General features: G+C 45.6%; 5 protein-coding genes and 1 pseudogene across 7 annotated transcripts in view; 1 reads left to right on the plus strand and 5 right to left on the minus strand.

Annotated features, from left to right (window-relative positions):
• The first annotated feature begins 13,004 nt into the window (after window positions 1–13,004).
• LOC101756597 (probable cellulose synthase A catalytic subunit 6 [UDP-forming]) lies at window positions 13,005–15,599 on the plus strand. The gene is made up of 5 exons (XM_004962677.4): window positions 13,005–13,756; window positions 13,827–13,934; window positions 14,047–14,178; window positions 14,369–14,587; window positions 14,676–15,599. The coding sequence occupies exons 1-5, from the start codon at window positions 13,142–13,144 to the stop codon at window positions 15,552–15,554; spliced, it is 1,953 nt and encodes a 650-aa protein (XP_004962734.1). The 5' UTR covers window positions 13,005–13,141; the 3' UTR covers window positions 15,555–15,599.
• Window positions 15,600–38,252: 22,653 nt separating this feature from the next.
• Window positions 38,253–41,443, minus strand: LOC101753915 (annotated as a pseudogene).
• Window positions 41,444–45,656: 4,213 nt separating this feature from the next.
• On the minus strand, window positions 45,657–46,322 carry LOC105914015. Its single transcript, XM_012844580.1, has one exon. It carries the CDS (start codon window positions 46,320–46,322, stop codon window positions 45,657–45,659), a length of 666 nt encoding a protein of 221 aa, XP_012700034.1.
• Window positions 46,323–48,228: 1,906 nt separating this feature from the next.
• Window positions 48,229–56,665, minus strand: LOC101757412. Of its 2 annotated transcripts, XM_022824774.1 has the most exons (10): window positions 56,409–56,665; window positions 55,545–55,635; window positions 54,475–55,407; window positions 54,275–54,384; window positions 53,010–53,856; window positions 52,034–52,513; window positions 51,624–51,904; window positions 51,102–51,197; window positions 50,853–50,978; window positions 48,229–50,426 (listed from the first exon to the last, which is right to left on the minus strand). In XM_022824774.1, exons 1-10 carry the CDS (start codon window positions 56,556–56,558, stop codon window positions 48,630–48,632), a joined length of 4,911 nt encoding a protein of 1,636 aa, XP_022680509.1. In that variant the 5' UTR covers window positions 56,559–56,665; the 3' UTR covers window positions 48,229–48,629. The 2 variants fall into 2 exon arrangements, with proteins under 2 accessions (XP_022680509.1, XP_004962736.1); XM_004962679.3 differs by having other exon boundaries at window positions 54,275–55,407.
• Window positions 56,666–57,405: 740 nt separating this feature from the next.
• LOC101758069 (membrane magnesium transporter) lies at window positions 57,406–60,383 on the minus strand. Its single transcript, XM_004962681.4, has 4 exons — window positions 60,182–60,383; window positions 59,698–59,750; window positions 58,871–58,971; window positions 57,406–57,710 (listed from the first exon to the last, which is right to left on the minus strand). Exons 1-4 carry the CDS (start codon window positions 60,252–60,254, stop codon window positions 57,617–57,619), a joined length of 321 nt encoding a protein of 106 aa, XP_004962738.1. The 5' UTR covers window positions 60,255–60,383; the 3' UTR covers window positions 57,406–57,616.
• A 1,448-nt stretch (window positions 60,384–61,831) lies between these two features.
• The window catches only part of LOC101758485 (ATP-citrate synthase alpha chain protein 3), a 4,452-nt gene continuing 75 nt past the window's right edge, over window positions 61,832–66,208 (minus strand). The window contains exons 1-12 of one of the 2 annotated variants that reach the window (XM_004962683.3): window positions 66,064–66,208; window positions 64,489–64,665; window positions 64,153–64,395; window positions 63,951–64,002; window positions 63,746–63,860; window positions 63,532–63,613; window positions 63,299–63,394; window positions 63,018–63,119; window positions 62,816–62,932; window positions 62,586–62,702; window positions 62,380–62,454; window positions 61,832–62,261 (exon numbers count right to left, since the gene is read on the minus strand). The exon at window positions 66,064–66,208 is cut by the window's right edge and continues 75 nt beyond it. In XM_004962683.3, the coding sequence (XP_004962740.1) occupies window positions 62,386–62,454; window positions 62,586–62,702; window positions 62,816–62,932; window positions 63,018–63,119; window positions 63,299–63,394; window positions 63,532–63,613; window positions 63,746–63,860; window positions 63,951–64,002; window positions 64,153–64,395; window positions 64,489–64,665; window positions 66,064–66,162 (1,269 nt within the window). In that variant the 5' untranslated portion in view covers window positions 66,163–66,208 and the 3' untranslated portion in view covers window positions 61,832–62,261; window positions 62,380–62,385. Of the gene's footprint in view, window positions 62,455–62,585; window positions 62,703–62,815; window positions 62,933–63,017; window positions 63,120–63,298; window positions 63,395–63,531; window positions 63,614–63,745; window positions 63,861–63,950; window positions 64,003–64,152; window positions 64,396–64,488; window positions 64,666–66,063 lie in introns of both variants that reach the window. The other variant, XM_004962682.3, reaches the window with a different exon arrangement.

A 66,208-nucleotide genomic window follows, 5' to 3' on the forward strand; every position in this document is an offset into this window, starting at 1 on the left:
TGAACGGGCGATTATCGCGATATGGACCGCTGCACTCCGGGTAATTATCAGCCGATGGCAACCTAAGGTTATTTTCCTAGCAATGGATGAAGAACGGGCATCGCCAATGATCCTCGTGTCACCGCATTATTTCTTCGCGATATCTCGAACTTTCCTGCTACCGCAGATATTTGTTGAGCAAGAATTGGGAAGCAATAGGTCTGTGCGGCCTTTTCGATCCTTCACCCTCATCGTCAACCCGTCTCTTCCCCTTGACATCTTCCACAGTAGCCTGATTTCTGGGGTCCACAGCCCCGCTTTTCTTGGTCGATTCCGACGTCAGCAGTTTGGTTTGTAGCGCGTTCCTTCCCGTATCAACCATGTTAGTAGGGAAAGGATGCTGATGAATCTTCATTAGCTTCGCTGGCTTTGTCGGGACCTCGAACTTGAGCCTGCCTTGTTCGATGGCCGATTGTATCTGCTGACAGAAGATCTTGCATTCGTTTGTGTCGTGGGACGTGGCATTGTGCCATTTGCAATACTTCATCTTTTTTAGCTGCTCGGCCGATGGGATTGTATGATAAGGTGAGAGTTTGATCTGCCCCTCTTGGAGAAGTAGGTCGAAGATTTTGTCGGCCTTTGACGTGTTAAAATCGAACGCCTCCGGTTTCTTTTTCCCGAAAGGACACGATATCGGCTTCTTACCCTTAACTCATTCTGCTAAACTGATTTCTGCTTCTTCGTCAGATTCAGATCCCTCCAAGTACACCACCTTTTTCTAAAAATTTCTCCGCTGATCAAAAGGGCGTGCTTCCTGACCGGCCAATCGATGAACGATCTGACTCAGGCTCTCGAACTCCTGGGAAGCGTACTTCTCTTTGATGTGTGGCAGGAGATCTTGGAAGGCGATATCGGCCAGCTGCGCATCGGCCAGGACTAGGGTGTAGCATTTGTTTCTGATTAACCACTGCACATAATTGGTCACTGGCTCATCGCTCCACAGCCTAAGGCTGGACAAATCTGAGAGCTTCATCTCGTGGATTCCGAAATAGAAGTATTTGTGGAACTGTTTTTCCAGGTCGGCCCAGGTGACGATGGAATTGGGCGGCAACATAGTGAACCACTGGAAAGCCAACCCGGACAGGGATGATGAGAACAGATGCACCCGCAGAGCATCTTGTGTAGCCGCCTCCCCGCATTGGATGATGAATCTATTTACGTGTTCCACAGTTGAGGTGTCATCCAGCCCTGAAAACTTAGTGAAGTCGGGAACTTTGTACCGATGAGGAAATGGCAGTAGATCGTAGGCAGGTGGGTATGGCATTTTGTACGTGTAAGTTTGTAGCTTTGGCTTCAACCCGAATTGATCTTGAATCACCTCCGCTATCCTTGCCGTCTAGTCTACTTGCTACTGATGAATTACTGGCTGGGGAATCGGCACATGTTGGTGGATCGGCGGCGGGATGACCGGGTGATGAATCAAAGCGTGCGGCGGATTCTGTGGCAACGTGGTTGGCTGAGCGGTTGGCATTTGATGGCACAACGAACCGGTCATCTCATCGTACAGTATCATCGGCGCCGCACCTCGGAGTGCCTCAGCAGCGTATGCCCCCCTGCCGATTTCTGACGTGGCCGGTTGATACTATGGACCCGTCGGCCGGGTGGCCAATAGGAATGGTGCCTGGATCGGAGAGCCTCCATAGCCGGCCGATTGATCTAGAACGGCCGCTATCGACGGTGCCCCCCAAGGCACTGAGTTTGATGGCAATGATTGCAGGGAGGGAACTTGAGCAGGCTGTGGTGGTGCTTGTGATTGAAAGTATGGCGCACCGTTGTATCCTGGATGCATTGAAGACAGTGAAGTGTTGTGTCCTCAATGCTGTATCGGCATCGGCTGAGGAGCCGATTGCGACGTGCCCGGTAAGCTCTTGACTGGGGCTGCAATGGGTGGGGCGGACGCCGGCCCCTGATATCCTTGAGACACGCTGTTGGCCAGGGAGCTGATGACGGCATTGTACACCGTGTTGGCCATCACTGAGGATTGATCGATGAAGGCCTGATAGACAGACTGTTGGATCATGTCGGACATCTTGGCTGAATCCTCAGCGATGGTGATCTAGCGAGGAGTTGAGAAAGGAGCTTTCTTGCCGGTCTCCCCGCTTCTGGTACGACTGAAAGATTGCAAGCATGTTTTTTGGTATTGTTCTATTTGCTTTGCCAACTCTTCTTTCTGGTCGTCCTTGAGATTTGCTTCCGTCACTTCGATGACGTTGTCTTTGGAGATTTCGGCAGCTTTCGACATGTTGAAGGTTGAAGTGGCCCCACCGGGCGTGCCAAAAGTGTGTTGGCACTAAAAGTCAGCCGATTGACCCTCAGCGTCGAACACACGACCTAGGAGAATTTGCTTAGCTCCTATTCAGGTGATCGCTCTGGTGCGGTTCGCGCGGCGTGCCAGCCAATTTGACCTGTTCATTGGCAAGGAAGAAAACGTGTCAAATTCTAAGGGTTCCGATCGGCTAAGGTTCCGATCTCAAAAAGCGTATCAGCGAGTCGGCCGATTTGCTATATAAAGATAATCGACTATGATACAACCGACAATCACGTAGCGATTGCGAAGAAAACTACTAGAGTAAACTAGAAAAAGCTACGAAAGCAACACTTGAAATAGATCTAATCGGCTATGCGATAATGATGAATAAAAAGTAACAAAAATAGAGCTGATAGTTCAAATCTCAAGCTAGATAACTGGTGATAAAACTAGAACAATAGATAAAACCTATAATTCTAGTAAATATCGATAACTGGTGAATAAATCTAAATGAAACAACAGCGATGCGCCCGAAGTTAAAGCTTAGATATTATTCGATAAACGGAACTTGCAGAATCGGCCGGAGATCGTGTCGATGCAGCCCTACCAACCCGTACGAACTCGTGAAAGAAGAAAAGTATTGGCGAAGTCGCCGACTTGAAAGTAAAGTACGATGAAAAAGTAGATTTGTTTGATTGATTGATGTGTTCTTTACAAATCTCTGAGGATGGCTATTTATAGCCTGTTACAACCAATTTCCTAACCAACTAGGATCTATCTCTAATCTTAAACGAAAACGAATATTTACAAACACAACTCGTCTCGGAGTTGGTTATTATACTCCCGCGGGCTAATCTTTCTCTATCTTCTTTCTCTAATCCACTTTAAGCCCATATTGGCCCAATCGCTTGAACCTTTCAGTCGGCCGATCTCCACCAACTCCGTCCGCCAAAACACTGTAGCGCCAATCGGCCGATACCCAACTGTAGCACCAATCAGCCGATTCCCAGTCGTGGCCTTTTAATCTGCCGCATCGGCCAATTCTTTCTTCCCTTGACGCCGATTTCATATGTGTCCAAATCTGGCGTCAACACACCTACTGCGACCCCACGCTGTGCAGCCAGTCACCAGCCGCACCACCCACCATGAGTTGCCAGCCACGCCGCACTACCCGCCGCGGCCCCACGCAGTGCCGCCCACACACAATCTCAAGCTGCGCCACCTTGAATCCTAGCCGTGCGCGTCAAAGCAAGATTCAGAGAGGGGGAGTATGCAGGAGAGAGGGGGATTGAGGAAGAACATAGAGGGTACTGGGCATTTTGTGGATTAGTCCCTGAAAATAATCACCATTCATGAAGTAGTTCAATTTTAGGTATGCTGTTGGAAATTTTTTTCCTGAAAATCTTCATTCTCCTGTTTGAAGTGTGTTGAGTTAAAAATAGCAAACGTGCATTTTACTATCCAAACAATTCATTTTGTCAGTTTGACCCGTACAAATCGATTTGCTCTCGTGCCTTCACACTAGTCCACCTCACTCCCTAATAAAATTTGTTTTATTTATTTCTCCTGGCACGAGTAGTGTTCTAGGTTCAAATTTCATGACATGTTACACGACATTGTTGAAACCCATATGTTCGAAAAAATATTTTGATGCTTTTTTATTATTTTTTCATGCATTTACAATTTCAAGGGATAAAGTAGTATCAAATGCGTGCTCCCAACCGATGTAAATAACCATGAAAACTTCTGAAATATGCTTATAACATATATATTAGAACCCAAAAGACAACTTGCAGGATGAGAGACAAAAAAGAAGAAGAAGGAATCCCATTAGAGGTGAATTGGATCAATTTAATTGTTTTGGGACTACATTGAGTCAATACTTTGTGGATGAGTCAAATGGATAAAGTGATTAGGGATGTAAAATTTGAAAACAGTCAATGGTTTGGACTTAATTATTTGTCGTCTAATGTGGCATTTTAATGGAGTATGCTGAAAGAACCTGGTGTCACCAGTGATTCTTGAAGTAAACGGACGATGTGTTGCCGCGCTGTCGGTAATGAAGTTTGTTGCTATTGATGAAATCAGGAGCTGAGACTTGAGACCGAATTCGAGTATATATTTAACTGACCAATGTGAACCAAGCATTGTTGTTGTTTTTGTCTCACATTCTTATTGTTCCATAGCCGGGATGATTCATTAAAGGGCCAACATCTTGCAGAAGAAAGACCAGTGCCATACTGAAATCGGTGCCATGCCAAGCGAAAAAGATCAAGCAGATCCAAGCCGTATAGCTCATCGTGGCTTTCTCTTAATGAATGTCCATAGGTATACAACCTCGAATAAGATGATACTCCCTCCTATCAGAAGCATAAGTCCAACCTTTTAATTTTAACTACATATATCTAAAATTTATATAAATCAACAATACAAGGTTAGTATTACTTAGATTGGATAGAAATATATTTTCATGATGTATAAATTTTCAATTTAAAATAATATGTTTTAATAGATATGGTTAGTTAAAGTACCATATTGGAGACCGAGTCGATGTTCTAATGGACTTATTTTTTATTTTTTGAAACACAGTAACGTACGCAAACTCAACCCTACGAATACACACGACTCACATAAATGCACTTATGTTTCTGATAAGAAGAAAATACGTACTATGTTGATGAATTTCAATGGCAAAATGCCACAAACACTTAATCACTTCATTCCGCATTAAGAAGGTATACGAGTTTATTACAATTATTTATGTTGATTACTAGTATTATGCTACTATTATTTACATTTGATACGCCCTTATAGATACATAGTTAATTTTATTGAAAGAGACAAGCACAGTTCTAGTTGAACCTATGACCCTTTTTTCTAGAAACAAACCAAATCAAATGTCGTACATAGATGACCAATCCGGCATAGTTAGACACAAGATGAACAATATGTCAGATAGATTGCAAACTAAGTATTGCAACAGCCAATGGAACACCCAATTTAGCGACAGTCACACTTCAGAAGATAGATGCACAAGATGAACTATATAAACAGTCGATAGGACCCAGCTTCAGCCTTCAGGTCATAAATTACCAAATACAATTGTGCCCACCACATATATAATACTCCCTCCATCCCAAATTATAGGTCATTTTGATTTTTTTAGATTCATAAATTTTATTATGCACTTAGATATGCCCAATATCTAGATGCATAATAATATCTATGAATCAAGAAAAACCAAAACGACTTATAATTTGGGATTTGAGGGGGGCGGGAGGGGGGGAGGTGGGGGGAAGATAAGAACTCCATATGAAGTCCTTGGCACCACGATGGCCACCATTTCTCAGGAACTAAGGATAGCATACTAATACTTCTCTTATCAGGGTAGTACACCTTATAAAGACCCTTGGCTGAACGTTAAATGGTTGCATTGGGATGATGAAGCCAACCCCATCAGAGAAGAAACAAAAGCAGCAGCAATAACACCAGACACGGGGTGATCGGGCAGACGAACATGATCATCCCACTGCTTCCAACGCAGGGACCTCTTGCTGCAAAACCTGCAGGGGAAGCAGGGGATTTTGCCATTCTCATATTGGAAGAAGCGGTATAATACATGATGAACCCTATGATTGCAATCTGCTCATAATGCGCTTACTGTTCCATCTTCCTAGGGGCCTAATGTCTGTGGATTAATGGCTCAGAGGGGACAACTAGTAGTGTAATTGGAAGGTCATAGATGAGATAAAGTATCTGCTCATCATCTCGTTTATCTTGGAATAGATCTAACCAACAAAACCTGAAACTTTACCTTTATGGTTTATAACTTTATATATATACACTACAAAGAATGAGTAGAATGGAAAATGTTTCTCACTCAGATTAGGCCCACAGTACCTCTCATGTAGGTTTCTCACGTTGATTAGGCCCAGGAGGCGGAGCTGTGGAGGGAATGCAGATCAAAAAAATCGTGAGTTAGAAAATGTTTATATTGAAAACTGATTTTTTTTCTCTCACCTGTGTTTCCCTTACCCGCCTGCTGTACCCATTCATACCCACGTGCCCGTGCCTCGTCTCCGGCTAGGCCTCCCATGCCGTTGATCCACAGTCACGGGAGGAGGCAAATCCCATGGCGGTAGCGAAAACACTCACACAATCAATACTACATATATAGAATGAAAATGTTTATGTTTTCATGCCCGGATCTCCATGACATTGTAGGTGTCTTCTTTAACTCTCCATCCCACCGACACAAGCATTAACTAGAAGACAGTGTTAGTGCCTTGAATAAGACGAATGGTCAAACATCATGACTAAAAGTTAACAACGACAAATATTTTGATACGTAGGTAGTACTTTTTTATATATGCTAAATCTCTCCAATGCTAAGTAATACATTACCTCTGTTTTTTGAACAGCTATACATTGCCTGCGTGACTCTTTTTATGTGGTACGGAGGTGTTTAATATATACTTTATAAATAGTCACTGCCATCAGATGTTAGTTTTATCTGCTTGTGTGTCTTTGATCACTAGCTCATACCTACTACTAGCGGATACCTTTATAATTTTGATTGCATAATGTTTTCGTGATTCATCATGGTTATTCTTTGGTTCCCACTTGTACCTGCAGAATTGTTCTTTCAAGAGATATGTTTGAATTTAGAATTATATACAGATTTTTTATCAGATTTGCTCCTTGTCAACCGGTTGAAATGTTGATTATCAATCGACGCTATCAACAGAAGGACGCGGGCCTAGAACATCAATACAGAGACGTTGGATTTGATTGATAGAAAAGCAAAATATCAATAAGTTGACAAGGAGACAGATTCTTTTTTTATACCATTATCTGTTCTGGAGATTATCGCTAAAACCCTCGATTATTTATATAATTTCCTGGTTATTATTGCGACGGAACATCAATTTAGCGACCGCCACACTTCACAAGCTATAGGCACAACGTGAAATTAACCATGGAACACGGCAGATGACAAGACACAAACTTCAGGTACCAAACATTTAGTAGGGCACGTGATGAACTATATAACTATATAGCAGATAGGATACCCAGCTTCATGTTACAAACTGCCACATACAAGTGAGCCAGCCATATAGATACATCATATACATATAATAGATTATAATAAGAACTCCATACAAGTCCATTGCACCTGCATGATGTGGATTGGGATTTCATTTTTTGAATTTTTTCAGTCCCTTCGAAAAAACCAAATTTCGACAAATTTTGACCGAAATTTGGATAAAAAAGTGTATGTTTCGGTGAAGGGAGTGAAATTTCCGGCATATAGTAATTTCGGCCGAAATTTTAAACACTGGTCAGGATAGGGAAACTACTTCTTATCAGGGTAGTAGCATCTATAAAGGTCCCTGGCTGAACGGTAAATGGTTGGAAGGGTGAAAGCCAACCCCACCAGCAAAGGAACGAAAGCAGCGGCAACAACTGCAGACACCGGGTGGTCGGGCGGAGGCACGTAATCATGCCCCCGCCGCCAATGCAGGGACCTCTTGCTGGAAAACCTGCAGGGGAAGCAGAGGGTTTCGTCACTTCCATTATTGGAAAAAGCAGAATAGTGCATGGTGAACTGTTTGATTGCAATATGGTCGTAAGGGGTGTTTGGGAGGAGGGGGCTAAACTTTAGCCCTGTCACATCGGATGTTTGGATACTAATTAGAAGGACTAAACATAAGCTAATTACAAAACTAATTGCAGAACCCCTAGGCTAAATCGCGAGACGAATCTATTAAACCTAATTAATCCATCATTAGTGAATGGTTACTGTAGCACCACATTATCAAATCATGGACTAATTAGGCTTAATAGATTCATCTCGCGATTTAGCCTAGGGGTTGTGTAATTAGTTTTGTAATTAGTCTAGGTTTAATACTCCTAATTAGTGTCCAAACATTCGATGTGACGGGGGCTAAAATTTAACCCCCTCCTCCCAAACACCCCCTAAATCGTAATGCGCTTACTATTCCATCTTCCCAACAGGGGCCTTGATCGATGATCGTCCCACCTCCTTGAGATGAAAGCACATGATTTCGCCACTGGCCCTACAACACACATGATCGTGAATGAGACTATATAATGAGCAGCGTAGAGCCATAGACGACAACCAGCTGAGATTAACTAACTCGGATAAAAAATGCCCTTACTGTGTGCATCAGACGGCCTACACCCATAGCCTGGGTGGCCGCAGATCAGATGGTCTCGGCGGTGGAAGCATACACTCGTGCGGCACGCGGCGGCCGGCCTCCGAAAACAGCCCGGAAGACAAGCCGGAGCGCCCACCGCGGAGCACCTTCGCCAACATCGCCGCCGCCACCGCCATCACCTTCTCCTCGCGTGTCCTGTTCCCCTCTCTCTCTCTCTCGATCTTTTCTCTCTCAACAGATCGATATATGTATCCGGGAGGGACGAGGGAGAGAGGGCTTACCGACTACGATCGCCCCGCGCAAAGAAGGTGAAGGACCGAAAGGGCGATCAGGGAGGGTGAATAAGAGTCTATAACAATTATCAACGAGAACAAAGCCTATGTCCCAAACGCAACCCCAAAGCACACTGCGCGTTGTATGGTCAAATAATGTAAGTGAACTCATGATAAGCTCACCCTAGGAACGATAAGAGAACGCTCAAATCACAGTGAAAACATAGCATGAATCGACTCTATCAAATTTGCACATATGAGACAAAGCAAAGATACTATTAACCACTTACTAAACTAGGCATGGAAGGACTAGCAATAAACTAGGCATGATTAGTAAGACAAAATACTAAACAAGGTGTTAAAGATTAATTAGCAAAGTGCAAGAACTTAGTCAGTAACATATTAACATGATTAGTAAGTGACAGTTCTAATTAAGAAGCTAAACGAAAGAACAGAGACTAACAAGCCAAGTTCCAAGAATTAACCGTTCGCTACTTCGCTGTCAGCCTGCTGGCTTGCAACCTGTGCCAGGCCCGATGGCCTCCCCCGCTTTGCTCCTGTTGGGCCGGTTGGCCTGGCTGCTGGGCCTCTAGCGCTGCTGCCTGGGCCGCCAGGCTTGTCTGGCCCGCGAGGCAAGCAGCTGGCCTCCCACTCCTGGGCCTGCAACCTGGTGAAGCACTCGCCTGGTGTAGCTGGGCCGCGACTTACCAAGCCAGCCTGCTGCTCCTACACGTGCTGGCCTGATCCGCTTGCTGCTTCCGTGTCACCTGCGCACACGAACAGGAAAGGAACGAAAAACAGAAACAACGCACACAAGAACAGCAAAGAACAAAGAACACGCTCCACTTCGAATCACAAGAACTCATTCGATACTCCGCGGATCAAGATAAAACTTGAGGCAAGGATGTAATACCACTAGAGCAAATAGATCCATGAGACAAATCTCAAAAAGCATTCATCGTAAATTTTGGAGAAAACCGAAACTCTAACTCAGGAACACGATTCAGGGAAAAACTCAAAATCGAGCTGGATTCGTGAGGGATTTGGAGAGGATCACAATAAGAATGCTCCCTAAGGTCCTAGTAACATCTCTCTTCAACCCACCTTACGAGATTCGGGCTCAAACATGATGAATACAAAATCTCAAAAAATAACTTCAAAAATGACGAAAAAGAAAAACGTTCGGGAATCAAAGATTTAGCACGATTTGAGACAACAAACAAACCTGAATTACGAGAACATCTTCTATATAAGATGAGGACTAGCCTCCTCCCTTCGTCCACCCATTAATGATGAAGAAATCAAGAGATAAAGAGTAATTACCTCTCATCTCCCTCTCTCCTGTCACTGAGCACATGACTAGCCTTTAAGCAAGATGATAATAAGTTGATAAAACAAGAGAGGTGCTGAAATAACTAGCTCCCCATCCCTATATATAGTTCGGGATGAATGACCATAGTACCCCTAACATTAAAACTAGGATAACTACCCACGCAGGGGTATTTTAGTCCAAGTTTTTATCCGCGCATTGGACGGACACGCTGCCTTCACGACTTTACTTCACCTCGACGCAAGCTTCGCGATGACGCCACATGCCCTCCTTCTCGAAGCTCCGGCCGCACCGGGCTCGCCCTCAATTTTGAGGTACAAACAGGGAAACCTGCCTGCGCGGTGGTTTTAAGGCCCAAACCACCCCAAAACGTCCATCTTCACTTAGCCGCCACGCGACCTCCTCGATGTTGACGCGTGTCCAGCCTCTATCAAGCCTCCTGCTCGACTCGACCAACACCGTCTCCATCCCGTCATGTCCTCCCGCCGTTCCGTGCACCATGTGAACCGCCTATGACTTCGCCCGGACTCCTCGGGTCCATCAATCCAAGCCTACTCGCATTCATCATTCACCGCCCTTGGTCCATCGGTACGAACCTTTTTTTTTGTAGCACCTGGCATGGTAACCTATTTTATCCCGGTTGAGTGACCCGGGACAAAAGACCCCCCCTTTTGTCCTGGTTGGTTTATCCCGGATGGATTTTCGGGAGATTTGCATCCTACCAACCGGGACTAATACCGAGTTCTCTACTAGTGCTGCAACACACATGATCGCGAATGAGAGTATATAATGAGCAGCATAGAGCCATAGACGACAACCAGCTGAGATTTACTAACTCGGATAAAAAATGCCCTTACCGTGTGCATCAGACGGCCTATACCCATAGCCTGGGTGGCCACAGATCAGATGGTCTAGGCGGTGGAAGCATACCCTCGTGCGGTACGCTGCGGCCGACCTCCGGAAACAGCCCGGAAGACAAGCCGGAGCGCTCGCCGCAGAGCACCTTCGCCAACGTCGTCGCCGCCGCCGCCATCACCTTCTCCTCGCGTGTCCTGTTCCCCTCGCTCTCTCTTGATCTTTTCTCTCTCAACAGATCGATATATGTATCCGGGAGGGACGAGGGAGGGAGGGCTTACCGACTACGATCGACCCGTGCAAAGAAGGCAGGCAAGATGTTTCCGTCTCGGCCTCTACCTTGTATCTAGCCCGGGCTGAAGTTCTACGACGCCTATGTTCATCACAAACATGTGAAGAAGAAGAAGACATGAGAGGATAAGACATCAGAATCTCTAAAAGATTTATAACTCGGACAAAACAAGATGATGACCGTACCGTGTGCATCAGACGGCCTATATGGCTATACCCACAGCGGGGGTAGCCAAATTCATCAGCCAAAATCAGACGCCTATGTTCATCAGGCAAAACGTGTGCATCAGACGCCTATGTTCATCAGGCAGGATCGTTGTATTATGTCGAACACGCGCATGGATGTGTATGTGCACACGACAGAAATCAGACCACCCCATAAGCATTCACATTCCAATCAAAGTACCTCATGCACACATATATTAACTTTAATTTTGTTTTATAGAAGAGAGAGGAGAGGGTATTTAAACCCATGATTGTTGAGGCTTTCTTTAATTTTAAGGATCATTTTATGGCCGCATTTGTGTTAAAATAATTTAACTTGCACATCCAAGGACGTTAGTTATTTCCATCACTACCGAAAACAGTAAGTTTGCCGAGTGCCCCAGGCACTCGGCGAAGGTCCAAAAACACTCGGCAAACCAGACTCGGCGAACTTTTCCTCGGCAAACAGTGGTTGTCGAGTGTCAAACGTCGGGCACTCGGTAAAGGCTTTGCCGAGTGTCAAAAAATACTCGCAACAATTTTAGAAAAAAATAAAAAAAATGCAGTCGCTGGTCGCCACCGCCGGCCACTGCCACCGCCGCCGTCACTAGCCCAAGCCCTCCCTGGATCTCGCCGCCATCTCCCTCCACCTGGCCCGCACCGCCATCTCCCTCCACCTGGCCCGCACCGCCATCTCCCTCCCCCTCCATGGATCTCGCCGCGCCACCACCGTCTCCCTCCCCTGACCCGCGCTACATGATTGTTGAGGCTTTCTTTAATTTTAAGGATCATTTTATGGCCGCATTTGTGTTAAAATAATTTAACTTGCACATCCAAGACGTTAGTTATTACCATTTGAGATATTAGCACGCATATATACAAGACCAATGCTACCAAGTAGGGCGCACGATGAACCATAAAAGTCCAGAACAGACAGGATGCGATCTCCAAGTACCAACAAGCTAGGGACACGATGTACATTGCAGATAGGATACACGACTTCAGATAGGATACCCAACTTCAGGTTACAGAACGGCTTCTCTGCTTGAGAATTGCTATGAGGCTCTTTGAAGATCCAGGTAGACAAAGGATTCGTCATGCCATGGCTTAACGGTAGCCACACTTCATAACTAGCTAGTCCATATCTGAGCGAGCAAGTTGAAAACAGTTCCTACCTAGAGTCACATTCCTAGAGGACCCACCTGCCAAGTCAGGGGAGTCACGAAAATATGTGATGAAGGACGGGAGGATGAGTGAAAAGGTCTCTAGCCTAGTGGTTAGAGCATATAAGTAGTATTTAATAGGTCTAGAATTGACTCCTGAATTAAACGGGTCTAGTATAAAAACAATAGGCAGGGGTTTCCTATGCCGATTTCGAAAAAAAAAAGGGTCGGGAGGATGAAAAAATCGATGAGGGAAACGTTTCTGCCGAAATCGCATGTTATTTTTTCACCTCCTACCCTCATGCCAACGAAGCCAGCAGGGAGCGTGATGCAGTGAAGATACCGCCACACATGAGGCAGATGAAGGGAGCGTGACGAGGCAGATGCAGCAGGCGGTGCCCCTCCGTCTTTTCAATCGGATGAGGCACGGGTGGACGCAGTTGCATCACCCGGAAGAGGCGGAAGCGGTGGTGGCGGCCCATAGTCCATGGCTCCCTTCCCCTTCTCCTATCACCTGAGCAAGCAGCTAATTAAACCTTGCCGAGCAATTACCACACATGGCTGCCGGCGAGACGACGACACCGCCGTTCAGTTCCGTGCACGTGAACAGGCGCCTGGCCACCGCCAACCGCCTCATGGCGGCCGTCCACGCAGCGCTCGCCGCCGCGGCCATCGCCCACCGCGCCCTGCACCTGCATCAGCTCAGCGGCGGCGTGGCCCGCAACGCCGCCATGGTCGCGGCGGACCTGACGCTCCTGTTCCTGTGGACGCTGTCGCAGTCGGGCCTGTGGCGGCCCGTCTCGCGCGCCGCGTTCCCGGACCGGCTGCTGGAGTCCCGGCGGCGCGGGGACCTCCCGGCCGTGGACGTGCTGGTGGTGACGGCGGACCCGGACAAGGAGCCGGCGTTGGGGGTGATGAACACGGTGGTGTCGGCCATGGCGCTGGATTACCACGGCGGGAGGCTGAGCGTGTACCTGTCGGACGATGCCGGGTCGCCGCTGACGCTGATGGCCGCCCGCAAGGCCTACGCCTTCGCCAGGGCGTGGGTGCCCTTCTGCAGGAGGTACTCGGTGCAGTGCCCGTGGCCCGACAGGTACTTCGCCGGCGACGACGGCCAGGATGACGGCGGCGATCGCTGCGGTGAGGCCGCCGAGGAGAGGCGAAGAATGAAGGTATCTGTGTAACGATGATGGAGCTAGCGTCAACAATGTCTTTTGTACGTATAACTTAATTTCTGTGCAGAAAATGTACGAGACGTTCAAAGGGGACATAGAGGAGGCCAGTAAGGAGAAGAGTATTTCCAGGAGCTGGACGAAAGAAAAACGTCAGGATCACGATGCTTATGTCGAGGTAAATCCAATTCAATCAAAGCAATTCCTGATCATCAGTTGAGTTGAATTAACTAGCAGCTTCATCTATATATGTAAATCTGTATCTTGCATGCAACCAATTCAATTCGCAGATCATCACCGCGGGCGAGGAGGAGGACGACGACCAACAGGGCGAGGAAACCATGCCGTTGCTGGTGTACGTGTCCCGCGAGAAGCGGAGGGCGTCCCCTCACCACTTCAAGGCCGGCGCTCTCAACGCCCTGGTGCGCTGTCATCTGCTTGTATCAATCCTTAATTCCTTGTTGGTTATAATAATAATCCGCTCTCAACCACTACTGAAAAACTGAGCATTGATCCTAACCCTTATACCAGTTAGTTTTTGATCCAGTACTATACGAGTATCAGTACCGGATCTAACGCGGATACAACGACAATGATACGATCTGCTTGCAGCTGCGGGTGTCGAGCCTTGTGAGCAACGCGCCCTACTTGCTGGTGCTCGACTGCGACATGTCCTGCAACAGCCGCTCCTCCGCCCTGGAGGCCATGTGCTTCCATCTCGACCGATCCCCGCCGGCGCCGGAGAGCCTCGCCTTCGTGCAGTTCCCGCAGATGTTCCACAACCTCAGCCCCAACGACATCTACACCAATGATCTCCGATACATCTTCGCGGTAATGTATCAGACTCACTCGTATGTTGAGTTGTTGACATGGCCAGCTCTCAGCTGACAAGCGATGATCAATTGCATGCGTCCGGCAGACTCGATGGATCGGCCAGGACGGCCTCCGGGGCCCGCTCCTCGCCGGCACCGGCTTCTACGTCAGGAGGGACGCACTGTACGGGGCCATGCCGTCCGCCGCCACCTCGTTGCCGGCGCACGGTGCAGAGTTCTCGTCCATGGAGACCGGCGAGCTGGTGAGGAGGTTCGGCCACTCCGACGACCTCATATCCTCCGTGCGCAACCTCCACCTGCAGAAACCACCTGCTGCTGGTCGCCATCGTCGTCGTCTTCCTCGAGACGCGGCGCTGGTGGCCTCCTGCGCGTACGAGACCGGCACCGGGTGGGGCGACGAGGTGGGGTTCATGTACCAGTCGGTGGTGGAGGACTACTTCACCGGCTACCGCCGCTTCTTCTCCCGGGGCTGGACGTCGGCCTACTGCTACCCGGCGCCCTCGTCCCGGCCGCCGTTCCTCGGCACCATGCCCACCAACCTCAACGACGTGCTGGTCCAGAACAAGCGCTGGATGTCTGGCCTCCTCGCCGTCGGCCTCTCTAGGCGCTACTGCCCGCTCGCCTGCCGGGGGCTCCTCGCCGTCTCCGTGCCGCAGGCCATGACCTACGCCCACTTCGGCTTCCTTTCGCTCTACGCGTTCTCGGCGCTGTGCTACGCCACCCTGCCGCAGCTCTGCTTCCTCCGCGGCGTCCCTCTGTTCCCGGACGCCGCCGCCGCCCCGTGGTTCGCCGCCGCCTTCGCATCCTCCTTGGTGCAGCACCTGGTCGAGGTGTCGGTGGCGAGGCGCGGGCTGGCAGTGCGGACGTGGTGGAACGAGCAGAGGTTCTGGATGCTCAACGCCGTCACCGCCCAGCTGTTCGGCTGCGTCAGCGCCGTCCAGGACACCATACTCGTCTACATATGACCTACTGCCGTTTCCCCATCGGTATAAAGTTCCTGACTTCACCAAGTTCTCGGGGATGGATGATACTTCAACCGTGGAGCACGTGAATAGATTCATCATCCAATGCGGAGAGGCAGCTACGCAAGATGCTCTACGGGTGCGGTTGTTCTCGTCATCTTTGTCTGGCTCGGCCTTTCAATGGTTCACGACATTGCCGCCAAACTCAATTATCACGTGGGCCGATTTAGAAAGACAGTTCCATAAATACTTCTACGTCGGGGTGCATGAGATGAAGCTGTCCGATTTGACCAGCCTCAGGCAGAGAAGTGACGAGCCGATATCCTCGTATGTTCAGAGGTTTCGGGAAATCCGGAACAAATTTTACTCTTTGGCTCTAAACGACGCACAGCTGGCTGATATAGCCTTTCAAGGTCTCCTGCCCCACATCAAAGAAAAATACGCATCACAAGAGTTCGAGAGCTTAAGTCAAATCGTCCACCGATTGTCTGGACAGGAGGTACGTTCTTTCGATCCACGGAGGAATTTCCAGAAGAAAGTGGCGTTCCTGGAAGAGGTGGAGGACAAAGAAGACGTTGAGGTCGGACTCGCGGAGTGGGTCAAGGGAAAGAAGCCGATATCATGCCCGTTCGGCAAAAAGGAGCCAGAGGCGTTCGGTTTTGACACAATGAAGGCCGATAAAATCTTCGACCTTCTCCTCCAGGAAGGGCAGATCAAGCTCTCGCCATATCATACAATACCTTCTGCCGAACAACTAAAAAAGATGAAATATTGCAAGTGGCACAACGCCACATCCCATGATACTAATGAATGCAAAATCTTCAGACAGCAGATACAGTCGGTCATTGAGCAAGGCAGACTCAAATTTGAAGTACCGACAAAATCGGCCAAGCCGATGAAGATCGACCAGCACCCCTTTCCCACCAACATGGTTGATACGGGGAAGAACTCACTCCAAACAAAGGTGCTGACGTCCGAATCGGCTAAAAAGAGTGGTGCCGTAGACCCTAGAAATCAAGCAATGCCTGAGGACGTCAAAGGGAAGCGGCGGATGGAGGACGAAGACGGTGAATCAGAAGAGCCACGCATTACTTCCCAGTTCCTGCTCCAGAAGTATCAGCGTCAACATGAACGCTCAAGGTCCCGGGAAGAAGCGATGCGACGGCACGAAGATCACTGGAGGTGCCCATTCTTCATCCACTGTTGGGAAAGCAACCTCAGGCTACTTTCGGCAGATAATTGCCCAGAATGCAATGGCCCGTATCGTGGTAATCGGCCATTTAACAGGTCCCGCTCCAGAGACGGAAGACCAGAACCGATCAGCAGGAACTGGCGCGACCAAGATGACCAGCGCCCTCCCGTGCGTGATCGGCTGGGGGGCAGAAGTGACCGATATGACCGGTCAGAAGACAGACGCCGTGACAGACTGGGGGGCAAGTTTGATCGACACGACCGGTCAGAAAATAGGGCCAACGTTCACAGTCGGCTTGAAGAGATGGCCGACGCTCGGGTGACAGATGAGAACCCTTTAGGGCGCGAACCGGAGTGGGAATGTGCCAAGTCAGGGGGCAAACCAATAAACCCCAGGTGGTGTCCCGATGGGTTGACCAAATCTCAAAAACGAAGGATCCAACATCTCCGCCAATGGGAACAGCAGGAGGAGGAACAACAAAGCACAACAGACAAGAAGGAAGGCAGGCCTCGGGTATGGCACCCCAAAAGAAACGATAAAGGGGATGACGAATCGGCGGGTGATGAATCGGCAGCCGATATCGGCATGGTTTTCATATTGACGATGGAATTCATGACTCCTGCCGATCGACAGGATACGACGGCGATAGAAGAACAGATGACACAGTTGGCTTTGGAGCCAATGATTGCCACGTTCGAGAAGCCCGAGGATGACAAACGACAACACCTGAAAGCATTGTTCCTCAAAGGGCATGTCAACGGCCGCCCCCTCACTAGATTAATGGTAGACGGAGGAGCTGCAGTCAACATCATGCCATACACCGTGCTCCGGAAGCTTGGAAAGAGCGATGACGACCTGACCAAGACAGACATGATGCTCAAGGACTTCGAAGGCAACGTGTCTACCGCTCGCGGCGCCCTCTGCGTCGACCTCACCATCGGCAGTAAGACCCTTCCTACCACTTTCTTTATTATTTACGGCAAGGGATCCTACAACATGCTACTCGGTCGGGACTGGATACACGCAAATTGCTGCATCCCATCAACAATGCATCAATATCTTGTAAAATGGGTCAGCGACAACATCGAGGTGGTCAACGCCGATTCCGCATACAGCATTGCGGCAGCCGACACGCAGCAGTGGAGCTGCGAAACCGTCAGATGCATATCCGGCAGAGTATGCGAGACCGATTTCCTGAAGGTGACCGATTTTGGTCTACAGCCGATCCGAGCAGTCGGCTCCGAAGACTCAGATTAAATGGATCAGTTCGCCCAAGAAGATGGGAAGCTAGGGCACGGGTTCACGTCGGCCGATTCATTAGAGATGATAGACTTAGGCGATGGTACCAAACCAAGGCTGACTTATATTAGTGCAAATTTAGACCCAGAATACAAATATAAATTGACAAACTTGTTAAGAGAAATTAAGGATTGTTTTGCTTGGGAGTATCATGAGATGCCCGGTTTAGATCGATCTATTGTTGAACATCGGCTACCCATAAAACCAGGGTATCGGCCGTACCAACAACCCGCACGGCGCTGCAATCCCAAAATTCTACCAGACATAAAAGCCGAAATAACTCGGCTAATCGAAGCAAAATTTATTCGGCAGTGCCGTTATGCCGAGTGGATCTCCAACATTGTACCAGTGTACAACAAAAACGGAAAACTACGCGTTTGCGTTGATTTCAGGAATCTTAATCAGGCCACACCGATGGATGGGTACCCCATGCCAACGGCCGATGTGCTGATCGACGCTGCCGCGGGACACAAGATTATTAGCTTTATGGACGGAAACGCTAGATACAATCAAATACTAATGGCCGAAGAGGACATACCCAAAACGGCCTTCAGATGCCCGGGCCACCTTGGTTTATTCGAGTAGGTGGTGATGACTTTTGGCTTGAAGAACGCCGGCGCTACGTATCAGAGAGCCATGAACTACATATTTCACAAACTCATCGGCATTCTGGTAGAGATCTACATCGACGACGTCGTAGTCAAATCCAAAGGACATGAAGAGCATCTGGCCGATTTACGAAGAGTGCTGGAGTGCACCAAGAAACATGGGCTGAAGATGAACCCCAATAAATGTGCCTTCGGCGTGTCTGCCGGACAGTTCTTAGGATTCATGGTGCACGAGCGGGGAATAGAAATCAATCAAAAGACCATAGTGGCTATCAACAAAGTCGTGGCCCCGCAGAATAAAACTGAATTGTAGTCTTTAATCGGCAAGGTGAATTTCATCAGAAGATTCATATCCAATCTATCCGGGCGGATTCAGGCGTTCACACTACTGTTGAAGTTGAAGCCTGACCAGGAGTTCATGTGGGGGGAGGAGCAGCGCAAAGCTTTGGAAGATATCAAGCGGTACTTGGTTTCACCACCGGTATTGGTTCCTCCTCAGACTGGTAAGCCATTTAAATTATACTTATCAGCCGATGAAAAGGCTATTGGGTCGGCTCTAGTCCAGGAGTTCGAAGGCAAGGAACGAGTAATTTATTATGTCAGTAGAAGACTTCTGGACGCTGAAACAAGATATCCTCCGGTGGAGCGTTTGTGCCTATGTCTTTACTTCTCATGCACCAAACTCAGGCACTATTTACTGTCGGCAGAATGCGTGGTCGTGTGTAAAGACGACGTAGTAAAATACATGCTATCACTGCCGATCTTGAAAGGTCGAATCGGCAAATGGATCTTAGCTTTGTTAGAATTTGACCTGCGGTATGAATCGGCAAAAGCCGTCAAGGGTCAGGTCATGGCCGATTTCGTCGCCCAACACTGCGGACCAGAGGTTACCCTCGTAGAGCCGGCGCCTTGGACTTTATACTTTGATGGGTCATCATGTGGGGTCGAATCAGGAATCGGCATCGTTCTCATATCGCCTCGGGGGGCAAGCTATGATTTTTCTCTGCCGATAGAAGCCACCGCCACCAACAATCAAGCGGAGTACCGAGCTGTATTGCAAGGCTTACAACTACTAAGAGAAGTCAGGGCCGATTCCGTCGAAGTCTTCGGGGATTCCATGCTTATTGTGGATCAATTAACCGGGAGGTCCGAATGTAAGGACGATGTATTAAGACTTTATTATGAAGATTGCCTACAACTCTTAAAAGAATTTAAATCGGCAGTAATCGAGCACATCCCAAGGGACCACAATGAGGATGCCAACAAGCTCGCCCAGCACGCATCTGGATATCGGCCAATTCTAGGCGCTATGGCTCTGGAGCTCACGGCCGATGACTGGCGGAAAGAAATTGCCGACTATTTGAAAGATCCGTCTAAGAAGGTGGAACGACGAGTACGTTTTCATGCTACTAAGTACGTACTGCTCGAAGACGACCTGTTCTACCGAACGATTGACGGCGTCCTACTCAAATGCCTGGGAACAGAAGAAGCCAAGACTCTAATGGGAGAAATCCATGAAGGGGTATGTGGAGCACACCAATCGGCCCATAAGATGAAATGGATGATCAGGAATAACGGGTATTACTGGCCGACGATTCTCGAAGATTGCTTTAAATATTATAAAGGATGCCAGGATTGTCAGAAGTTCGGGAATGTCCAACGTGCACCCGCATCGGCCATGAATCCCATTATCAAGCCATGGTCGTTCAGGGGATAGGGAATAGACCTTATCGGCCAAATTTACCCTCCATCAAGTAAAGGGCACAAATTTATTCTGGTGGCTACCGATTACTTTACCAAATGGGTGGAAGCAATTCCGTTAAGGGCCGTAACATCGGCTATCATGGCCGACTTCGTAAGGGATCATATCGTCTACCGATTCGGTATTCCCCAGACTATAACGACCGATTAGGGAACAATGTTCACATCGGGTGAATTCGAAGAATTTACAACCGATATGGGGATCAAATTGTTGAATTCTTCTCCGTACTACGCCCAAGCCAACGGTCAGGCCGAATCTTCCAACAAAGGGATAATTAAGTTAATCAAAAGGAAAATAGAGGAGCAGCGGAAGAAATGGCACCTATGCTTAACCGAAGCTCTATGGGCGTACAGGACGGCTTGTCATGGGGCCACTAAGTTATCCCCTTATCAATTGGTGTACGGTCATGATGCAGTACTACCATGGGAATCAAGGGCGGGATCAAGGCGCATTTCGCTTCAAGACCAGCTAACGGCCGATGACTACTCGTCACTCATGAAAAGGGAACTTGATGACTTGGCTGGCCAGCGATTGAGAGCTTTGATAAGCATTGAGGAAAACAAAAAGAAAGTAGCCAGGTGGTACGATAAGAAGGTCAGAGTTAAACAATTTTCCCCTGGGGACCTGGTTTGGAAGTTAGTGTTGCCGATTGGGTCGAAAGATCCTAAATTCGGAAAATGGTCCCCTACATGGGAAGGACCGTATAAAATCGGCAGATGTGCTCCAGGAAATGCTTATATTTTGGAAACAATTGAAGGAGAAGAGTTTACTAGGGCTCTGAACGGAAGGTACTTGAAAAGGTACTACCCTAGTATATGGGTCGGAGCATAAAGGAGTAGCCACGGCGCACAGCCGATCTGTCAACGAGGCACAGCCGATGCAAAATGGTTCATCTAGAAAGAAACATGTAATCGTCCAAATCAGCCGATGTATTCATTCGGTACGGACGGTGGGTTACACGCCCGACAAGGTACAAGTCGCCCTCAGAACAAAAAATAATAATTAACCATTCTTCTTCTTGCGCTCCCTCTCAGCCCGGCCTAATTCTGTCATACGGCGGATGTACTCTTCGTCCATCTCTGAAGCCTCACCAGCCTTTTTCTTACGTTCTCTCTCAGTCCGACCCAACTCTATCATAAGACGGAGGTACTCTTCTTCTATTTCCTTCATTGAAGCCTCCGCTTCGACTTGACGGGGGAGAGGGTGGCTCCGGTCCACCGCCGGGCATGACGTTCCTGCCGCCACGTCTTCAAGGGCGACTCGCGGAGGAAGCGGATGACTCCTGTCGGCTGGAGGTCGCCGGCGGCCGTTGCTCTCCAGAAAGTCCAAGACCCGACGGGCGTCGGCAGAGACGTGGTCTTGAAGTTCGTCACGATGAACCTCCATTAAATCTTTATCTTCCAACGACAAAGGGTTATCAGAGTGTATAACCTCAATGGCGCGCTCAAGTCCGGGGCGAAGATGCCGAGGCTGAGAAAAGAAAGAATTAAAAAAGGATCTACTTTAGAAAAGTTGAACGGAGAAGAAGGATGAGGTTTTCACCTGGTTAACAGAGGAAGAAGACGACGACGAAGACATGACAGAAGGTCGCGCCGATAAGGACAGGTTGAGAAAATAAGACCGAAGCCAAACTGATGCTTTCGGAAGGGGAAGACTAGGCCGGTATTTATAAGAGAAAGAGGCGTGGAAATTTGGTAAGGGTGCGTCCCATCGGAAGTAAGAAGGGCAATGAATAAAAGGGGCGTCGCGAAGGACGGTCAAAGCAGTTATTAAATGTTCGTACAAAATAGTCAGTGCTTTACAGATTACCCAGAAGGGTATCGATAGCCGCGATCGCCCGACGCCGGATCTGATCGGCAGAGTCCAGGACCAGTTGGTCTTCATTCGCCGATCCGGGGACTTCTGACGCACTACGGTGGAGCTTCAGGGCTTCATGGGCCAAGTGCTGCCTCTCCTGTTTCAAATCGGCAATGACGGAAGGGAGCTCTTGGAGCCTTTTCTCTTCGGCGCTGATTGCCTTGGTCACCTGCTCCATTTCCTTGGCAAGCTCTGCCCTTCGGCGTTTGAGGCGGTCTATCTCACCGACGATCCCTGGGTGGGAGTCCTCCAGAAAATGGATACGCTGGTGCACCTCTTGAGCTTGACGTTTGAATGCGTCCTCCTCTTCACGAGTCTTGGCCAGCTTGGCGCGATCGGCCATGTGACGAAGGGCTCTGAAGACCGGGATCCTCATAGACTCGATGAATGCAGCCGGTGCCAAGGCTTCCTCCGCCTCTTCTGGTACTTGTCCGCTGACGTCACCGAAAAGCTACCGAATCGGTGAGGCATCTTCTACTAATCGGCCTATGTCCCCTTGAAGAAGGGATCGGATACTAGTAAGCTTGGCTCGGACGTCGTCAGGGATGGAACTCAAGGCGACTTGGCGGGAAGCGACTTCTTCGTCGTCAGAAAGGGCAACCGCGAAAGAGAAGAGGCTATTGTCAGGAGTGTCCTGTTCCTGGAAATAATAAGGAAGGAAAAATAAATCGGCTGATGGTGATAGCGAATCGGCCAAATAAAGCCTGAAAGGTGTCTTACCACTTTGAAGCGAATCTCTTCAAGTTGCGTTCGGGAAGCCGTTGTTCCCTGCTCAGGGGCCTGTACCATAGGTTCATCAGAAGAGGAAGACTCCATGATGATCGGCGCGGTGCTTGGACCAGCTCCCTGAGATAAGACCAGTGGTTGAGGAGCGCTCGGCGTACCAATGACCTGTGTCAGAAGGTTGAGTAAGCATATTATGCAAATACTAGGGGAATCGGTGAAATAGTGTTGTACCTCAACGGATAGAAGCGGGGGCGCGTCGATGGCCGATTGAGTTGCTGCCGATTGTTGTGTGTCCATGGGAGTACTCTGTGCAGTCTAAGATAAGAAGGATTAATATCAAAACGACGATCAGAAGGATTAATCAAAAGTTTACCTGTACAGCCTCTAACAATAATGACACGGCGGCTGCCCCAGCTTGTGCGACGACTTGAGTGTCGATGTCTCTGGTGACCTGAGGGGGTGGCGCGGCCGAGGTCTCTGCCGATACGAGCAAGGGAGGATCCGTCGATTCTATACGGGCTCGGACTCGGCGGCTGGTCTTCTTGGTGACTCTCTTCTGAGTTTGTTTTGATCGGCCAGCAATCACGTCCACGGACGGAGCGTCATAGCCGATGAGAGGGTAGGAGGTGTATGGATGATGACCCTCTATTAGCCGACCACTCCGGCTGTGTGTTGGAGGAGTACGATTCTCAGCCTGAAGAAATAGTAAAACATTAGTGTTCAGTCGCGTTAAAAAAGGAGTAAAAATCGGCTAAGGAAGATACCTCGGCATTCGGGTCGATGTTGGCTGGATCCAGGAGGTTACAGTATGCCGATGCCGAATTGCAGAAGAGGAATTGTTTCCATTCGGCCCACCAAAGTTTGAATGGCTGGACAGCGAAGGGGGCTACTATCCAGTTGTTCAAATCAATAGTGTTGGAGTCCGGGATCCGGTCTCGTACCCGACTGTAGTCCAGGCCTGTTGTGAGCCCATCTCTGAACTTGACTCGGCCAGCAAAATATACTTGAATCGGCAGCTGACCCATGCCGAATTGGCGTGCTGCAACCGAGGGGTTGTAGAACTCATACGTGGGGGCGTCTTTCCCCGAGAAGAAGTTGGCTGGCAGGATTCCTGGCTTGATTAACTCATCGGTGAGTTCTTCATCGAATCGGCCAGTGGACGAGTCGAAGCAGGTTGGGAGTTCAAAGATTGGGTCGTCCCGCTGATAAGGAAACCAGATGGTTGCGTCTTCATTAAAGCCGTTGTAAAAGCATCGGAAGTACTCGGCCACTTTTGTAGCAGAGTACGTGCAACCTGGAAAGGCCGATGCTGCTTCGCCATAGGAGGTGCATCGGCGACGAGCGGTAGGATCTTCTACCGATTCAATGTTGGGGAACATCATATGGTCCACCCTCTGCTGAGTGATCTTGCTCATATAAAGATTCAGCCATAAATTGATGAACCACCAGGGTCCGCCTGGATTTCCAATCGGCTCCCCCTTGGACAGTTTGATGCCGATTTGGTGGAGCATGTGGTACGCCGCCCCTAGCAAGTGTTTCCCAAGGGGAACAGGGGTCCCTCCCGATAGTGCTTCGGCTAAAGCCTGGGTGTTGGTTGATGGGCCGGCTGCTCTTCCACAGAAGAAGTGTTTTTCTAACCACATCATTAAAAAGGCCGTGTGCTCCCTATTCTCAACAGACCCGGCTCTTTTGTTGCATCTGATAAATCCTTTCCCCCCGCCGATTCCTCTTGTGTCCAGCCGATGTGACGTTGCGGCTAAGAGGCGGAAAGGTGTGTCTGGGAGGAAATGTCAAGACCGGTCAACAGAACCACATCGGCCAGTGTGGGAGTCATAGGTCCATGCCCAAACAAGAAAGCATTGAGGGCATCAGACCAAAAATAAGAGGCCGCTATCACCAACGGTTCATTTCGCTCCATCTGGGACAGAGACAGGTTGCTGCACTGGCCGATTTTGAGCTCGTCCCATGAGACCCTCTTCGGCTCAGCTATCCGTTGATACCATTCCCTCCAACCTGGGGTTTCATTCGGCCAAGACCTAAAAGTGCCCAACCAGTGATCTAGGTCCATGGTGGATTGTTTGAAGGGGATTCTATGGGTTTCTAAATTGATGAGTTCTATTGCATCTGGGTTCCCCATGGGTCCGAGACAAACAAGGCCGGGATTTCCCGTAAGATGGATAGTAATGCGATGCCTAACCGCCTAAAAAAGGGAAGGGGGGTGTAAAAAGGTAAGAAGCAGATCTAAAGTAAATGCATTGCCGATAGAAGAAGGATTCGGTAATAACCTCTGGGATGAAGTTCCGTGTAGTCGGCGTGACCGCCGGTGCAGCCGCGGAGGATGAGGCCGTGATGGGGATCGCCATTGGGATCTCCGATGAAGCTCCTTCGTCTGACGACGGAGCAACTGCTGTCGCCACTACCGCTGGAGGTGCTATTTCCGGAGCATCGCGCGCTGGAGAGCTGCCTGAAGGGGCCGCCATTGGAGGGGAAGAGAAGAAGCAATAGGAGGATGGCGCTAGGAAGCTTCAGCGACAAGGGAAAGGTGCTGAGGGAAGAAGAGGGCGCGCGCGCTGAGGAAGAAAGACGTGAGCTTGAAGATGAAGTACGGGGTGAACCGCTATTTAAAGGGCGCCTGAAGAGGGGTAAAAATGGAATTTTTACCGCGCCGGCGTTTCAAGTTTTTCGGGAGTAGTGGTTGTCGTGGGCGCCCATTTCGAAAAGATTGCAATCATCAGCTGGAAGACCGCGAAACGGAAGGATATTTTCATTGCGGTTGTTTCGGAGGAGAAGTTGAAAAGAATTTCGAAGTAAAAGACTATGTTTTACTCCGAAACTAGGGGGCATGTGTTGACGCCAGATTTCGTCACTAGTAAAATCGGCGCCAAGAAGAGAGGAGATTGGAAAAAGTACAGTTGGGAATCGGCCGAATGGTGCTACAGTACGAGATCGGCCGATGATTTCTGCCTCACTTCGGATCGAGCGCGACGGGTTCCCGGTCGGTTGCCTTTTGCCGATAAGGAATCGGCTGATTAGGAGGTTGGGATAATTGGGCCTATATGGGCTTGGAAAATAATAGAAGGATAAGGGGGAGATCAGCCCATGAAGCATATAATAACCAACCTAGCACGAATCGTGCTTGTAAATATTTGTTTTCTATTTGAATTAGGGATAGAATTCTAGTCAGTTAAGGAGTCATCTGTACGGGGCTATAAATAGCTACCTTTGTAAATCTGTAATCATCAACAAATCAATACAACCAACTACTTTTTCCTCGTACTTACTTTCAAGCAGGCGACTTCGCCAAATACTTTTTCTTTTTTTCACGAGTTCGTACGGGTTGGCAGGGCTGCATCAACTTGATCTCCGGCCGATCTTGTAAGTTCCGCTTACCGAGTAAATTCTAAGCTTTAACTTCAGGCGCATCGCTGTTGTTTCGTTTAGATTTATTCACTAGTTATCGATATTTTCTAGAATCATAGGTTTTGCCTGTCTTTCTAGTTTTATCACCAATTATCCAGCTAGGAATCGGTGGTCTCAGCTTTCTTTACATTTTGCTATTAAATTCGCTTATTTTTTTACATATAGCCGGTTAGATCTATTCCTAGTGTTGTTACTATAGCATTGTGTCGATTACTCCAGTAGTTTTCTGTCTACAAGGCTACAGTGATCGGCTGCCTTATAGCCGATTTCTTTATTACGGCAAATCGGCCGATTCGCTGATAAGCTCTCTCGAGATCGGAAACTTAGCCGATCGTGATTTCTGGACCTGACACGTATTCTTCCTTGCCAATCAACAGGTCAGATTGGCTGGCACGCCGCGCGAACCGCACCAGGGCAATCACCCGAACAGGAGTTAAGCAGATTCTTCCGGGTCGTGTGTCAGACGCTGGGGATCCGGTTGACCGATTTCTAGCGCAACACATTCTTATTGCAACCTCAAAAAAACTATTACCTCACAAATAGGCTTGATATACCATTCTTGTAAAATGGTATATAAATCTTATAAAATTTGGTACTTTAAAAGATATTTTTAAAAGATATTTCTAGACAATCGATTTTGTTCACGAAAGATAGTGACATGAGTACATAATAATAGTAGGGTCCACTTAACCCCCTATAGTTTGATTTATTTAACTTGGACCACTTGCCTTTTGTTCCTTATTGTCATCCCCTTTGTCTCATTTTCTTGTTTCTTCTCTTCTTCTCCTTTTCTCATCTTTCTGTCATTTCCTTGTATTACTTCCTTCTAAATTACAATATATTCAACAAATCTACCTTTCTGTCATTTCCATGCTATAGAAATTCCATCATCTTGGTGCCACTCCATCTCGAAAGCTGATGACATTCATCAACTAGAATAACTAGCAAACCTCTGCCTAGGCATGCAACCTATGATTTGTTTCAGGGTGAATAAAAAACATTTTTAGGAATCAGAGGACTTTCAAATAAAATCATTAAAATTTTGTATTGACTATAATAAAGTGATGAATTAAAATCATAATTTAAAGTGCCATAAGCGATATCGGATGAAACTTTATGAATCCTTGCAAATTTTCAAGAAAAAAGATTTGCATGTTATGTGCTTCAGCTAGTACAATTCAAGTTTGAATGCAATTTTTGTAGCTCTATCTACTTTAGTTGATAATACTGGTACAACTAAAGGATTAGGATCTAAAATGCTTCTGGTAAGCTCACATATCAGGTGTATTAATGTATGTCTCAGGTGAGAGCTGGACGGCCTTCTAGTACACAACTTCTTTTGAATAGGGAGTGCATCACTAGAAATTAAGAAAATGTCTTTTGTATTGTTTACTTTATCTATCTATGAAAGTATTTCAAGGTTTGCCTAATGCATATGCAAGAATATCCTAAGTTGGTGAAAAAGCATGCTAAAGTTGTTGAGAAACACAGGCAAGACAACCAGTTTTTTCTAGAACATTGTCATCCTCCTCTTAGGACTCTTGGGTGCTTCCTCGACTAGTCTTATCATGAAACTTGACAACACTAATCATGAGAACTCGTTGTTGGCCGCCTGAGCTCACCAAGTGTCGGTATTTTATACCCGGCAACTTACTGAGGGGTATCCCTTGGTAGTAGATTGATTGGTGGGGGATCGTTGGACCTAGAACTCGAAGGTAAAAGCGAGGACACAAGACATAAATTTATACAGGTTCGGACCGCTAGAGTAGCGTTATACCCTACGTCCTGTTTGGGGTGTTGTATATTGCGCCCTGCGTTTAGGTGTTGTTTCTTGTTGAGGATTTGGTCCTCTATTGTGGTTCTCTATGAGGTCTTTGCCTACCGATCTCGGGACCCCTGCCCTCCTTTATATACTTAGTAGGAGTCCGTCTTGTTCCTTCCTTGCGGGTACTAGGGATCTATCCCCGACAAGCCTCCGAGCGCTTCATGGTCGAATGTAGCAGTCTTGAGTACTTTTCAGATTCTCGTCAAGTAGTTTTGGTGCTCTTTAAGTACTTTTTCTAGCTGAATCTTCAAAGCTCATCAAAGCTGTCATGAGGCTATGGTGTGCTCAAGCCCTTGATCATCTTGATTTTGTAATCTTCATCTTTGGAATATGATATGGAGGGTGGCGGAAGTCGCACTCCATATGGAGTAGCCCCCAAGCCTTAGGTTAAATTGAAGAATCAGGCTGAGGGTCAATAAAATCTTGAATCTTCTTCTTTCATCTTGAAAAAACTCAACTGTTGGGTGTAGCTTATTAGCCCCCGAGCCTTGGAATGATAAATTAATCAATCTGAGGGTGTTTAGTCTTCACACAAGTCATCATCCGAGTAGTTTTATGGCATCCAACCCCCAAGCTTATGTGCCAAGTGAGCTGTAGGAGCCATGTCGAGCAGTTATTGGCGCTTAGCCCTCGAATTTGAAAGCTAGCGGAGCTACTGGAGGTATTCCGAGTAGTAATTGGCGCTGTAGCCCCTGAGCTTGGAAGCTAGCTGAGCCACTGGAGATATTCTGAGTAGTAATTGGCACTTAGCCCCCGAGCTGGGAGCTAGCGGAGCCATTGGAGGTACATTGAGCGTCCTGGAGAGTCGTCGCTGAAGCTTGACCTGCAAAAAGAGATGCATACATTATGTAGAATATTTATAGAATTTGGAACTACTGAAATTTATTCAGTGATGAATATAATGTAAATGTTGTGTGTCATGCTCTTGTTTCGGCCATATTTCTCCCGAGTAATTAGCCTATTACGTTTAGGCTCTCAGTCCCTATTTAGCCATTGCCACTGCGTGTGGGATCTTTGTCTTGTGTACGCGTACTAGCACTGCTGCTACGGAGATCTTTGTCTTGCGTCCTAGCGTTTAGGCGTCCAAAACTATCACGAATTAAGGCGTGTTCTGCTCAACGATACTGGCGACCACTAAGAGAAGATATTTAAAATAAGCATTGCGACAAAAAGAGAGCGCGATTGCGCTTAAAGTAGTCGTTGAGACTTTTCTGCCTTTTGGCGAGAAGAGCGTGTGTTGCCGCACATAGAATTTGTGCCTCCTTAGGGTATAGCCGCTGCGAGCCACCAGCACTCAGTGCACCAAACCCGTGGCTGTAGCCTCCGAAATTCGATATACCAAGCCTGTTGGCGAAGCTTCCAGAACTCAGTGCACAAAACCCATGGCTATAGCCTCCATAATTTGGTGTACCAAGCCCATGGCTGTCGGTTAACATGCCCCAGGAATAATTGGCAAAGTGTAGCTCTGGAGGGTAATTTTCGTTGAGAGGCATACACGAATAAGTAGTCGGCGTGTTGCCCTGCATGCGGAAAACAAGCTAGAAAGTTTATAAAAATAATTAAAAAAGTGACTTAGGTTGATTCGTGGACGATTGTTGATGAAGCTGTGTCGATTGTTGATGAAGCCAACTGTCAGAGTTGATTCCGACTAGTTGTTGATCACGTGGAACCCGCCCTCAACTAGTTTTCTAGTTGAAACAATTAGTCAAAGTAGACTGTCCTCGACTAGTTTTCGGATGCATTGGCTGAGGAGATGGAATTGTTGTCTGCACATGTTATTCCCGCTAGTACATTAAGTTTTCAGAGTTGTTTTACGAGTGTACAGACAAAACTGGCCTAATCACCATAATACACAATCAAATTTGCTGAAGATATGTGACGAAGGATTAAACCATAGTCCAAAGTTCCACGAACATACCAAAGAATATGCTTGATGGTAGTAAGATGTGGTAACGAGGATCATGCATGTACAAACAAACTTATTGTACAGCACAGAAAATATGGAAATTTGTCCGAGGGACATTGCAAAAGGTTGGTTTTGTGTGGAACACATTGTGAAAGTTGATTTGGCTTCCAACACGTCCTGAAATTGCAGTTTGGTTTGCAACACACTACAACAAGTAAAATAATCATTTTTGCATTAGAGGAGGTGTGGAAAGTTCATGTTACCCTCGGACCCACATGCCATAAACTTCTCCCTCCTCTTTGTCTTCATCCTCTCTCCCCTTCATTGGCCTCACTCTGTCTGTGTGTGCTGTAGCTCTCCTCTGTCTGTGTGTGCTGCAGCTTTGCTCCCGCATGTAGTCTTGCACGCCACCACGGTGCTTGCCACTGCATGCTCCTAGTACTTAATCGTGCCTTACCTCATGGGGGATCTCACCTGCTTATCCAAGAGGAACAAAAGAACGAAAGGGTAAGAACTGAGAACAAATACCAACAAAGGCAAATAACAAATCATACACCACTCGTTGACCGAAAAAAATGCATACTTATGTGGACAAGTTGACCATTTCCGGTGACCAAGGAAAGAAAATCTTGCAGGCATTCTTCAGATGAATTCTCCAGCGGCGGGTGCTGGTTGGCCTGATGTTGTGTCGTCAAAGAGGCCCTAGCTCATGGGAATTTTGTCATAGTTGAAAGCCGATGCACATGTCTGCATAGCCATTAGAGCTCCTTGAGCTTATCGTTATTGCGGCTCGTAGAACATCCCCTGCCGTTGTCCGCCCCACAGTCACTGCGAGCAGGACGGACCTCGGTTCGCGTCGCCCCGATAGAGAGAGGCTAGTGTTGGCACTCGTTATTGTCACCTTTTTGGTACCGTTTCAATGGCATTATTGGACTTATTCTTATACTAACCCGCCACTCGTCACCTAAAATAACCCCATATTCACATATGTGTTGTGTTTTGAACCGTATTGAAATCATAGGAAATAAGACATAAATGAAGAGTTTTTTGTACAAGTTGGATTTGGGCTAGGACTTTGGATATTGGAAAGCCTAAAAACGAACATTGAACTGCAGGCCCGTAGGAGGAGCTTAACTTGCATGGACCATATCTTCCTAATTCGAACTTTGATTGGGGCAAATTTGTTGTCAAACTTGCATGGCTCAAAAAGATCTAAAACTTCCGTATGGAGCGCTTGGACATTTGAGCTCTATGGAGGGTAGGCCGATCGACCCAAGCGGGTTTGGGCTGATCAGCCTGGCCCATTTTTAGCCTCGATGGACGCCCGTTTCACCAGAGGAAGGCTGTCGATAATCCTAGGATTTTTCTCTATATACTTTGCCAAAAAGGTACCACAAACGACACCGACAATTATAAATAAATGCCTAGTACATTCAACAGGGAAATCCCCCGGTGAGTTGGGAGTCCACTCATCACATTCCATCACCGCCACAAGATGAAAAACAGGGCTTAGATCAGATCACCACGATGACCAATGCCAGCGGACGCCGGGAAGGAGGAAGAAGCCCCCTGGCCACTCGGCTTCAGGAGCCCTAGGCCGATTAGCCTAGGATGTTCCTACCTCCCCTTGCCGCCATCTTCAGTGACGACGTTCTCTAGAGTCTCCATGTCCCCTTTGTGCATCGATCTATATAATTGTTGGTGGTAGTTAGCGCATCAATGTTTGTGTGAACCGCAAGCGCACGGACTAGCTGTAGCTTTTTCTTTAGAGTACTCCCCCAAGATTTATCAATATGTGGAACAAGGGATTTGCACGCTTAACCAAGAACTGATCAATGTAACTAGAAGGATCTATGTATAGAATATTATTATGCTAACAAAAGAGCTAAGAAGTCTAGATCAAAGTAGATGAAGACATAATGTGTGAACAAGGTAGATGGAACCATGTGTTATCATGCGTGAATGTGAACCATGCTCAACACTTTCCCTCCCACATAGTGTCACTACACGAGGGTAATCGACTATTGAACAATAAGAACACGACATGATGATAGTTCTAAGTAAGCAACAAAGCAACCCAAAGTAGCGCTGGCTAGCCATAAGAGCATCATCGATATATGAATGATAACAAACAGATCTTCAACAAGAGGTTCGGAAATTACAAATGAAGATCTCCATACAATCCTAAGGACAAATAGAGACTTTACCTCATGATCTTACACATGTTGATGCACAAAGGGGTAAGGGATGCCCTTGAGATCAATTGGATCGAAGGGGATGACGGTTAGGGGTAGGAGGCCCTAGGTCGATCAGCCTGAGCACCTCCACGTCCATCGGCTTAGGGTGTTTCTTCCTCCTCCCGACCTCTGCCTCAGGTGGCCTCCTGTAGATCCAATTTTCTCTATATTACTGACCTTGTGGCGGCGGTGGAATGGTGTATGCATGGTATTTTTCCTCTCCTCTAGCTCTCTACTACTTGTGGTCCTTCAGGGGATATTTATACTCCTGTTCCAGCCGGTTGGGAGGCGGCTCTGGGCAAATGGTTGCTGGAAAAACCCTAGAGGCTTCATAGACTTCACGCTGAAGAAATGGGAGCGTCATCGGGCCTTGGAATAGGCCAGGCCGATCGGCCTATAGGGTCCCAGGCTGATCGGCCTGGGCCCTTTTTGGCCCACTTGGTCCTTCCCTTTCGTGTGCCGGCCCTTCCTAATGATCCACGTCCAATTATGCATTTACTCCATATGAAAACACTTTGATTATGTCGTACTTCCTGTCAAAACACAATATGCTCCAAAATACAATACATATGCAATAATGGTGTTATTTCGGGTGTCAAGTGGAGGGTTAGTATAAGAATTAATCAAAAATACCACTTAAACAACACTAAAAAGGTGACAATAACAAGTACCAAGAATAAGATGATGGGGTAAAGCCTCTATTCATCCCTAGGATTGTTTGGATACTTGATATGTAACTTTTACATGTACACTATGCCTATCAATACTTCATGGTCTATGTCATTACAATGTTTCATTTACATATGTATTTTGATCAGCATATGTTCTTAGTAGAGTTTGTGGTAATTGTGGTGATTAGCTTAACTCTGCAGATGCTTTGATATAGGTTTCTAAGTGAGGTGGTTGATTACCCTTGTGTAGTTACAGTATGCATGAGGAAAAAGGCCGAGCGAGCATTTAATCTCTGTGATAGCTAGTAAAGGCAGCACACATTTGTATAGTAGATCCATATCCATGTGAAACTAGATCCTAGAAAGGGAATGCATATCTATCTTTCTTTTCGATATTGTATCAACCTTTGTTCCTTATTTAGTTTAGTTTAGTTTAGTTTATCTCTCTACCCAACTCATATTGCCTTATTTTGGTACTAAGATTAGTATAAAGTGAGAGCCAGCATTCCACTTATTCCACAGATTGATAAACCTTGGGGGACTCTAAGAAAAAAGCTACCACTAATCTGTGTGCTTACGGTTCACGAATTGGCATGCTAACCACCGCCAAACAAGATTTTTTTAGTGCCGTTCCCAGGGAACAAGTCAATTTGCTGCATTTGTTATCGAAAGGAGTGAAACAACACAAACATCTTAAAATTTTGAAAAAGATGAATTAGACCTCATCGAAGATGAAACGGCCACACTAAAAATCAAAGAACTACTTCCTAAGGTAAGATAAGTCGTTACGCATATTTAAACTGTTGAAACTAACATGAATGTAGGCTAAAGTTTTGAGAATGCTAGACACCATTGGCAGAATTCGATCGTTTTGATTGGATTCCAATTGAATTTGTCCATTTTGTCCGCAACGTACAAAATGAGAAACACCGAAGTGAATTCAGAAGAATTGATGATATATTTGATCAAGAGATGAGTGGAGAATCGATCTAGAAAATGTTTGAAGAAGAAGAAGGAGAAGAACATGAGGGATGGATCAATCAAAATTATATTTCAAAGATAGATGGTGAAACCTAAGAAGTGTAGAATTATGATAAGCCTAAAAGGTCCCTCTCTACAACATCATGCACACCAATTGAAGAAGAAAAAATTGACTCATTACAAGATCTCGATTGGTTGTTGCTGTTTGATCATGGAAGGAAGTTTACTTTTAAGGAGAGAAGGACAATAAAGAGGAGAGCTATTGAGATGGGAATCACTCCCAACATGAAGATAACTGCAGAAGTATGTCAAAACTCTTCTCCGATGACTGTGATGATATGGTGATGTCTCAAATGAAAAAATTGTAGAAAATAGTAAGACTCAAGCTAGAGAACGAGTGGGGAAAAGATGACACAGAGAAGAAGCAAAAACAACCCAAGCCGATCAGCTTAGCATGCTCATGCCAATCAGCTAAGGTGCATCTTGCACACCTGAAAGCTCAAGCTGCACAGGTTTATAGGTTGTGTGCTATTGAAGCTTTTTCACCAGAGACTTAAGACATGTATTTGCTCAAATATGAAGAAAAGAGTGAGTCTACAACAAACAATCTTGATGACATGTGGCACATGGAAGATAATGAAAACAATACAAAAAACTTTGAAGATTAAGATGTGGGTGAGATCCAAAATAATGAAGAATTCAAAGAAGAGGTGATTGCTAATATTGCTAATGGACTGCATGTTCCACATGATGGAGAGCTGGAGGGATTGCAAGATGATAATGAAGAACCACCCCCAATTGTTGAGATTGATTTGCTTTCAATTTCGGTAAACAAACCAAGGATCACTCTTGTTGAAAAAGCTATAGGGCTAAGGTACACATTAAACTCTCAACCTACTACTGGTATTGATTACTGGTATTGATGATAATCCTTGTTAAGCAATTTAAATTTTCATAACAAATTCTCATAATTTGTAACAATGGTAGCATTAAGATCATTGAGAGCCTTAAGTTGTTTTAGTTCTTTAGATTGTTTCTTAAGGATTCCTTGTTGCTCATGAATTACTTCAAGAAGATCATCAATAGAAGGGGACTCGGATTCATCATCACTTACATCGCTTTCCATACCTTTGGCCATTAGGAAAATGTGTGGTGATGATGAGGAAAAGCCTTAGAAGCGGGTGGTGAAGTTCTTGCTTGATTCATTACTTGAGCTACAAGAACTTGATTCTTTATCGCTTATCCACTCACGGACAACGGTGAGTGCTTCATGCTTGGGCTTCCTCTCCTTGTCTTTCTTCTTATTATTATTTTTCTTCTTCTTCTTTTTCTTCTACTTCTTGTACTTGATCTTCTTAACATTCATTTGTTGATCATGAAGCCCATCTCTCAAGAGCACATTATACCCCATCATGTTGATCTTCTTCAAATACTTGAACACCTTCTTTGTGTATTCAACAAGCTTGGGGTTTGTTTCTTAATCACTTGAGGAGCCTTCATCATCATCATCCTCTAGTTCTTCACTTGAGCTTCCATGGATGGCCATCTTCCTCAACTTCTTCCCTTGCTCACTTGCAAGGGCAATGCTTCAGGTTGGTGGTTCTTTGGGTTGCTCTTTGGGCTTGGCCAATAGTCGTATCTCATATGCCATCACCTTGTTGAGGATTTGATTAGGAGTGAATTCGGTGAGCTTCTTCTCATAGATGATGGCCTTCATCAAATTGTAGTCCGACCTTCGAAGGGTATGAAGGATCTTACGATTGAGATCCATATCTCCAATCTTCTTCACACCTAAAGAATGGATCTCATTCACAAGGATATTTAAACAGGAATACATAGCCTCAGCATTCTCATGATCAAGTTGCTTAAAGCTATTGAGATTTTCAATCATATCTTTCATTTGACACATCCTCCGTACCCTCATTGTTCTATTTGATAGTCTTCCATAGCTTATGAGCATTTTCACAAGTAAACACATGATTTAAAACACTTTCACTAAGTTGTTGCTTCTCATTTTTCATGCCCTCAATAGTGACTCTCAAACATTAAGGCCCTTTACTTGGAGAAATGCTTCCGTTAGAACTTTCCAATGTTGGTAAACTGTGCCGTCGAAAAATGGAGCCAAACCTATGTTATCCATCCCTTCCCTATCGAGCTAACTCACTAGGCGGTGAAGCCTAACCGTTTCAAATGAGCTGGTTTCACAAATTGCTAATGGAATTGGCGATTCTTTATGAAAGATGTGAGGGTTCTGATACTACTTGTAAGGAATCGGTGCTCGTATCCTAAGAGGGGGAGCGGGTGAATTAGGATAACTTAAAATTCTTAGCCTATGGCTTCCACTGTTTGCTTCAAAACATAAACTAGATCATGCTATCTATGTTGCAGGTATGCCCTAGAGGCAATCATAGAGATGATGATATTCCATTGTATCCATGATTTAATATTGTGTTCCTTGAATATCCATTAAAGACTACTTGAATTGATTTTGCCATTATGTGAATTGCATGTGAAACTCTTTACTTGTATGGTTATTCTAAAATTATCCCTAGTCGGAGTTCATGTGAGGACACACATGAATATTAGACTAGTACATGTATTAGTTGATGACTATGTTTCACAAGTCATGGACATGGAGATGTCAAACTAATAATGTGGGCACTTGTAGAGACATGTGCTAGGACTGACTCAACACAAGACATAGTTACATAGTTCTCTTTACACAGTGTGTACGCTTTGTCCTTGGACCTGAGATTGTTGCATGCACTCAAGATGTGAATCGACTTACTTAGGAGCTGTCAAACGCTAGTCCATAAATGGGTAGTTATAAAGGTAGCTTTCGGGTTTGTCAGGAAGCATGCTGTGAGGCATGATCAGTCAAGATGGAATTTGCCCCTCTCTACTTGAGAGAGATATCTCTAGACCCCTCGAGTGATCGGATCCGGAAATGCATGGCCATGCTACGTAAGGTTAAGAGTTAACCTAGGAAGGGATTTTGAATCACAGGATCGAGAAAGAGAGGTCGGCTTGGAGCTAGACCAAATATCATGAGGCAAAGGGAATAGCATATACGTGATATTGTGATGGTTCATCTGATATAATCTTCGTGTGCGTATAGGAGTTCGCATGTCTTGCTAGAGGCCGCTACCAACTATTGGCCGAGTAGGAGTACTCGTGTCATGTCTATATGTATATGAACCTATAGGGTCATACACTTAAGGGGCTGGAAGCCCCAATGAGGATATGATCTGGATTAGATCAAGTTTAGGAGTACTAAGGGGCCTCGGACCTAGAGGCCCATCAGGGACCCCTATATATTAAGGGGTGGGGGTTGGCTTAGGGTTTCAATCCTTTTGGCCAAACAGCAGCCGCACCTCCCACGCCCTCGCCAAGTTGCACTCGCGGATCTAGCAGTTTGGTTTGCGACGCTTCCTCCCCGCATGTGTGGATACCTTGGAGGTGTTGCATTTGCAGCACTTGGACGAGCCGCTGCACCACGTGGACGAGCTGCTGCACGAGGTGGATGAGCCGCTGCACGTGGACGAGCTGCTGCACGAGGAGCTGCTTGACGTGGACGTGTTCGACTATACTACCCCGACGCGCTTCATCAACTTTTGCATCTGCGCGTCTAGTGGTAATCTCGTGATCTATAACAGCAGTGTTCCTGGTTTTACGCGGTAGAAAATTTATTTTGCGCTAGCGTAGCCTACCTTGTAACCCTTCAATCTAGATGTGCAATATATGGTTGATCTAGTAATTCTTCCTACCAAAATAAATTTTGCAACCTAGAGCCAATCCTATCAAGATTCTACTCTAGTAAGTAAATCTCTCAAGTTGCAAGTACGAAATGTGGAAACGTAAAGGGAGTAGGTTAGAAAGGATGCAAACTCGAGCACGACGATTTATCCCGTGGTGTCGGTAGGCAAATACCACCCCTAGTCCACGTTGGAGCTCCACCAAGAGTATACTCCTGATCACCAAGTCTCTCCCGGTCAAGGTTTTGGGCTCGCCACAAAGGCTCTCACCAAACCGGATGAGAAGCTTGCCACTAAGGCAAGGCTCACCACTCCCTCTTTTACGGTCACCTTAATGCCGTCTCCACTATGGATCTTCTCCATGAAGATAGTGGTCTCCTCATCCCTCGCACACGGTTGTCGTCACCACTCCACACCAAGCCGGAGGGTTGAAGACTTGCCGGCGAGCCACCAAGATCCAAGTTACCAGCACACCAAGCTTACAGAGTAGTGCTCGTTCACGTATAGAAGGTCAATGTTCATCTTTTTTTTCCACTGATGGAAGTGCGGGCGCAGCTCCTTTCTTGGGCTTCTTGGAACCAGACTCTTGCTTCTGAAGCAGCTTCCTCATCGAAACTATGGAATCCTGCAAGTATTTGTTTGCAATTCTCAAAGCAAGATCCGGGGTGTCTGCGACAGGCCAGCCAGCTTTTATTGCAAAGCCTTCTTTCTTCAAGATCTTTTGCCACACGTACTCAGCGTAGTGTGGGCAAATGGGGGTGATGAGCATGGTCTGGACGTCCATAAACCGCCACAGCAGATCATGGTTCATGCCTGATGCGCCACAAGAGAGCCTGTACTCGTCTCTAGCCAATTGGAGGTCATAGAACCCGGACTTCAGCGCATCTCTGAACATGAAAAAATTGTAGCTCTTCTCAGTTTCTTGGATTGCTATGTTCATCTCATTTGCAAACACATGGTCAGGGTACGTGGTGAGCAGCCCAGCTCTTAATTTGGATTCGGCAGCTACAATCTCTTCCATCCATGAAATTTCTTTTGTAAGCCTCATGACAGCAGAATTTGCAGTTTCAGTAACAAAGTTTGTATCATCCATACCATCGCCAGCATCAGCAAGGGCAAATCTAGTGGCATCAGAAGAGTACTTTTATATGGCTTCTTCAAGTGTTAGGAAATTCCCTGTGGACTTGGACATTTTCTCAGAGTTAAGCATAAGATAACCATTGCAACGGAATCCACGAGGCCAATGGTGCTCTGGAAGAAGTGTTGTATGATTGTCGTTTAGGACAGCATTTAGCATACCAAAGAGTGATTAATTAGGGTAAAGTTTTTCCTGTCTACCCCTATTAAATACGGCTACAGATCCTTTATAGACAACAACCTCATGCAGCTTGATTGGTTAGCACAACAACTCCCAAGACTTGAGGTTCCAGGTTTGATTCTTCGTGGGCGCAATTTTTTGCCGTGCGTCGTCATTAATTAAGCACAGGAAACAAAGCGCTAGGGGCAAACGCATCCAAAAGATCCTTCACCGAGCCAAAACGACTTCATTTGCGCAAATCATCTAAACACCTAAAATGACTTCCTTTTCCTATACGGAGGGAGTATGTCAGATGGTTCTGGATGAGGTCCTTACCAGACACCCGATATCAAATGGATACCAATACTGAAATTCTTGCTTCATCTTGTTCAATAAAGTAGGAGGGATGTCACTTTTGGGAGCTGGACCATCACAAAACACATAATCCCAAACATCATCTGTCATTTCTTCTGGCTTTATTGAAGATATTTCTTTCCCATACATGTTGCCATTTTGCAAAACATGCGAAACTGTGTAGTAAGCCATGTACAGGGTTGAATCAGAAAGAGATTCTACAAGGAACTGCTCGTCCCATGGAATTCGAGTGCCAAGCCCAAAAGAACGTGAACATGCCCACTGGTTCAGCCAGCCCAATGTGTGCTCAAAACCATTACGGGTTTCAGCTGAGAATATATTTATGCCACTCAAACATTTGACTGCCTTCAGCTTCCATTCAGTCTCACCACATGTAATGTACCACTGATCAGTGAGGGCAACAACACACTCATCACCAGATCTAGACATGAGCTTCTTCTCTGGATCACTATACAACACTGATGTGCCTTCTTCCAAAAGCTTGGTTTTAATCAGAGGCTTTGCTTCTTGAACCTTTCTACCGCTAAACTCACCTACAATCATTGTTCCATCAGTAAATCCTTTCAGATATGTCATTCTTTTTGCTTCAGCAAGCTTCGCCTTGTCGTTCTGGCTCTTAATCTTAAGGTCATGGCAAACCTTCTCTGCTGACTTGTCACAAAATTCAGGAATGTGGATTATCGGTACAACTTTATAGGGAAGAACCCACTCGTCTTTCAATCCATACTTTGCTCTCAAAGGTGGCTTCGTGACCAAATCCTGCAGTGCCATGAAATCATCGGGTGAATCACTTGGAACACTAGTCACAATGCCAGTACCTTTATCAGTCAAGACACTGAGCATTGGAAATGCATACATGGTTTCATTGAAGGCAAGAGGAGATTTCAGTGCCAAACCAATCAAATCATTGCCAGACAACTCACATAAGCAGGTCGGTTTTTCTGGGACCCTGGATAGGTGTTGGTATGCAAGATTAAGAGCAGCCCTTGCTGTAAGGATGAAGACATCAGTGTCGTTGATCTCAAAAGCACCATAGACTCCATCAGGAAGCACCCAGCAATTTGTCTGTCCATACATCGTCTCAGGTCTCAGTGTAGCAGCTGCCAAATACACCTTCCTCCCTTCCAAGGCCTTCAACCTGGGAGGAAAAGGTGAGATCACCTTCATCTTAATCAACACATATTCTTGCGGCTGCACACCTTCACCTATTGCCCTATCATGATCAGCGCAAGGTTGGCCATCCAACGGCGAGTAGATCGTGTACCTCATGTCTTTAACAACCTTGCCCAATTTCTTCAGCTTCCTCATCTGCCACTTGACAAAAGCATCATAGTATGGATTCATGTCAGTAGTTACGAATGACCTCCTCCAGTCGCAACCCAAGCCAAATTTCTTGAGAACCTCCTTTGCCAATGTGGGGAAGTGTGTCAACCAGTGATAAGGATCCTGAAATTTAGCAATTTCTCCATCCTCTAGACCAAAGCTCCTCACAATCTCCCACTGGTACTTTTGCGCACCAGCCTTTGTAGCAGCCTTGGACTTCTTGCCCTTAAATTTATCCGGGGCAACAGCATCAGACTCGATAGCATCAGTAACTGCAGCACCAGAACCCTCCTGCGCCGTGGGAAATACCGGAGGATTTCCATATACTGTTGGATCTCCCTATCAAGCTTATCAGCTGAGGCTTTGATGGGCATTCCAGTGCAGTGGAAAGCAAAGGGCAAAAGGACGTTGGAACCTCGGAGCCTGTGGTAGGCACTACCAAACTCAAGCTTGGACAACGAGAATGCATGACCCAGGTGCAGCAAGCCATTCATGTAAGGGTCCGGAAAGTTGCCGAAGAACTTTTCACCAGGCCCTGGAGCTCCACTGCCAGGATCAGCCTCAAAACCTTTTTCTCATCCCAAGAACGCTGAACCTCTGATACTTTCCTGCGCAGAAAGTCTGTCCGGGCACGACTCTTAGGATTCGACGACATTTTCCTGGAGAACCAACTAAAAAGGACGTCAGTGGACAAGCGTCTCAATTTGATTCATTTGATTCAACTGAATTCGTATCTGAAGTGTAAAAGAGAGAGAAGCTAACAAATGTATGAAACATATACAGAGATAAACATTAATTTTTTAATGTATAGCATCACAATCTCATGTTTAACTTGACTGAGTTCATATCGTAAGTGTAAAGAAATAGAAGAGCAACAGTTGTGAAATCTTAACAAACATCTGTTTTGAATAAAGCACAGCATCACAAGTTGGTGTCAACTCAACTGAATCCATATCTGAATCGTAAAAGAAAGAAGTGCTGACTGACGCATGAAACATACAGAAAGAAACATACTTGTATTGCGTCATCAATTTGATGTTAAGTCTGAAAGAATTGGTGGAACTGTAGTTGCCTATCTCGGTATACTACAGGTTACGTGTTTATATATGGGAGTACTAAAGACTCCAACACAATTACAAATGAGATCGTAGGATATCCGGTTTGTTGTGTAGATTTACAATCTTAGAGATAGAGCTAACAAATCTATCCTATCTATAACAAACCGAATTCTCCTTTGAACAAGACTTACATGAGCCGGACTCTAGACCGACTATATTTCTAACACCCTCTCTCAATCTTAACCTCCTGATGCCACGAGGTTTAGATTGCGCACAAAACACTGAAGTGACCGAACAGGCAAAGTTTTGGTGAATCCGTCCGCCAACTGATCTCCTGAAGGAACAAATCGAACTTGCAACTGTTTCTTCATGACTCGCTCTCGCACGAAGTGGAAATCAATTTCTATGTGCTTTGCTCTAGCATGAAACACCGGATTAGCAGACAAGTATGTAGCTCCCAGATTATCACACTATAGAATTGATGTTTGCTCAATTTTAAACCCAAGTTCAGCTAGTAGCGATTCTAACCAGATTATCTCAGCTGTTGCATTGGCCATGGATTTATACTCAGCTTTAGTACTTGATCTTGACACAGTTGCTTATTTTCTAGCACTCCAGGATATCAAATTTGCACCAACAAATATTGCAAAACCACCTGTCGATCTTCTATCATCAACACTTCCTGCCCAGTCAGCATCAGAGAATCCACTAATGACAGCAGACATTGACTTCTAAATTTTGAGACCCAAACTCAAGGTGTACTTAATATACCTCAATATTCGCTTGACTACTGTCCAATGCAATGTAGTAGGCGCATGCAGAAACTGACAGACTTTGTTTACTGAATATGACAAATCAGGACGTGTCAGCGTCAAGTACTGTAGAGCACCAACAACACTTCTGTATCTAGTGCTATCTTCTTGACCGAGTGCCTCCCCTTCATAGCTAGAAAGCTTCTCAGATGCCGATAGTGGTGTATTACACGGTTTGCACTCGGTCATGCCAACTCGGGCCAATATGTCTTGTGCATATTTACCTTGAGAGAGGATTATACCATCCTTTTCTTTCTTCACTTCAATGCCCAGAAAATAATGCAGCTCACCAAGATCCTTTAATGCAAATTCTTTCTTCAAATCTTCAAGGAGGGCCGACACCGCTTCTAGGGACGAGCTTGTCACAATAATATCATCAACATAGACAAGCATAAAAATTGTTACATGTCCCTTTCTATAAATAAATAATGAAGTGTCGGATTTTGAGGAAGTGAAACCGAGAGAAAACAACTTGGTACTTAACCTCGAGTACCACGCTCTTGGCGCTTGCTTCAGTCCATAAAGAGCTTTATCCAATTTGCATACAAATGTAGGTTTATTTGGATCTTCAAATCCTGGTGGCTGTCTCATATAAACCTCCTCTTCCAGAACACCATGCAAGAATGCGTTATGCACATCAAGCTGTCAAAGACACCATCCTTTGGAGACCACAACCGACAGCACAAGTCTGACATTAGCTATTTTCACAACTGGACTAAATGTGTCCTCATAATCGATACCGTAGCGCTGTTTAAAACCTTTAGCTACCAACCTTGCCTTGTATCTGTCTTTATTGCCATCAGCTCTTTTCTTGATTTTGTACACCCACTTGCAATCAATCAAATTCCTACCTGCTTTATTTGGAACAAGGTGCCAAGTCCCATTACGCATCAATGCAAGGTATTCCTCTTGCATTGCATGTCGCCATTTTGAATCCCCAAGTGCTTCTTGTACTGATTCAGGCTCACCAGTGGAGCTGAACAAACCATACCGTATCATCCCATCATACAGTTTCTTGGGCTTGACAATCCCACTTTGTGATCTTGTGTGTTGCCTAGAAGAAGCTGGTGCTGTTGGAGTAGCAGGCGACTCGTCAGGGAGTGGCGGCTCGCCTGGTGGCTCGCCCGTCGGCTCGCCCGACGGCTCGCCTGTTGGCTCACCCGACGGCTCGCCCATTGGCTCGCCCGACGGCTCGCTTGGAACCAGCCTGGCGCCCGCGGGAGCCATCGTGGCCCCCCCATGCGGTGAGTGCGGGACCGTCATCGTGGGAGCTAGTACGGCGCACGCGTCCGCGTGAAAATCAGGTACATAAGGTGATGTAGAATCCACTGCCGATTTTTCCTGTAGATCATCACTAGCACTGGACAGATTAGTAGCATTAGTATTATTGGAAGCAAAACAATTTTCATCCCCGGGATTGCGAAGGAAATCAGGAAGGAGGATAATGTCTTTGCGAAGTTGAGCGCCAGCATTGGGATGAAGCTTAGCAAAGGGAAAGATAGTTTCATCAAAGACGACATCGCGAGAGATGTAGATGCGACCAGTGGAAATATCTAGACATTTAAAACCTTTGTGCATGGAACTATAACCGAGAAAAGCACATTCGGTGGAGCGAAATGAGAGCTTGCGAGAATTATATGGTCGCAAATTAGGCCAGCATGCGCAGCCAAAAATATGAAGGCTGTCGTAATTAGGAGTTTCATGAGACAATCTTGCAACAGGTGTGTCATAATTGATCACCTTACTCGGCAGAAAATTAATAAGATATGTGGCTGTGAGGAACGCCTGATCCCAAAATTTTAAAGGCATCGATGCATTGGCAAGAAGTGCGAGGCCAACTTCGACAATATGCCTGTGTTTTCTCTCAGCCGCCCCATTTTGCTGATGAGTATGAGGGCAAGACATGCGATGGGTGATGCCAATCCGTTGAAAGAAGAAGTGCAGCTTTTCATATTCCCCTCCCCAATCAGATTGGATGCAGATAATTTTCTTATTAAGCTTCCTTTCGACAAGATTCTGAAAGTCGTGAAAAACCTGAAAAACATCATATTTGTGGCGCAAGAGATAGATCCAGGTGTATTTGCTATAATCATCGATAAAGCTGACACAGTAAGTGTATCGCCCAATAGAGGTAGGAGCCGGTCCCCACACATCAGAATAGATTAAATCAAGAGGAGCACTAGAAACTTTATTCGAAACTGTATATGGAAGCTGATGGCTTTTAGCCCTTTGGCAAGCATCACAAACAGACTCATGATTATGAGCACTATCATGCGGCAAATTATTAGTACTAAGAATTTTCTCGACAATGGGAATAGCTAGATGACCTAGTCGACTATGCCATCTAGAGATAGACGGCTTATTGATTGCATAAACTTGTTTACTGGAATTTCCTTGGAACGAATGCGATGCTAGAGGATAGAGACCGCCTTTACATCTGCCTTGATGAAGGATTTTCTTTGTGTCCTGATCCTTAATTAGAAAGAAATTCGGATGAAATTCAAGGAAAGCATTATTGTCTCGTGTTAATTTGTGAACAAAAACAAGATTCTTCTGGGAGCTAGGAACATGAAGGATGTTTTTGAGATGAAAATCCTTGCTGGGGGTATGAAAAATTGAATGCCCAATATTACTAATTTTCATACCTGAGCTGCTGGCGGTGTGGATTTGATCTCGTCCCGTATATTTGTCACGCACAGTGAGCTTCTCCAACTCACTAGTTACATGATCAGTAGCACCACTGTCAGCATACCAGTTGGTGTCATATCCGTAGCTTGCTTCAGCAGAGCCTGCTGTCTTGCTTGGTTGTTGCTCGTCGTCGTCGTAGCGGTACCAGCATCTTGAGGCCTCATGTCCCACTTTCTTGCAGATCTGACATTGAACCTTCTTCTTGAGCGAGGCTAAGGTGTTGTTGGTGCCGCCGATCTGGTTTTGGCTAGGGTGTCCGCGACCACCACGGCCTCCACCATTGCCTCTGCCGTGATAGCTTCCTCGCGCACGATTAGAGCCGCGCCCGCGAGAAGCAGCATTGGCCGACGAGAAACATATCAAGGCGAAGATCGTACTCCATCAACTGTGAGTATAGATCTGAAAGGGAAATAGCATCCCCACGGCCAAGCATAGCAGACACAAAGGGGTGATAATCATAATCAAGACCATTAAGAATATGAGCAACCACCTCTTCGTCGCCAATGGATTTTCCGGCGGCGGCGAGTTCATCCTTGATGTTTTGCATCTTGTTGAAGTAGGCCGCCGTCGTCAGGCTTCCCTTCTTCAAGGTAGCTAGTTGCATTCGCAGGTTGGTGACCCGTGCTCTAGATTGCACCGCGAACATAACCTCTAACGCCTTCCATGCTTCAGCGGAGGTTGTCGTGGTTGCTACTCCTGCCAGCACCTCTCGGGTGATGGAATTCAGCAGATAGCTGAGGAGCTGTTGATATTTGCTCACCCACGAATCGTACTCAGGGTTGGAGACTTCTTTCTTCTTGCCGTCCAGCAGTACCTCCAGGATTGGACTTGGCGCGGGAACCTTCCCCTCGAGGATCCCAAGAAGCTGGGCGCCACGAACAGCAGGGAGGAACTGCACCTTCCACAGGACATAATTGTCCCATGTGAGTTTCTCGGATACTTGTCCGAGTTGCAGCGACGTGGAGGAGGAGGATGCCATGGACGGATCTTGCGTGTGCTTTAGGAAGAGGCAGCTCTGATTACCATGAAAGAATTGGTGGAACTGTAGTTGCCTATCTCGGCATACTACAGGTTACGTGTTTATATATGGGAGTACTAAAGACTTCAACACAATTACAAATGAGATCGTAGGATATCCCGTTTGTTGTGTAGATTTACAATCTTAGAGATAGAGCTAACAAATCTATCTTACCTATAACAAACCGAATTCTCCTTTGAACAAGATTTACATGAGCCGGACTCTAGACCAACTATATTTCTAACAAAGTCGACTGAATTCATATCTGAAGCGTAAAAAAGGGGAGTGCTAACAGAAACAACAAGAAACATACAGAAACAAATGTTTACGTATTTCTAAACAAAGTATAGCATCACAAACTTTGATTCTTTTCGTCCTAAGGGTAAGTACATTGGTATCATCTAATAGGCGGTCTCATGCATGGACACGTAATCTTAAGACGATTCAACAGGCAACCCATACAATGGGTTGTTCTATAAGTTGTCTGGTAGTGGTATATAATTCCTTAATTTGTGCATAAGAAAAATAAAATATTATGAGTTGCATGGCAACAATAACTCGTACAATGGTTGTTAAGTTGTCCCATAATCCTACAATTTAGCTCATGAGGTGATTGTTTCGCGAAGCAACGACCTCTTTCTCTCTCCTCGCTCTCTCTCCTCCACATCATCAAAAATCCTACGTGACACTGCATGAGTCGATCTACGAGACCGCTGACGTGTAGCAATATACTTGCCCTATCAAGCGAGACTAGTACGGCTGGTTGGTATGGATGCGTGTGTAATGTAACGTGAGGAAAGGCAGTTCAGCTAAGTTCACTTCAGTTTCAGTCTACTCCAAATTAGCGTGGAACACAAATGGCCTGCTTCTATTAATTCGGCACCTCTTCATCGAGAGAGCAGCGATGAAGCAGATGAATTTACCCGCCGGCGCGCTTAGTAATTTCTCCGCCGCACTAGAAACCGCCCCGGCCAGGCAATCAACAAGCGGATCAACGAGAGAACCCGGTACTCCAACCTCCCGCCGAGAAGGTAACCACGCCGACCTAACAAGCGGAACGCTGAGCTGGAGAATTCCAACCTGTTTGAAAATAATGCACAGCTGGTACTAAGGGGTGTTTGGGAGCACTCCACTCCACGAAAAATTGCTTCACTCCACCAATTCTAAAAATTTTGCAGCCAAACGCGTCTAGCTCCAGCAACTCCGGCTCCAGGAAAAAGGTGGAGCAGGGGGTAGATCCACGTTTTTTATGGAGTATCTCAAGAGGTGCTCCAAAAATCTCCTTTTCAGACCTCCTCATGGAGTTGGAGTTATTTACCCACCATTGCCACTGGTTACACAAGTTACCGGTTCGATTTTTCTATCTCCTCCGTCATCTCCGTTTGTTCTCCCACGGCGCGCAGGCCGGCCGGGGGCGAGCTCCCCGCGGCGGCGCGACCGGGGCGCGGGCCGACTGGGGGCGAGCTCCTCGGGCCAGGTGCCCACCGGAGAGCGCTAGCGCCCGCTGCGCCTCGTCTGCATGTCCTACCTCCAAAAACTGAGAAGAGAAGAGGAGAGGAGAGAGAGGAAGAAGAGAGGAGAAAATAGAAGAGTATGACATGTGGATCCGTTCACAAAGGATAAAATAGACCATTCACAATAAGTGCTCATGTTTTTGGAGCTGGAGCACTGCCATTAGCCAAACACGTGCAGCAGCTCCATATTTTTTTGGAGTTGGTGGAGTGAAGCTATGAAAGTGTGAAGCTGGTGAAGTGGAGCTGGTTTTTCTGAAGTGGAGTGCTCCCAAACAGGCCCTAACACGTCGTTCTACCCACATCGCAGAATCAATCGAGACTAACACGTTAACACAACACTGAGAAGCACTGCAAGATAAAAACTATAAATTCCCATTTCATATCTGCATTGATCATGATGTTTGAAAATAGCAGTTATGCATCTAGTACATTGACACAAATAGATTAGAACTGAGAACGGATAAACATAACTGCCTGCTACATCAATCTCCAGCCAGTCAAAAGTCGGCCACTGCATGCTATGCCCCCATATGCCAGTATCCTCCGCCCCTAGTCACTACTCATCAGCAACACCACATACTGTATGCTCTATCGAAGACTATGTCACTATGTGCCACTAAATCTGCACCTAAACAACAAAATGGTCACACCACCATCACCACTGACCAGTATATCCACACCATCTCCAGTTAACACAACACTGACTACACCTCCACATGTCGAACCACCACGCCTTTGGATCAAAGGGACAACACTACGTTGGTGTCAGATTCAACTCAATGCCGCGCTGCCTCGCAGATTCCACGATGCCCTCTGCATTGCCGCCACTGGCCTTGCAGGAGTTCAGGTGCGCGCGCCACAGCTTGAAGGAGAAGGGGTAGACCGATGTGGCCTGCTGGTAGAACCTCTTGACAATCTCTGTGGTTTGCAGTTTCTCCAGGAGGTCAGCGCCTTCTAGCCATACGGATTCTGGTGCAACTGGTACTGCTCGGAAGATGGCATTGATCAGAACAGAGCTTGCCCAGAACCTGGTGCCCATGGAGGTAGCATCAGAACCTTTGTAGCGCATAATGATGAATCGACCAACTGCCAGGGCTAGCCGATAGTTCGCAGGAAGAACCTCCATTACTGTTTCGACAAAATCTACCAGGTACTTCAAATCACCAATTCTTCCTGGAAGGAGTGACGGGCCGAAGCACACTTCCAGGACAGAGTTTACCAAAGTAGAATCTGCGGGAACAGGACCTATAGTGTCATCTATTAACTGCCTAAGCCTATGCTTCTTAACATTCTGGCAAAACCTTCGCGACAGCAGCTCCCTTGTGGGCAAATTCCGATGATCTGCAAGATGGCCAATGATGAAACTGAATGTAGACCGAGTTTGAGCATCTGAATAAGACGATGATTTCTCCAGTTCCAGCACATGAATTGCAGCATGTTCTCTTAAACAATGCTCATAGCACTCCCCATGAGCCAATTTGAATGCTTTATCCACAGCAACTTGTGCTTCCTGTAGGTTGTTCTCTAGTATCTTGTACAATGACAGGTTTAATAACAAAAAGACATGATCTTCTGGTGCAGATGGACCAGAACCAACTTCCTGGGCTGAAACAAGTGATGGTGGCCCAGGCTCTTCATTGCTGAATTCTACTGCACCAACAGCAGTATCACTTTGGATATCACAATCTTTTCCATATTCTTCAAACCAGCAATTCAGTACCTTCTCAGCTAGTTTGGTATCAGCAGCCAGAGCATGCTCAAAATATTGATTCCATAGATATTGAATTCCTTGCATCTCTTTAGGCCAATTCAAGATCAGTTCATCAAATCCTTTCAGACCAGGGCATGCACCATGCTTTCTATCTAGCCGTGCTGAGATAAGGAGAATCTGAGGACACATTGGGTACTCCTTCATATACTTCACCAGCATATCAGCAGAAGATTTGAATCCTTCAACAGCTGCTAGACAGCCAATGTGGTTAACAGCGAGGAATTGCGATAACATAAGGTAAGACGGATCCCCATTTTTTACACACTCGCTAATATCTTCAGCCATCTTATAAGCAGCATAGTTCAACAGCTCTATGATCTGGTTTCTGTTATCTGCGCTAGGATCAATAGGAGACCATATTAAGGCACGAGGCAAAGCTTTCTGGAACTCTAGCTGATCAATAATTTCCTCCGGGAGCTTCCTGTAAATTGAGACATATAGGCACGAAATCCAAAATACACATCTGTCGGGCATGGTCAAGCAAGAAATGACATCAGCGAGCAACTTGTCACCAGAATTGTCAGGTGTTGCAGTTGGAAGAATCCCAAAAATCCTACATATCGCCTTCTCTACATTTCCAGACATGCACAGGAAGTAAATCATCTGTAAGAAGATGTCTAGTATGAAAGCACTTCTTTCTTTTAGATCCTTGTCAGTATCAGCTGTCATTTGGCAGAGCATGCTCAAAGCATCATTATAAGAATCCAATCGGTCATCAAAGCGTAACCTACTATTAATATACATAAGCCATAGTTCATAAGAATAAACGTTGTGTTGGACCTAGAAAGAAAACAAAGTATAAGGTTTATTGAATATTACATAATAGCAGGTATCAAATGATAAAACAAACATGCATAGATTGGATGCAGACTATAAATATGAAATGCCCAAAATCCCATCAAGTGGTTTCCCATGTCCCAACAATAAAGTGAAAAACTGGACAAACCAGACTGGGATTTAGGTAACTCTGGCATAAGTGGGTGCAATCTAAGGTAATTGACTTGGGTTATATGGAGGACAGAAACTGTACCAAATGAGTAAATGACACAATTTAGTTTTTGTGCTAATAAGGTGAGCGCTCAATACATTAGAACAAGCAATGTGATAAAACAAAAGAACAAAAGAATCCGTAGCTCATGAATTTCAACATAATAATTTTTTAGGGTCAGAACTAAACAGCAAGAGAATGATCAATAAATAGTGTACCGCATCAGAAAACATGTCATCTTTTCCAAGTCCTTCATCCTTTTGATAGTAAATGTGGAGATAAAACACCCAGAGGATAACTGTACTTGGATCAGCCTCGATAGACCGCGCCAGAAATAAAAGAGCCTACAGAGCACATATTATTTAGAAACAAGGTCACCAACAATATCTAACCTGAATCCAACAGTATAGCAGCAGCTAAAACATGTATCATGAGAAAGTTACGCTATCCAAGACAGGAAAAATCACCTTGATCCTGTCAGGTTTGCTTACTTTTCCACAATATAAATCAAGTGCTCCTTCTAAGAAGCCTTCAACATCAACAGATCCCTGTACAGTTTTATTCTACAGAACAAAAAGTTACATGGCAGTAATTAAATATAAGATCAGAAATCAATGAACTATATGTATGATTGTATGTTATAATTCAAAGGAAAAATGTCAATTCATCATGTTTAAGCTACTATAACATGAAATGTATCATGTATGCCAATAAAGTTTAAATTTGAGCACCATAAGTGGTGAAGTTGGTTTACTGCAGAAGCAAATGACAAATTCAAAGCATTTTGCAAGGAAGTCACAAGAAAAGAGTGCAGTATCATCTAGCGAGTACCAATATACAAGCTAATCAAAATATAGCATATGCCATTGAGCCATCATGTGAATAGGGAGAGCAGGAAAAAAAAGTTGTTCAGTGTGGAGAACCAGACTCCGAGATGTATGCCACTTCCGCGATGAGATGATAATTGTGATACAGTGCACTCTACCCACCTTCCAGCTATCCAGCATTCGAAACTTTGATAGCTGTCTGTTCCGATGAAAATCTGAAATCGAACCATCACCAGCCTGTAAGAATGGTGCATCTGATGGAAGAACTCTCTGAACAGATAAAGGTAAAGGAAAGGAAGCACAAAACCCCCTTTGCCAATATTGCCATAAGCTGCTAGCCAACACTGACTGCGTCAAGTTCTGATCAGCTTTAATAAGATTCGAACCAACACGATATGCTGGTACAGGAAGCATATATTGAGACAGACCATAAGGAATTTGGCCTGCATTAATTCATTTTAATGCATTAGATGTGGAACCTTCACCATGAACGACGCATATGGAAGTCATACGAATACAGATTAAATCAAGTAATCCAAAATGACAAGAGATTGATTGCACATATAACAAACCTGAAACAGAGGTCATAGCATGTTTTGTATGCTTTGACTTTCTCCAAGCATGATGCTCAACATGTTGCCATTGGCACTCTTCATCATTGCATTTTCCTCGAAGCTCAAACATGCAGAATGGCCAGAAGGGATCAATCAGACTGTGTGCCATATCACTATCCTTTGTGTTCTCTCTAACACAGTCCTGTATCATATCTTGTACACATTCTGTAGCTTCAGATGATGTATCACTGGTCAGATAGTCATTCTTGTAGTTTGAAGCCTCCTTACAAAACCAAGGAAACGCCTGCTTGATGTGTCTAGAGGCATTTTGCGGAGCTGGAGAAGGAAAAGCCAAATTGTTTGTACCCGATGGCATGCATATTTCTCTGAGAGAAGAGATTGTGTCCTCATGATCACAATTGCCCATTGAAGGGCCACTGCTAGAATTAGAGAGATCGCCAGTCTTCTCAGCACCATCATTTCCCAGCTCCATTGTACCTGTACAACACAATGAAATATAGTTACACAGAAGCCTGCATGCAGTGTAGAAATGCTCATCATTTTATAGAAAAGGAAAGGCAGATACAGAATATTTTAGCCACACTTGGACATCAAATGTATTTGCCCAAATGTTCGTATAGTTAGACCTTTCCATTCCCATGCACATAAGAAACTGATGCCTCTAAATAGTAATGATTTCATCCTACAGGACTTAGAACTGTAATAGATTTCCATGCAAGTTCAGCATAATGATGAAAGGAAGATAGTAGCATTATTGCACTAAAACTGTCAGTAAAGTTTAGTAAAGTGGTTCATGTTGTGTGTATATTTTGAAGAGCCCAGCGATAGTCATCACAGAGATATTAATATTAATGATTATCTTATAGAATGAACACTCGCAGGGTAAATCAGTATATCATTACGACACCTCAACACATGCAGATCATTAAGTAGAGAATTTAGAGGTCCATAATACAAATGAAAGTGATATGACCTTCAGGAGTTGTCATATCATTCTGCTCTGCTTCCTGTAATCGAAGCACATGTGCAGGCTGTTTGCCATGTTCTGCAGCTACTTTTCCAACAGCAAGTTCTTCTGTGCCTTCACCAGTGCTATTCAGACATGGTTTCTTCCCAAACCTTTCCACCAATCTAGACCTCAAAGAAGCTTCTAAAAGTTCATAATCCTGCACACTGTCACCAGAAGCTCGCCTGTTCTCTGCATATACATGTATAGTTTCTTCCATTTGATTCTCCAGATCCAAAGGGCATTCTGATCTTGCTTGCCTAGCGGGGAAGAGAAGATCATCATCCATGTAATCCGAAGGCATGTTGTTATCATTGACAGTACTCACAAAGTTTGGATCAGCTGTGCTGGCAGCAAGCTCATCATAGTGTGAACTGTGTGGCTGTGCCTCATGTTTATCAACTGGCTGCTGCGGAGGTTCTTCAGGGTGCAAGCTGTGTCTACCACCCTGATTTTCAGGCATCTGACTGTTTGCATGAATCTGTGAATTGAGCAGGGATGGCATTGCAAGGCCATCTTCAGTATTCCGTATAACCAAAGAAGAATTCTCTGCAATTAAACCATGAACTTGCGCAGAGCAAATCTCTCTTTTCCTTCGGAGAATTGTACATCTTTCATTTGCCTCAAGTAGAGCTCTTTGTGCTTTGCGATATGCTCTAAGAGCTTCCATTTCTTCAACTTCACATTTTCTTCTGTGTTCCTGAGCATCCTCCAATTCCTTCTCTTGAAGTTCCTCCATTTCAAGGAGCGAGAACAATCTTGTGCTCCGGCATTCTGCGCCTATCTGGTTGCTACAGTTCATCTGGTGGGCATTCTGCAAAAATAGAAAAGGGTAATTGACCATTTACTCTACACACAGATTGGCATCCTGATTCAGATTATATTATTTCAATATATGTGTACTGTTGGTCAAAAAATATATGTGTACTGTCAAAATTGAATACAACTAATACTCTACAGAAAAAGAAACTAAAATGAGTTCAACAATCAAATCAAAACATGGAACTGCTGAAATACATGCTCTCAGAAGGAACCATCTCAGTTTGGTATTAAGCATAATCAGCAGTAAACTTCTAATGATTCCGAACTGCCAGTATTTGCATCTCAGGAACTCAAGTTCAAACAAGGGACATTCTACCAGGTTCGCAATAGCATTCATTAAGCACCAACAGTTAAATTTATTTTAAAGAACAGGATAAACAAGTAGAGTGACACAAGAGTGTTAAACTAACCTCCTCTCCAGGTTTCAAGTGCGGCCTCCTGTCTAACACTGCTGAAGGACCAACAGGCAATACCTGTTGCCCAGCTTGGGCGGAAGCAGCAGGCATCAAAGCACTAGTATCTTTAGAAATAATTTGTGTATTAGTCAATGTTGCTGCTGCAAGCCTGCCATTCAACTCAATCATAGGATGATTTCCAGCAACTTCTGTACCTTTGTGGTGAGGAAGATTCTTAGTTGCACCACCATTGTGCATCTGACCTGAAAGCTCTGTTGTGACTCTGACCTCTGTTTCATCAACATTAGTGTTCATGGTAATTCCATTTGCAAAGTGATCCCCCATTTCAGAAGATTGCAGAGTGTTTTTCCTTGATGAACCACCACTATGTGCAAGTGTTACCGAGTCACTGTGATCTTGGTTGTAGGAATGCTGCTGATTGAGCTTCAACCTTTTAATTGGTCTTCCATCATGTTCAAACGGACTATTAGGGCGTGAACATTCACCATTGTTGGAAGCTTCAAACCCTATCTTTTCTGATGGCAGCCTTGCCTGGTTGGAGGACAAATCTGTATTCTTCATAGCAACAGGGGCTAAAGGTCTTTTTTGACCTTTTAGTTCATTTTCTCTAGCAGCAATTTTATGGCGCAACCTTTCTAACCTATGATCGGCAGAATGTACTCCTACACCATTTCCATCCTTCTGCTTAGACTTCAGAGTATTAACTTGGCGCACAGGTGGCTCTTTCCTGAAAAAGGTGGTACCTGATCCCCTACCAGCCCCTACATTTCTGAGTGTGAATGGAAAAGCAGGCACATGGGTAGGTCCTACCTTTGCACCAAGAGTTTTCTGCTGAGATACTTCCTCTCTCGTGATCCTAGTCTGCATACAATTCCCTGTTTTCTGTGTACCTTGAGGGGTGGCCTTCCTGCCTCTTACTGTATCTTGCTTTGTCTTTCCAGAGTCGGTCCCACTATCATCATCAGAGAATGTTATCACAAGGTTATCACTTGGCACAGGCTTCTGCCATGAAAGATTTCGGTTCGTGCCAGGTTTGAATTGCCCTTGATTCCCCCTCATGACCTTCTTGTAACTTGGAGCAGCTGATTTGTGAGCCATAGCATTCGAGACACTCAAGCTATTACCGCCTGCTAAGTCAAAAGATAAGAAGCAATGCAGCAGGATCAGTATAAGAGGCAGACCATCCTTCCATGAAAGGAAACTGAAGCAAAACACGAAACGCACAAAAGTTGCAGTTTAACACCAATCGGAAGTCGGAACTTACCTTTACCAAGGAGAGTTGCCGATGGAACTTGAGAAGCAGCCTCCGCAAACTTTCGAAGAATGGATGAAGCAGCCCTCCGAGTTTGCAGAGCCTGCTCAGGGCAATTTAATGAGAACGAAAAGTGACAAACGTTAATCTAAGCGCACGAATGGGCAATAAATGCGTCGAGACGTACATATATACATACACAACACGAACAGGTGACAAAAACATGATGATGCGCATCCTACATGAGTACTGGCATAATAAGACGATAAATTCAGTGCATAAATACACCAATCGAAACTCCACAACACTTAGAGCGCCATGCCGCCATCCGTGCACTGTTCCCAAACCTACAACACCGACTTGGCAACTAGTAACGGAAAGCACACATCAACAACCCGTTTGCCCGTACATCTTGATTTATAAGCAGCACTACAGCTTAATCCAGCTCAGCCATAACTGCAGAATCAGATCATATTAAAACCGAGCATATCCAGGTCCCTCAAACAAACCAAGGAGGCGAGGATGTCCAAGTTCCTAAAACAATGCGATGAGCTCATAAGCATGTTTCCCATCCTAGAAACCCTATCCCTTGCTAGATCTCAGCGCCACTGCCAAAAAACTGATCCCATGCCCCCACAATCCGTCGAGCTGCAAACAAGCAGGCCGCGAAGCATCTAACCAAGCACCCCCAACCGCGCTAATCCAAGCCGCGGGGACGATTCAAAGCGTCAGCGGCAAGCAACTGCAGCGCGGCAGCTCCCCCAACACGGGGCCCAGCCAACGCCGAAGCGGGGGAGGCCGGGAGCGGAAGGAGAGCAAAGCAGCTAGATCCGAGACAAGCAGGAGAGGGTACGGGCCGGGGGCGCGGAAGCTCACCTCGTCGTCGTCGGCGCCGGAGGAGAGCTCGCCCTCCTCACGCGCCCTCGCCGCCGCCGACACCGGCGGCGGAGGGGGAGGAGGACGAGGCGGGGCCTGGGGCACGCTAGGGTTCTGACTGGCAGCGGGCGCGGGCCTCGGGCCCGACATGGGAGGAGGCGAGGGTTTTGCTCGCGAGGCGGCCGCGTCGCTTTCGCGTGCCGCCGCGCTCGGTCGCCGTCTCGTCTCCGAGGAGGGGAGGAGGGAAGGGAAAGCAGGTGGAGTATCAGGGGGTGATTTTTCTGGGGCCGGGCGCCGGGAGGCTGCCCGGTGGGGCCCGCCGGCGAGGCGCGAGGGCGCCGTGCCGTGGTGGGGGAGGAGAGAGCCGAGAGCGCGAGCGAGATTCCAATTCCAACGTGGGCCGCGCCCCCCGTTTCTTTTTTCTTTCCGCCTTCGCGGTGTTTCGATCCTGCAGTTAAGTTTAGTCCGTGTGATATTTGATCCTAATTAGGAGGACTAAATATGAGCTAATTATAAAACTAATTGCAGAACCTCTAGGCTAAATCGCGAAACAAATCTATTAAGCCTAATTAATTCATCATTAACGAATGTTTACTATAGCATCATATTGTCAAATCATGGACTAATTAGACTTAATAGATTCGTCTCGCGATTTAGCCTAGAGGTTGTGAAATTAGTTTTGTAATTAACCTATGTTGTTTAATACTTGACAGGAGCTAAAATTTAACCCGGGGATCCAAACACCCCGATTCTTCCGTTTTGCCACCTCCTCAGATCTCCGATCCATCCGACTCGCGCATGCTTTGCTGCGACCACAGAAAAATCATCATCGGAAATTCGGAATGGTGTGGCTGGACACACTGGCTGACCGATCAGATATTTCATACCCGTTGGAAGGTAGGCGTAAGAAAGCTTTTCTACTAGTTACCATGATCAGCTGGCAAGTGATTAGCTGATGAGTGATGATGATTCACGCATCACGCAGTACCGAATCAGCTCAGGCTGCAACCGAAGCTTGAATTACGTGACCTCCATACAAATTTGTAGAATCACAGTGCCACGAATTCTAAGAGTTACATCGTAGATAAGTTAATTATGGTCTGGGAAGGTTCTTTTCCCCTAAACAAATGGACACACAAAAACTGGAACCTCCTCCTGATCAAAGGTTACAAGGCAAGTAAAAGAACAAAATCTGAAGAGATGTGTGTCTATGTCTTCAGCTTTAGGTCTGGGTCGGACGGCAGCGCTCTCCCGCGGTGGTTGAAGATCATGAAATCCAGGTTAGCCGGGAGCGAGACGATCCTGCAAGCATGGTGGCAAATGTATTAGAGACCCACAACAGCAGAACTCTTCTCAATGTAAGTCGATACCCCCTACACAACCAGGGTTCATCAAATTAGATAATCCAATAGAAAGCTCAATGTAGGTTCAACTCTTTCTGATAACAAGGATACAAGTAAATCTCTGATCCTTGATTAAGCATAGGAGAATAAAAGCATGAATGAGAAGGATCCTTATTCGTATACCCCAACCACACAAGTCCAGAACCACCTAGTGGGCTAGTGGCTTTCAGGTATCCAGTACTATGGTACAGTTCAGCTATCTATGACCGAAAATAACATCGAAATGACCCCCAAAGAAAAAGAGAGCAAGTGCCAGAACTTAAAGAGGGGTTTTTTTTGTTACAAGTCATTGCTAAATAACACTATTAAAATAGATATTTCAAGTAACTGGAATCAGAGCAAGCAGTAGGTTCACGTAGCAAGACAGTTATAGGTTTACAAAATAGTAACACTGTATCAAGTCCTAATAGTGATAAAATTAATAAAACTTTCAACACGAAACTAAATTTGATGTCATGCTATAGCCTCCCACATATATTATGAAAATATGCTTCTCCCTCTTTCAATATACAAAACTGTCACCTGTCAGGTGCCATACAGCCATCATTGAATAAAATTAAGTGCAATGCAGTCAGGGTATGCTATGGTGAAATGAACCCAATGTTGAATGACTAACAATTGATGTTTGAATGAATCTGCCAATTTCAAATATGTTACAGCATTTAGCCTTTCATCATTATTTCCTATTGATAGAATCACCAATGGACGATGCACTGCAAACAGTTGTGCATTCTTGTATTTTAGGTCGAAATTAGCCCATGAGACTGCAATTTACTATAGTCCTGGGCAATAAACTCAGCTGTTTGCTAGCTCCCAGTTCCAAAATTTATTCTGATCACATGGCTAAAGCAATGGTATAAAGTCCCACGTTCTGTAACTCTGTTTGCTAGCTCTGTGTTCCAAAATTTCCCGATTATAACTTGGGAAAGAACCCAGTTTCAACTTTCTTAGATTGCAATATCTTCAAAGCCACTTCATGACAACCAGCTAAATTACCACGACGTCACAAGTTCAGGACTCGAACAATCGAACACAGTACTGAACACCAAATAGGCTCACCTATTCTCCTCAGAATGTGGAAGCACCGAGCAAAACTTTGCTGGAACAGCAAGGCCTGCCCACATGCACAAGGCCAACCCCAGGAGCAACTCAATCATCACCTGTACGGTCAGAAGCAAACATTAGATAAAGCAACGCACCAATTTGGTTGGTAAAAACAAAACTAGGAGCTAGAAACAAAAATGTTTTACATAATCTTTGGAGCTAAAGCACGTCAGGATACTTCTTCTCATAAGCATGCCCAAATTTTTCAGTACTGGCAGAAAACTTCTAGCCTCTGAACTAATATAAATCACATTTTCTTTGCCATGTCTTGGTATTGAGAAGGTAAAGGTGAAAGTGTTTTACACAACTGTTACACAGCACGGGTGCAGGGTACTCAACTACTCACGTTGACAGCAGTGTTTGTGCACTGCCTAGAACAACCGGCCCCTGATGACGCTAACTTACTGTGTCACTATAAACAACCTAGATGGCACGCACTGACAGCAGTGTTTTAAAGGCGATAAGGCGACCTTGGAAATCTTTGCACGCCTTATCACCTAGGCGTCCTAGGCGACAAGGCGGACCGGTTTCCCAAGGCGAGCTAGGACCGCCTGGGCGCCTAGGCGACGCCTTTGAAACACTGACTGACAGTAAAAGTACACATCTTTGTACAATCCGTAAACCATAGTCTACACCTATACATCACCAAATCCCCACTTCTGGGCACCACCCTAAGTTACCAAGGTAGATAGAGAGCAAATGTCTAGCCACCAAATTCCACTGCATCACAAAGATTGGGGCAAAGGTAAAAAAAAGGATTGCCCAGTTCTGAGCATACTTACATCCATGGGTGGCCGAGTGAACTCTTCCTCCGTGATCTTCAGCACCGTGCGATCTGCAGCAACACAGGAAACGTCAATCCATGAAACCTAGTCACCAACAGCACCCGATTCAAGATAATTATTATACAGAAAGCTCGCCGGGACTGCCACGCAGATAAAGCCAACTCGTCATACTAGTCTACTACTATCCTGAAAATCAACCCGCAGCCTCCAGCCGGCAGATGAAGAGAGCACCAGGATCACAAAACTCATGAACCAATGAACTGACTAGATCTAAACCCCTCCCCCAAATCCACCCAGAGCTCGACGGCGGGCCCGATCCGAGCGCGCGGCTGGCGCCGGAGAACCGGGAAACCACCAAACGGGAACGCAAGCTAGAACCACACGGGAAATCAGAGGTGGCGGCCCGCGGAAACCGAAGATCCAGAGCAAATTTAGGTCGGAGCGCGGCGAAGGTAGGGGAGAGGAGGGGGATGGAGCGTACACTGGATGGTGGCGTAGGCGGCGTGGGCGAGGATGGCGCCGCCGAGGACGCCCACCACGTAGCCGATCCCCATGGCGGAGGCGAGGCTGGCTGTGGCTTCCCCCTGCTCCTGCTCGCCGCGCCGCGGGGAATCTCCTTCGGGTTCGATGCGGTTCGATGCCTCGACGAGCACGTTGGTCTCTGCTGGCCGTGCCGGCTAACAGATTGACTAGACTAGTAGAGACTGTCAGGCCTGAAGGGTGCGTGCACCGTCCGATCTACGGTGTGGATCTAGCACCATACAAAATTGGATGTAGCCTTTTCTTCGAATGTACTATTATTTTGCATATAGTAATCTTTAAAAAACTACTCCCTCATTTCAAAAATGTAACTTGATTTGCTTTTTTTCTTAAATCAAGTTCAACTTTAACCAAGTTTATAGAAAAATATATGGCATCTAATCAAATAGATGCACTACGAAGACACATTTTAATGTGGATTTTAACAAAAAAATACTAATTTGATATTATAGATGTTGGTGTATTTTTTAAACTTGATTAAAAGTTAGAGAAGTATTATTTTGGGATAAAAGTAGGACGACCTATACTTTGTCATTTTGAGATTGAAGGAGTATTATTTTGCATAACCCTCACACTTGCAATTATATGTTGTTCATGTTCTCTTTTTTTTTGAAGGGAATGTTGTTCATGTTCTTGTCGAGTTGGATATAAAGTTAGGACCAGTTTTTGCTAACTTTGGGTCTGACAATGTACCCTCCGATGTAATCTCTTTGACAACGGTTGATATTACCTGTCTTTGTTTCATGGAAACTTTTTCCATCTCAAAAAAGAAAAGGAACCACGCATAGAGTACCATGAATTTGTGAAGAAGAAACAAAGGTTTTTTAAGGAGTTTTTATCTAATAATAATATAAAGTATCCTGCATTTACTTGAGAGGAAGAAAAGGTAAATGCAGCACCGGCTGCAACTAGGCCCGTTCCTTGTGCGTGTGTGCGTGTGTGCGTGTGTGTGTGTGTGGGGGGGGGGGGGGGGGGGGGAGGGGGTGCCCAGGTATGTATACAGAGAAGGTATATGAGTCAATGAGTTGTACATGCCGCGCCATAAGTACATGCATGATTTGAGTATTTGATGTGCCACTGATAAAAAAACAGGTGCCACATTTTTCTTTAATTCTTAGCCCACCGAGCAGCATTGAGCAAGTAAAGGAGGAGTTCGTCCAATCCAAATATCCAATTTCTTGTGCACTAATTAGCCAATCAAAAGCAACTAGGACACCAGATATTTGCTCTAAATCATTGACACCCACGACTAATTGTATTTTTCTTTTATATTCAGTAAAAAGCACTAACATGTCATCTAGAAATGTGTCAAGAAGAGATTATTGGATAAGATTGATTTTGATACAATCACCAATGATTTTGCATCTAGAAATGTTAAGAGAAACTTTTAAGGTAATATATATACATTGTTTTGATATGAATATTTTTTATGCATCTTGAGTGTTTCTTACTCCCTCCCTGTCTCAAATTACTATTCGTTTTGACTTTTTAGATGCATAACTTTTGCTATGTATTTAGACATAATATATATCTAGGTGTATAACAAAAGCAATATACATAGAAAAATGAAAACGAATCCTAATTTAGGACGGAAGGAGTAACATTTTTAATTATTAAAAGGTCCCATATAATTTCGGTCCCTGGCCCCCAAAATCTCAGGACCTTGCCTGGCTACAACCGTAGAGTCTCAACCGAGAAATACACAGCACAAGGCTCCAACACACTGAAACACACGACACAAGAACAGAGACGGTATAGGATGCCAGCACGGCCAGGAACACTGCAATCCGGTGGATCACCACAACTGCATTACACATTCACGTCCCAAGCCAAGATCTTGATTATTGCGTAACTGTGTTACAAAGGTAGAGTTTACTCACAACAATGATCGTTCTCTGTTTCACTCGAAAGAACAGAGACGGTATAGGATGCCAGCACGGCCAGGAACACTGCAATCCGGTGGATCACCACAACTGCATTACACATTCACGTCCCAAGCCAAGATCTTGATTATTGCGCAACTGTGTTACAAAGGTAGAGTTTACTCACAACAATGATCGTTCTCTGTTTCACTCGAACAATCGCTTACATTGAACGTCTGGTGCAAAACGGGTGCAACTGCAATGGGAGAAACTATACCGTGGTTTACGCGGCCATGATGCATTCAATGGCTTCCTTGCAGATCCCAGTCATGGTCGCCTCTGGTCCGTACACCTGCAACGAGTTTTTTTAAGCATAGTCAGGTCATCTGTTATGGGGATGGAGGCATGGAGCTGATCCCGGTGATTTCATTTCAGGAAACGGCATGTACGGCGTTTCTGTGAAAGAAGAATGTGCAATCATACCTCAATTGGGACACCAAGTTCCGCACCAAGAGTGCGCATTTTCGCGAGTCCGGTTTGGTAGTTTGGACCGCCTCTCCGGACGTAAATGTTCATCCTTGCGGCCTTCAATTTGGATTCCTGGAACCAGATTTGGAAGGTAAAAACAAATGGGATTGGTGAAGGTTTTAAATGGAGACAGGTGGGAGTGGTTGTGAAATTGAACAGCAATCAAACCATGCGGTCCAATTTACCTTCTCTCTTAAAGCCCGAATGATGCCACTAAATGTGGCAGCAACATCAGTGAAGTTAGCAATACCTCCTCCAATGAGAAGGGCTCTCTTGCGACCGTCAGGATCAGCAGTAGCACACTAAAAGGATTCAAACATTATTCATGACAAATAAAAGTAATGAGCAGAATAGACAGATAGCTGAAAGGTTCTTTACTGTTCTTACATCCAGAACCACTCTAGCATACTGCAGAACCTCCTCCTCGTTGGGAGCTCCACTGTACTCTGCATAATTTCCTAGCTCTGAAGCATAACCCAAATCTCCAACCTGGTATGCAAGAGGAACTGTGAGATTATTCCGCCATACATTTCACAGATGGCACATTTTATTGTTAAATATAAGTTCCTTTTAGAAATCCATTTTATGACAAATATGAAGTTATCGAGAGAAGGTATCAAAAGGTGCAAAGTAACTTGAAGGAGGGTTTGCCAGAAATTCAGGCTTACCGTATCAGCATATATGACACTAGCACCACCACCTGCAACCATTGTCCAAATGCGTCCTTTTGGGTTCAATACTGTGAATTTCAGAGAAGCACTTGTCTGAAAGAAGGAAAATGGTTCATTACTAAAATCAGATGGAACATACAGAACTGTCAACACATGTTAATCCATATACAAATGCAGACAGGGGAAAGGGTGAAAAGGAATATCAGGTGTCCAATTTCACATGAATATACCTTCTCATCCAGTTCATGGATAAAGCTTTCTGAGGGACTGAGAACTCTTCCGAAAGGTAGAGGGAACTCAATGTTACCCCACCTGTACATGAAAACAATGATCATTATGATTGGAGATACAGTAGGAAACCCTCTACCTTTTCACATAAAAAAAGTGATTAGTATGCAGGAGATAATAAGAATCTGTGAGGTACATCAAAAGCCTGAATCATACTTATTGAAGTTCTTGAAAGCGGCTGTGTCATCTAGTTCTCCTCTCATATCCAGAGGATATGGTTCACCATTTACCAAGGTAAATGGGTTCATCTCAAGAAATGAGAAATCCAAGTCTGCCAAAAGAATCAATGATCATCATATTGTAGAGACCGGAAAATCAACAATTACAAACTGTCTGCCTTTGGAAAGCATGGGTGAGGTACCTTGGAAAACAGAAAATACACCTCTAATGAAATCACCTATTTTTGTGCGGACCTGAAATTCAAACATGAATCATCACTGAGAATCAATAGAGCGTTGATGGTTAATCAAGAATCCAAAAACTACCAGCAGTAACAAGTTCAAACCTGCAGGGAACAAAATAAATGATATGATAAATAGGCAAGTAACAGGGCAATAGCTCACCTCCAGTGGCAGGGTGGCAATCAACGGAGCACATGCATCAGGTGTCATTTGCTTCTCTGTGGGAAGAAAGATTGTCTTAACCTTGTCCCAGTTCTCCTCAATCTCAATACCTCCACACTCAGAGAAACTAATGGTGCAGCCAAGCCTTTCTGATACAATTGAAAGGTAGTACTCTTGATCATGGGGCACAAACGGCTCAACTATGAAGGTTGTAATTGGAGCTTTGCAGCCACCCATCTCAACCTAAGATACACGAGCAAACCCATACAGATTATAAATAGCTTTAACAATCAAGCTTGTACTGGGGAAGCATGGGAAAATGTTGTTTTTCACTACCTCAACTCCCAACCGCTCCTTAACAAATTGGCGAACTTGGGCAAGGTCTAGGTTGAGGGCCACAAGTCCGCTCTTCCCACGCTTACCAAACAGCATGTCAGGCTTCACGACCAACTTCATAGATGAGAGCCATGGCTCCTGGTTTGCAAGCTCAGTGAAGTCCGTTGATTGTGTGACCTACAAATAAGCATACTTGACATTCAGTCAAATTCATCCTGACGAATATTCAGAAACAGGGATGCTTTTGAGAGAGAAAAGTTAACTACTATAGAGCATCAAAACTTGAAGCATTTGGTTCAAGAAAAAAAAAGTTGAAGCATTCCGCTCAATCAAATTCAATCTGTGTTTCTACAACCAACAAACCCAGCTAATGTAAAATACTCAGCAAGCCCACCTACCCAAGAGAAACCACATAAAGATCATGAATTTCCTGTTGCTATCTGCTGACTGAAAACCAACACAATGTTTTAGCATTAACCAATGAAGTACCAGTGTTTGATGCAGATCCAATTTATCAGAGCAAATTAGAGATACTATTACTTAAAGTATCACAGCCTAGTGAATGTTGAGACTCTGGATCATAGCAGCACTGCACCTTACAAATCCATTATAGCAAACCAATTATTATGACTTCAACATTTCTCTAAACTAGGAAGAGGAATTGAACATTCCCAGCCAAAGTACTAGCCAGCTTTCACCAACTAACAACGAATAACTAATGGGCCAATCATACACACAATAAACAAAAGATGGGTCTCAGTAATATAACATATCCAATATTCGTACGTCACAATGGATCAGGTCATAAACATATCTTCGGACAGGCCACACATGTCTTGGATAACTACGCATTGAGCATCATTTGACTCGTCCAACCAAAACATTATCAGTTCATTAAATCATTAATTGGAAACGGCGGTGGTGAAAAGTTATGTAGACAAGCATTCTACCGCATATTACTGCAAACAGCAGCTCTTGCAGCATAGTGCATTGCAATTGTTTCAAATCTAATTCCCGCATGATCCGTACAAAAAGTACCGTGTCAAAATCCCAAGTACACAACAGAATTCCATTGCCCAGAAAGTTTCCAGCAAATTTTAGCACCAATTAACAACAACAACAACAATCATGACTCTCAAATCAAATAGCTGCGGTTGGCTTCTGCCCAGCCGAGGTCTTCGTCCACTCCGGAATCTTAAACTACCAACAAACAGCAAAGCAACTACTGCAAGCCTAGAAGAGTTGCACGTTTGCAACAGCTTCAAACTGCAATCATGAGCAGGAAACACCAACAACTGCTCGAGCTCAGAACTCCCAGTCTCAGAGCGTAAATTGCGCCCACCTAGTCTCTCCCAGCACAAGTACTCACTCCACACGCCCCCAGAGCCACACCTCATCCCAAGAAGCCAGAATTGCCCATCCAATCGAACCCCTCGCGCGCCGGAGGGCAGGATCCGCGCCCGGCGCCGCTGAGATCCGCCGACTGACCTTCCCAATACCCCCAGATCACGAGCCGATCCAGCAAGCAGCAGGCTGCAGCGCGGCGGGAGAGAGAGGAAGAAAACAGGGAATGACCTGCGCGGAGAGGATCTGGAGGTCGATGCCGGCGAGGCGCTTGAGGTGCTCCCGGAGGAGGCGCTTGGAGTCGTACTCCCGGATCTTCTTCCGCGCCATCGCCGCCGCTCGCCGAGGCTTCTGAAAGCCGAGGGGGGGGGGGGGG

The sequence above is a fragment of the Setaria italica genome, chromosome III (genome assembly GCF_000263155.2).
Source record: "Setaria italica strain Yugu1 chromosome III, Setaria_italica_v2.0, whole genome shotgun sequence".
NCBI lineage: Eukaryota > Viridiplantae > Streptophyta > Magnoliopsida > Poales > Poaceae > Setaria > Setaria italica.

Excerpts from the sequence above, each read along its gene's own strand:
- LOC101756597 (XM_004962677.4), top strand. The coding sequence starts at position 13,142 with ATGGCTGCCGGCGAGACGACGACACCGCCGTTCAGTTCCGTGCACGTG. Across the intron at positions 14,179-14,368 it reads CCGGCGCTCTCAACGCCCTG|CTGCGGGTGTCGAGCCTTGT; the intron begins GTGCGCTGTCAT and ends ATCTGCTTGCAG. Across the intron at positions 14,588-14,675 it reads ATCTCCGATACATCTTCGCG|ACTCGATGGATCGGCCAGGA; the intron begins GTAATGTATCAG and ends TGCGTCCGGCAG.
- LOC105914015 (XM_012844580.1), bottom strand. The coding sequence starts at position 46,322 with ATGGCATCCTCCTCCTCCACGTCGCTGCAACTCGGACAAGTATCCGAG.
- LOC101757412 (XM_004962679.3), bottom strand. The coding sequence starts at position 56,558 with ATGTCGGGCCCGAGGCCCGCGCCCGCTGCCAGTCAGAACCCTAGCGTG. Across the intron at positions 55,636-56,408 it reads CCGGCGCCGACGACGACGAG|GCTCTGCAAACTCGGAGGGC; the intron begins GTGAGCTTCCGC and ends TGCCCTGAGCAG. Across the intron at positions 50,427-50,852 it reads ATGACATGTTTTCTGATGCG|GTCCAACACAACGTTTATTC; the intron begins GTACACTATTTA and ends TTTTCTTTCTAG.
- LOC101758069 (XM_004962681.4), bottom strand. The coding sequence starts at position 60,254 with ATGGGGATCGGCTACGTGGTGGGCGTCCTCGGCGGCGCCATCCTCGCC. Across the intron at positions 59,751-60,181 it reads CGCCTACGCCACCATCCAGT|ATCGCACGGTGCTGAAGATC; the intron begins GTACGCTCCATC and ends GTGTTGCTGCAG. Across the intron at positions 58,972-59,697 it reads TCACTCGGCCACCCATGGAT|GTGATGATTGAGTTGCTCCT; the intron begins GTAAGTATGCTC and ends CTGACCGTACAG.